The following is a 65,820-nucleotide window of genomic DNA, read 5'->3' on the forward strand; positions in this document are numbered from 1 at the left end:
TGCAGCCAAGCTGGTTATTGAGTAATTTCCAAAGTTCACAGGGTTTATTTTTGTTTTCCTCAGTTTTGACATTGATGAAATTCTTTTTGGCAGTTTTGATCATGGAGCTTACGTCATTTCTTAGTCTGTTTCTTTCAATTTTTAGTTCAGTCACGTGGGCCTGGAGTTCACTGCTCGTGCTTTTGGAAAGCATTGACTGACTTTTATGAAACTCAGAGCATTTTTTGTCTCTGGTTTTCATGGCGGTCAGTATGCCGGAGTGCATCCACGGCTCAGCGCGATCTTTTATCCTGGTTGTTCTTAGGGGGGCCAAATCATTGAGTATTGTAGTGAATTTGTTTTTGAAACCAAGCCATGTTTCTTCAACTTGTGTACCACTGAGCTCATCTGACCAGTCCAGGCTCTCCAGTTCCAGGTTAAAGGCCTCGCTAGAGTAATTTTTGAGGTCTCTAGATATGACTGTTTTGTGACAGCCGGCCCTTTGTTTTAGCTTTTTGCGGGTACAGAATATCATATAATGATCACTTAAACCGCATGCTATAACCCCTTTACTGGAGATCCTGGACTTGTCAGAGGTCAGAATGAGATCAATGGTAGTTTGTGTTGTTTCACATACCCGGGTGGGTTGGGTGATTAGCTGGCTGAAGCAGTGCAGATCACAAATCCTACTGAAGGACTTGAAGACGGACGTGTCTTTACGTTGCATATCCGTGTTCCAGTCTCCAATAATAATTGTCTCTACATCCCCCACATCAGCCAAACATCCATCTAATGTATCATAAAAGTCACTCTGTTCCGGTGGTCTATAGATTGTCCCGACTATTACAGATTTAGCATTGTCAAAAATAATTTCAACCCACACAGATTCAATATTTTCATGATGCAGGTCAATACGGTTTTTGAAATTGGTGTCTTTATGTATGTACATGCAGACACCACCTCCATTCACGTTCCTGTCCCTTCTCACTACAAGATAATCTTCAATTTCAATCTCTGAATTTGTAATGGAATTGGCCAATTTGGTCTCAGAAAAGCATAATATGCTTGCCTTACCGTTCATGAATAGCTGCCTGAGTTCAGCCAGTTTGTGTCTCAGGCTGTTAGTGTTCAGATGAAAAATATGTAGTCAATTTTTGTTGCTTAAATGCACAATGTCGTCAGCTTGCAGATATTTGTCTTTGTCCGTTACAGCAACCGGCTTGCGGCCTGCCGTGGTGTTTGGAGCGGTGGGGTGGTGGGGGGAGGGAGGCTCCGTTGTAGCTTTAGCCGTTGATATGCTAGCAGGGTGGCCAACAACATGGCGGATATTTGTTCCCTCGGATCTCGGTTCTCTTCCTCTCGTCACTGCCTCATGCGTGTCTGTCTGCCGAGGCGTCCCCGGGGGAATGTCGAAGTCTCCGTTTATTCCTCGGTCTCCGCTGTCTCCATGCTCTCTGTTGTCGTCGCGTAGTTGTTGCTGCAGCGGAAGAGATGCTAGTTGTGATGCTAGTTGTGATGCTAGCTCCTCGAGCCTGCAGGACTGGCTTCTTGTCTGCACCAGGCCCGGATTCAGATGGATGTCTCCCGCTAACAATAAGACCAAGACGATCATACTTCTTCGGTCTAGTTTGCCTGACGGTGGTAAGTACTTTCGCGTCGGGTTTGCAGTTAATAATGCATGAATGCTTGCACTTCCAAAAGCGAGGTGTTTCCTTTCCCAGCCGCTGAGAAGGTAAAAGTCATTGTGGTTCATTTTATCCCCGCTTTCATTACTCTCCTTCTCTAAGTGATGTTGTCAGGACTCAGGAGGATGAAATATGTAAAAAATCGTGAGGAATAACCTCCAAAGCGGGAGCTCTCGAAAATGCGACCACTTATAGCGAAAACGAAGAATGAAGACTTCCATGGGGAAAGAAACGTCTGTAAATCAGCAGATAATTCTTTGAAAACTAAATAAACTTCCCAATATGAACTCCTTTATAGCCTGTATTTCTCTAAAAGCTGAATCCATTGTTATGTTAACTCTCCATTCCTCTGACTGACAGAGAGCGGGAGCTATGGTCATTATTTACAGTAATCTGGATAGGTTCTGTGCAGTGGGTTACTGTAAACAACAAACGTCCATCTAAAGCACTGGCGTTAATGGGGGAAGATAGAGGAACAGTCTTTATACAAAGCTGTTTGACTATGCCCCAATCCATAAGACTTTCGTCCGCTCCTGAGTCTATTAGCACCCCTTGGTCAATGACCTGATCATTAATAAAAATGTTTACCTTGGTAACAGGTCAAGCAAGTCTGTGGGAAGCTTGCTCACCAGCGCCCTCCTCTTGGCTGGTAAGCTTGATCCTTTCCCGGACATGACGCGAGTTGGCATCTCTGTACCTTGGACAAAACTGATGTTCGAGTTGCGTGAGTGAAGACGCTGGCGTGTTTGTCGCCGCTTCACTTCGTAGCCAAAAAAAATCGTGTTTTCTGTGCTGTTTTTTTCCCCATGTTTTTGTGTTCCAACAACCACAAATCCACTGCAAATAGTCTGCTAAAGCTACCATAACTGTCTGGATCTAACGACTGTGTACCTATTACACTTACACATTCTCCGACGATCAGCTGTCACTGCTAGCTGACGATCGGCTCTCACTGCTAGCCGCCGTTCAGCCGCTAGCTCCTGCGTAGCTACCGGCCATCCTCTTCAACCTGGGATCTCTGGAGCTCCATTTCCTTCTCCACATCCCCAGTCTGTCCCCTCAACTCAGCTGCTACCCAGTTTCTTGTTAGCATTTCATTGCTAGCCACTGCTGGCTTCTCAATGTAGCTGCCGCCTAGCCCCTGTTTAGCAGCTCGTAACTAGCCGCTGCTCCTCTGTGCTGCTGACATGGCTCTCTGGAAATACTCTGCAAATGTGGAATCTTGTCTGCCACAATACTCCTAACTGCCTCACTACAATACAATCACTTGGACTCCTTCCCCGTCCCGCTATGTGCATAGGGCTGCACGTCGCAAGTTTGTCAACTCTGACCATGACATCCCCACCACACAGATAGACAGGCGGTCCGTCGCACTTTGCCGACGTCATCAGAGCACACCCCACGTGCATAGCTGTAATCTGAGACCTCTCAGCTGTATCGACGTCATCAGCCCATTCACCCCCTCTGCCTCAACAACTACAAACAACAATGCAACATTCATGCTGCAGAATGTTCGATCACTGAACAAAAAAGCACCTCTGATCAATGACATTATCACTGATCATAAACTTCATTTCCTCTGCTTAACCGAAACATGGCAAACTGGACAGGATTTCCTATTACTCAACCAAGCCACACCTCCTGGCTATGTCTACCTCCAAAAGCCCCGCTCCACTGGTCGGGGCAGTGGGCTGGCTGTAATATACAGGGCAGACATCTCGATCAAAGAGCTTCCTGTACCAAACACCACCTCACTTGAATGTCTTGCCTTCACTCTATCTGGATCTGCACAGCTCCAGGCTGTTCTTATATATCGCCCCCCCCAAAGCCTCAGCCTCTGCCATCTTCCTGTCGGAACTATCTGAGCTACTCACCTCAATCTGCTCCATGTCCCCATCTACGCTCCTTCTTGGAGACTTTAACATTCATGTGGACTCACCCTGTTGCACATTTGCCTCTGACTTCCTGGCACTTCTGGACTGCTTCAATTTTGAACAGCATGTCAATGATCTCACCCATGCCAAAGGCCACACCCTGGATTTGGTATGTACCACTGGCACAACTGCATCCCACCTGCAGTGCCTCAACCTGGCTGTCTCCGACCATCATGCCATCTGTTCACTGTGCCTCCCCACACAGCTTGTACTGCGGACAATCACCTACAGGAGCCTAAAATCAGTGAGCGCACCAGCCATAACCAGCCTCATAGCTAGCCACCTGGCCTCCGATCCCCCTGACACCTCGGTTGACGGACTGGTAGCCCAGTACAACACTGCTCTTTCCCTGAGTCTCGACTCACTTGCCCCCCTCATTACTCGCACTGTCTCCTTCACCCACTCAGCCCCCTGGTTCACCACCAGTCTCCGTGCCATGAAAGCCTCTGGCCTCCAACTGGAGCGGCTCCACAAAAAAATCTGGCCTCAACGTCCATCTGGAGGCATGATGTATAGAGAGCATGTCAAATCTTACAAGGACGCCCTCTCAAAAGCTAAGGCACACTACTACTCCTCACTCATCGGTAACCAGCATCACCACCCCCGTATGCTCTTCTCCACCATAAACCGCCTACTCCGCCCAATTAACCCCCCCAACCCAGCAGACGCCCCCGAGCTTTGCACCAGGTTCCTTGACTACTTTGAGGACAAAGTCAACTCCATCCACCAGGAACTCCAGGCCTCTGCCCCATCCCATCCACATGCCACACCACCTCCAGTCACTGTTCGTTCAACTCAACACCTGCCTCAATGTTGTCTCTCCTCCTTTGCACCAGTGGATGTCACACAGGTTACCAAACTTGTCTCAAAAGTTAAGGCTACAACCTGCTCCCTCGACCCCATGCCCTCTGCCCTGGTCAAAACTTGCCTACCCATCCTCTGCTCCAACATTGTTAAAAGTATCAAATCCTCCCTGGAATCAGGCAAGGTTCCCGCCGTCCTCAAGATAGCAGCTGTCACCCCCATCGTCAAAAAACCTGGTCTCGACCCCGAGGACCCCAGCAACTTCCAGCCGATCTCCAACCTTCCTTTTCTTAGCAAGATCATGGAAAGAGCAGTTGCTGCCCAACTCCACCATCATATGTCCGACCATGAGCTCTTTGAACCCTTCCAATCAGGCTTCAGATCCAACCACAGCACAGAGACGGCCCTTATTAAAATAACCAATGACCTCCTCATAGCCGCCGATTCAGGCCTCGTCAGCATCCTTATCCTCCTGGACATCTCCGCCGCATTCGACACAGTCTCCCACACTATCCTACTCAACCGCCTATCCGTCTACCTTGGCCTCTCTGGTACAGCCCTCTCCTGGTTCCATTCCTACCTCTCCAACAGGCAACAGTTTGTGACCATCGGAAAATCCAGCTCTCCCCCAGCCCCTGTCAACCAAGGTGTGCCGCAAAGTTCGGTGCTCGGCCCCCTTCTATTCAACATCTACATGCTCCCCCTCGGTGAAATCATCCGCTGACATGGTCTCAACTTCCACTCCTATGCCGACGACACCCAACTCTACATCAGTACCAATCCATCATCCCAGCTACCCCCACTGTCACTTGTCAACTGCCTCCGTGACATCCAAGCCTGGATGTCAACAAATCTACTTAAACTCAACAATAACAAAACAGAGCTCATGGTTGTGGCCCCAAAAACACTGCTCCGGAAGGTTGGAGGCTCCTCACCATCGATGGCGGCTCCATCCACCCTTCCCCTGAGGTTCGCAGCCTGGGCGTCACTCTGGACTCTAGCCTCACCTTCAACTCCCACATCAGGTCTACTGTCAAAACCGCTTTCTTTCACCTACGAAACATCTCCAGACTCCGGCCCTCTCTCCCCGACCCCGTTGCAGAAACATTAATTCATACCTTCATCTCCTCTCGTCTGGACTACTGCAATGGAGTTCTGTTCGGGGTCACCAGCAAAGCCCTGGACAGTATGTCTAGAACTCTGCAGCCAGGCTCCTCACCCACACTAAGCCCTGGCAACACATCACCCTCATCCACCTTCACTGGCTGCCGGTCACGCATCCAGTACACACTCCTCCTGCTAACCTACACATCTCTCCACTCCCTAGCCCCTCCATACATCTCTGACCTCCTTCAGCTCTAGACCCCCTCTTGTCACCTGCGGTCCTCTGACAAAGGGCTGCTCTCCATCCAGCGCTCCAAGCTGAAAACATTTGGCAACAGAGCCTTCAGTGTCGCAGCCCCCCGCCCTCTGGAATTCTCTCCCCTCTGCAATCAGGAATGCAGACACTCTGGACACCTTCAAAAAAAAACTCAAACACCATCTGTTCACTCAGGCCTTTGGCCTCAACTAATATACAGTACTCAGCAACCTGTTCCTGTTTTGTTTTCTTCAGCCTATGTATCTGTATGATTATTATTCCTTTTTGTTGTGTTACTTCCCATTGTAAAGCGTCCTTGGGTTTTGTACTGCAGTCTCTTCTCCAGAGGCGGATTTAGGATTGTAGGAGATCCGGGCTTAGCCCAGGAGTTGTTGGGAGGGGGGGGTGCAGGGGTAAAGTGCTATTTTTTTACAAGTGGGGGGTGGACCAAACATCCTTTAGGGGGGTCGTCACCTCCTCTAGGGGTGTCCGGGGGCATGCTCCCCCGGGAAGATTTTTTTTTTTTAAATATTGAAGTTAAAAGTATCAATCTGGTGCACTTTGAGGGCAACATTAACCCTACCTTAATAATACCTTAAAGGGGACATATCATGCTATATTTGAACAATATATTGTAGGGCCATATCTATATAAAGTATATAAATAGTTTTTCTTTCAAAATACCAAATAGATCCTGCATTTTAGCCATGCCTCATTTCGCTCAATTTGCTCTTTCCAGCGCTGTTTGCAGGGGGCTGATTCTGTGAGCTGCACCTGACCACGCCCCCCTGCAGGAGAGGGGAGCGTGCTTTGAGATCAGCTGCTAGGCTGCAGCGGGGAGAAGAGGGGGTCCCCTCGTTCCTTGGAAGAGCCGGAGAGGAGGGTGTTTGTCATCTACTGGTGGACTACCGGAGAGAATTACAGCGAGGGAGGGATTGCAATGAATAACAGCAGCAGGAGCAAACACTTCCCTCGGGGAGGGAGAAAAAGAGCCAGAGCAGAGTATAAAGGGCAACCATGCGCGGGAAGTCTTCTTCGCTACTTTTGTGGCAGACTACAGCGCCACTTACAGGCCTGGCATATGTACTACAGCGTCTCCAGCGCAATGGCCGGCCGTGGCCCAACCCCACATTCCCCTGATAGGTGGAGAATTGACCAATAAGCGGAGCACCACTTCTGTGACGTAGAAAATAATTCAAGATCAGTTTGTATCAGATCCGTTGCAGCCCCGTTTTTAGAGATTTGGGTATGGAGGAAAAGAGAGAGGGTTGTGTTTTCTGACACTTTGTGAGTTCCCTGGAACACCGGGGACTAGGGGTGTAACGGTTCACAGAAGTCACGGTGCGGTTCGTACCTCGGTTTGGGGGTCACGGTTCGGTACAACAAGAAAAAGCAAAAAAAGTCCCAAATGCATAATTCCAGGTTTGTGTTATTTACTTTTGAACAGTAGTGCAAGTTTCAGTTTAAAAATAAGGAACTCTGACATTTTGAATAATTAACTGTATTAAACAGTTAAAAACAAACCATAAACAGTACCACACACACTCAGATGGCCATATTATCTATAATGGCTGATGTCAAACAAAAAGGTTTCATCAAGCTGTAAAACTAAAAAGAATGTCTTGAAAATATGACATCATAAATAATAAGAAAGTGTTTCAAGAGCGCAAAGTCGTTGAAAAAATATGCCAAAAGCTTCCGTTATTTATTTTGGTCTCTCGGCTCTCATGTCTATTGGTTTATTCAAAACAGCGGGGATCAGCTGTTGAACTGCTGTTGTCTTTTGCCGGGCTCCGGTGATTGGCAAATCTGGGTGATGCCTTCTGATGTGATTTAGCATGTTTGGCGTGTGGTCCCATTAGCATACCGCACCGCTATCGAACAACGCCGACACACCGTCCTCTTCCGATCCACTGCGCATTGCTTATCGTTTTATAGATCTATTCTCATCCACCATCTTTGTTTGTGACGTAAAGAGTGTAAGAGTCACGTTTCTGAATCGGGCACTCTGAGTGGATGCAGTCACAGCCAATCGGATTCAGAGTGTTGCCTGTCAGTTCCGTTGCCTGTCAGTTCCGTTGCTATGGTTCCGTTGTTATGTGTACTGAAACGAGAGCCGGTATAATTCCACGCGCGAAAACAAAATAAAAATTGGAATACGTTATTTTAGTGTCTTAAAAGTAGACTGAGGTATGAAGGGTTAACGTTACATCTTAGGATAATTTTTAGTCATGTTCTGTATACATACTGTATACATGTCGCTGCTTTTAATTTAAACTGAGCTGTTATGTTCATCAGCAAAGTGGAACTTCTGTGTGAACTATTCATATCTTAAACTGCACTGTAACTTTTTATTCATGTATATTATCTTTTACTGTTTTTAAATGCCTTTGTCTGAATGTCTTTCATTTTTGTAAAGCACCTTGAATTGCCTTGTGTTGAAAGGTGCTATATAAATAAACTTGCCTTGCTTTGGTTAATCCATGTTTACTAGCTATAAGATTAACGTTACAGTACATCACTCTTTTTCACTTCTTACTCAGTCAGCCAGAGTGCAGATATCACCATTAGATTCACAAACCTGAAACATCATCCATTTCTTCACTGCTGGTGATGACATTGTTGTCAGCTGCTGATACTGCTGCTGCTGCTTCGATGAAAATAACTTTCTAATATCCATAACTGTATAGGCTATTAGCTTAAAACTCGTCAGGCACCAGGGCTGAAATCGAATAGTCCATTTAGCTTAGGAACCTTCCTAAAGGAGTGAAATGACCCGGAAGTCCCTCAGTGGCAGCCATGATAAGTGCCGTTCGAATTCTCTAGAATGATGAGAATGATAGGAAAGGAGGTTTCAAACTTCCTTTATAACCTCCTTTAGCTTAGGAACCACTGGACCTCCCTAAGCGAACATGCTGCCCCACAATGCCTTGCAGCCGCAGCATTTGCCGTCACTCAACAGTCGGCCGTTCACGGAAACAACCGATTATGACCGAGAAATGATATCATGAAAGTTACGGTGCTTATTAAGGTTTTTAAAACATAGGTGGTAAGTTGCCAAAGTGCTTTGTTCTGAACGTTCATCAGTATTATAATCAAAAAGAGAAATATGAACGTTAGTTTTTACTGAAATGATCAAATAAAGTCAACATCTCACAGTCTTTACTGAGCTGTGTGGGGTTTGTTCAACTTTTAAAAGATGTTTGAATGGTGATACACACAGTGATAGGTGTTAAGGACTAACGTTTATAATAAATACATCTGTATTTATTTTAAGATCTTTTCATAGTTCATACAATCTTTGGGATCATTAGTAGGCTATTCATGTGGACCGGAGGGAGAGGGCGACGAGCATAAGTTTCACTTTCCTTTTTTATTTCAATTCCAACTTTGGTCCTGAAGAATCTGTTTCTCTGTTGTCCACGTTCATAAAGCATAAAGCAGCAGCATCAGAGCACGGTGCAGAGTCTCTAGATGAGTTCACAGTAGTCCCTCGTTCTTATTAAACATCCATGCAGTGGCGGCCGGCCCATAGGGGCGCTAGGGGCGCCGCCCCACCTCTTGCCAGATACAAAATAAAAAAAAATAAAAAATATTAAATAAAAAAATATATATTTAAAAAATTTATTTATTTATTTTATATTTTAATTTTTAATGAACAAGGTAAATATCATACAATTAGTATCACAAAAATGTATAATCTACAATACAATCTCGTTTAAAATGGTGTTACGATGTCTAAAGTTACTGATAAGTCACCTGTTTCCTGCCTGGCCTTGCCCATGGCATTAGTTTATCATTACGGGGCAGAGCCCCCGAGCGAAACAGCAGCAACCAGCAGGTTGCAAAAGTCTCAATAGTAAACTGTGCCGCCGAAACATAATTTCAGCCAATCAGCGCCGTCAAATATTTTGGTCACGTGGGCGCTCAGGTTGGCGCCCATGTTGCTTACGTGCGTTGACGTGATTTGTTTTTTAGACTCGTGAGTAACCAAGGTGACGCAGTATTTGGATGAGAATGGTGTGCAGGTGGAGTCGCCGGAGCCTCGGTCCGCCCAAGAGCTACTCTCCAATCCTTTTGAAAGGAGAAGTTTGGGAGATAAATTGATACTTAAAGACCTTGGACCGGACCAACCCGATTTGTATATATCACAGCAAGCTCGTGAAAAATACAACGCATCAACAAGGCTTCTCACATGGCTAGCTGGATGCAATCAGGTAAATGCTATCCTTTGTTTCACATGCTTGCTCTTCAAACAGCCGGGGACAGATACGATCTGTTCAGAAACTAGACAAAAGTTAAACAAGTACAAACCACAGACTGTCTGTGTCATGGCGAATACAGTCGCTGGTTTATTTATGTCTGTAGGCCGTTGTTGTGAGTGTGTACGGTCGGAGCATATATAGTGTTAGCTTAGCCAAGCTCCATTCAGGGAACAAGCATTCTAAAAGGTTTTTCGCCTGCCGTCTGTCTGCAGACTTGTCAAAGCATTAATTCATGGTTTTTACTAACCGGTATCAGTATGTTGTTACGTCGGCATCATTTAGAAACGTGTATTACAATTTAATCACGGTAAAATATGTTCATGTTGTTGTAGCTCCCGAGCCAGCGCGTCTTGTTTGAATGATGCGAGTAAACACAGCTGACAGCTGCGGTGAAACTCAGCGACTAGAGCGATGCGATAGGAGCGTTTAGAGCAAGCGAATATTCGCATCGCGTCCGGTCTGAACGCAGCATTAAAGCGAGCTCCACGCTGCACTGGAAACGCGCCATTACATCACCAGAAGTCCTAATTTAAGGGGTCATTTGTCCCAAAACAATTTTTTTTTACTCACTCTATCAATAGCCCCACCAAAAATATTTTCCACCAGCCGCCACTGCATCCATGCTGTAGTCCGCTGTATAGAAAACTGTAATTTCCATGGTTTCCCCACAGCAGCAGACGCACATTCAGGACGTCCGCTGGCGCATCATAAACACGTCGGATAGTGAAAGTGCATTCGGATTCTCTAAAGCACCGCAGTCTCTTCTCCTCAGTCCTTTTGAATTCTCCTATCCACTATCCCTTAACCCCGTGACGTTTCACTCAGAGGTCAAGGAATAGGAGATAGGGTTAGAATTTAGGAGCTGATCTTTGGACTATTCGACTGCAGCCTAGGAAGGATCACTTCTTCTTCAGGGCAGGGAAGGCTACGCAGTACGCAGGCTAATGTCCCGCAGCGGCTGCCTCTCTGGTGGACTCCGGTACTGCACATTACTCCCGAGACATTTAAAAAAAAAAAGTGAAACATCCGGGGCTTTTCAGAAAACATCCGGGGCTTGAGCCCAAGTAGCCACCCCCTAGCGCCGCCTCTGCTCTTCTCCTAAGTCCTATTGAATTCTCCTATCCACTATCCCCGTTACGTTTCACTCAGAGGTCAAGGAGCCCGAGGCTGCAGTCGGATAGTTTAAAAATCAGTCTATTCCTGGACCTCTGAGTGAAACGTCACGGGGTTAAGGGATAGTGGATAGGAGAATTCAAAAGGACTTAGGAGAAGAGACTGCGGTACTTTAGAGAATCCGAATGCACTTTCACTATCCAACGTGTTTATGATGCGCCAGCGGACGTCATGAATGTGCGTCTGCTGCTGTGGGGAAACTATGGAAACCACAGTTTTCTATACAGCGGACTACAACATGGATGTTTAATAAGAACGAGGGACTACTGTGAACTCATCTAGAGACTCAGCACCGTGCTCTGATGCTGCTGCTTTGCTTTATGAACGTGGAAAACTGAGAAACATATTCTTCAGGACCAAAGTTGGAATTGAAATAAAAAAGGAAAGTGAAACTTATGCTCGTCACCCTCTCCCTCCGGTCCACATTAATACTAATGATCCCAATACGTATGATTGTATGAACTAAAGATCTTAAAATCAATACAGATGTATTTATTATAAACGTTAGTCCTTAACATCTATCACTGTGTATATCACCATTCAAACATCTTTTAAAAGTTGAACAAACCCCACACAGCTCGGTAAAGACTGAAATGTTGACTTTATTTGCTAATTTCAGTGAAAACTAACGTTCATATTTCTCTTTTTGATTATAATACTGATGAACGTTCAAAACAAAGCACTTTGGCAACTTACCACCTATGTTTTAAAAACCTTAATAAGCACCGTAACTTTCATGATATCATTTCTCGGTCATAATCGGTTGTTTCCGTGAACGGCCGACTGTTGAGTGACGGCAAATGCTGCGGCTGCAAGGCATTGTGGGGCAGCATTTTCGCTTCTCCTGTCGGTTAGGGAGGTCCAGTGGTTCCTAAGCTAAAGGAGGTTATAAAGGAAGTTTGAAACCTCCTTTCCTATCATTCTCATCATTCTAGAGAATTCGAACGGCACTTATCATGGCTGCCACTGAGGGACTTCCGGGGCTGAAGTCGAATAGTCCATTTAGCTTAGGAACCTTCCTAAAGGAGTGAAATTACCCGGAAGTCCCTCAGTGGCAGCCATGATAAGTGCCGTTCGAATTCTCTAGAATGATGAGAATGATAGGAAAGGAGGTTTCAAACTTCCTTTATAACCTCCTTTAGCTTAGGAACCACTGGACCTCCCTAACCGACAGGAGAAGCGAAAATGCTGCCCCACAATGCCTTGCAGCCGCAGCATTTGCCGTCACTCAACAGTCGGCCGTTCACGGAAACAACCGATTATGACCGAGAAATGATATCATGAAAGTTACGGTGCTTATTAAGCATTTTAAAACGTAGGTGGTAAGTTGCCAAAGTGCTTTGTTTTGAACGTTCATCAGTATTATAATCAAAAAGAGAAATATGAACGTTAGTTTTTACTGAAATGATCAAATAAAGTCAACATTTCAGTCTTTACTGAGCTGTGTGGAGTTTGTTCAACTTTTAAAAGATGTTTGAATGGTGATATACACAGTGATAAATGTTAAGGACTAACGTTTATAATAAATACATCTGTATTGATTTTAAGATCTTTAGTTCATACAATCATACGTATTGGGATCATTTGTATTAATGTGGACCGGAGGGAGAGGGTGGCGAGCATAAGTTTCACTTTCCTTTTTTATTTCAATTCCAACTTTGGTCATGAAGAATATGTGTCTCTGTTGTCCACGTTCATAAAGCAAAGCAGCAGCATCAGAGCACGGTGCAGAGTCTCTAGATGAGTTTACAGTAGTCCCTCGTTCTTATTAAACATCCATGTTGTAGTCCGCTGTATAGAAAACTGTGGTTTCCATAGTTTCCCCACAGCAGCAGACGCACACAATGACGTCCGCTGGCGCATCATAAACACGTCAGATAGTGAAAGTGCATTCGGATTCTCTAAAGTACCGCAGTCTCTTCTCCTAAGTCCTTTTGAATTCTCCTATCCACTATCCCTTAACCCCGTGACGTTTCACTCAGAGGTCAAGGAATAGACGATAGGGTTAGAACTTAGGAGCTGATTTTTAAACTATCCGACTGCAGCCCGGGTCATTTCACTCCTTTAGGAAGGTTCCTAAGCTAAATGGACTATTCGACTTCAGCCTCGGAATTTAACCCATGTTTCGTTTCCATAAGTGGGTGTGTCTCCAGCGCCTCCTTGCTTCTGATTGGCTAGTGTGCCCTATGCTTGCGCTGTACTCTTCAAAATAAAGGTTCTACACCCACTTATGGAAACGAAACATTGAGTGGTATACTTGTTTTAACAGTAAGAACAGAAAAAAGAAAAAACGACCCGTTTCTGCTTTTTTTTTCAATTAGAACGAAAAAACAAACGGTTAAAATCCGTGTATCTACCGTCCACTTGTTTTTCTTTATTAAACACGGAAACGGAAGAGCGTTTGAGAGGCTTTTTTGATTTTTGCTTTTCACCTTACTGAATGGTCTAATGGTCAGTGCAACGGGGGGCGGGGCGAAACTGACGGAAGTGATTTCAAAACAAAAGCGGTGATATATTATAAACAAAGGGAAACAAGGTGAATTTAGCGAACACAACGAAAACGGCCAAGACACATATTGAGCCCAGAAAATGGATGTTATTAAGGGCTGTAAATATAATAAGCCTCTGTCTAAAATTGACAACATTGTTAGGAGATTTAAACTACAGCGATTCTGCACTGCGGTCACTCAGCCGCCTCACGAGTTTGTTTTTTCAAATCAGCTGCTCTTCATTCCTGCTATATTTGACGAGTGATACAAATATGTTTTACCACAAGTTCTTAAGAAAACTGACACTGTTGGACTCGGTTCTAGTTTGACTTCTACCAGAAATAAAATGAAGTACTTTTGCTGTGTACTTTGTGAGTAATCCTCTGTCAGAGTCCCCTCCATAGTACATAATGCATGTTCTCATTCATAACACTCCGTTCGATGTCTCACTATGGGATGCGCCTCATCGCGGAGCAAACAGAAGCATCAATCTCATTACGCCAATCCTGATTGGCCGGTGATTCTTGACGTCAACGTCAGGGGAAATCACCCCCTATAAGTAGCCTGCGCCACGACGCATGCGTCATTCAAACACCTCTTCTCGCTTCAGAGCACATCTCGAACGGTAGCCGGGCTAGCTTAACAGTCCACAGACTGAACCCAACACATTTTCGGTCGACGGGCGTTAGCCGGCTACCCGATTCTCTCACAGAAGAATATTATAGTCAACCTCGCCGTTCTTCCTCTGGAGTAAGGTAAGGTTTTGACTTCAAGTTAGCAACACACCAGTTGCTAAATTGTGTTTTTTCCCTCACTACCGACACCATGGTAGCAAGGACACTTTTTTCTTCTCTCTTCCACGGAGGAGAAAAGGATTACAGGAATATTACCATACCAGGTAATATCCTTGAGAGAAAAAGACCCACGCTGTCCTTTTTCCCCCCGGATTAAAGACAGATCGGTAAACATTTTTTTCTCGAACGTACCTGTCATGAGCGGACCCTCTCCACGCCTCACGGCGAACGAGATGGATGCCTCTCCCCCTCACACCAGAGGAGTCAGGATCTCGGAGGCTCGGCGCTGCGGTTGCGGGTTGAAAGTGTCAGGCACAGACTCACACCAGATCTGTTCGTCCTGCCTCGGGCTGGAACACGCCCAGGAGGCCATCGACAACCCCGGCTCGTGCGGGCATTGTGCCCGCCTCACAGTGAAGAGCCTCCACCGAAGGTTAGCGCAACAAGTTAACCTGTCGGGACGGGACCCCCTCATGTCCACTGATCCGCCGACCGGCAATCAAGACACGGGGACGTCTGCCGCAGAGATGGAGCCCCTCACTGCGGTCTGGGGCTCACCGACAGCGGCACCCGCAGAACCGGAATCCCGCGCCATATCAGGCCGAGATCCGGTGGCGGCAAGAAACGCGGGAACGGGGCCCCACGCTATACCAAGCTGGGGCTCCCGACTGGACCTCACCACGGTTTCACCCGCGGAAGATGTCCTGGAGTTAGACTGCATGGAGGACGAAGAGTATACCTCTGAGTTCCTCCTGTCTGACTCGGATGAGCAGGAAGACGACATCTTCATGTCATCGACTCAGGCTGCAAAGCCGGGAGCGATGGCTGCTCCCCCGGGCGACAGCACACCAGCTTCGCCCTGTCTCAGTATGGACCTACAAGCCGTGTGTCAGCGCGCTGCGGCCAAACTAGACATCCCATGGCCCGAAGTGGCCAAGGAGACCTCCAGGTCCCGTTACGAGGGAAAACTTTTTTCCCAAACAACGAGGGCAAAGAGGCAACTCCTCCCGGTCTTCCCGGAGATGTTGGATGAGGTGTCGGTCTCGTGGAGAGACCGGCCCTTTAGCAACAAGGCCCCAATCCAGGGAGCCTCCTCCCTTGACTGTGACGGTATGGAGAGGCTCGGCCTGCTCCACATACCGCCTATGGAACCGCTGGTGGCAGCCCACCTCCTACCGAGGATGGGCCCGTCACCGAGCAGGAACCCCACGCTGCCAGCAAAAACGGACCGATTCCAGTCTACCATGACGGAACGGGCCTACAGAGCCGCAGCGTTGTCCGCCAGGGCTCTGAACGTTTCCTCGATGCTAACCGCATACCAAGCGGAGCTCTGTGAGGATATGTCGAGCAATCCTGGACCGGCCACTCTGGACGAGATAACCGCGGTCACAGACATTTGTCTCCGTGTCCAACGCTGCTACGGCATCTCTCAAAGGACGGATTATTGACGGGTCCGTGAAGCCACCGCCACACACATGCGCAGTGCCGGCCAGGGCTTTAAGGGCACCACCGGCACGCGCAGGCGCAGTGCCGACTGGAGCCGTGAGGGCACCACCGGCACACACATGCGCAGTACCGGCTGGAGCTGAAAAGGCACCTCCGTCACGCACATGCGCAGTGCCGGTCGGAGCCATAAGAATGACATCCCAGCTGGCTCTAAGGAGCATACAGCAGGAGATACTCACGATGTCTGCCTGGGCTTCTCAAAACAGTTATAATTGATCTGTTTTCACAAACCCAGTGAGAGTCAACCCACATTCTGGAGAGAAGAGTTCTCTCTCTCCCAGAAAGAAGGGTTTTATCTATAAAGCCCACCGAGCGGAGTCAGATTACGGAGGAGAATGTCCTCGTAAAGCACCCGCTCAACATGGGCCTCATAATAAAACTAAACCCCGAACGCCACGGCTTACGGAGAGTTTTGGTGATTATGAAATGCGTAGTGGCACTACACCCGACTTTTCCAGTGCGGGACGCGCCTACGGGTGCAGTCCTTTCACGGAAGGTGGTCACCACGGACGCAGGTCAGACGGGCTGACAGGGGACTTACGAAGGTCGCCCGGTGAGAGGTCTCTAGAACAGAGACTTCCAGCGGGCACGCGTAGATTACCCGGAGCTTTTAGCGGTGTTCCCCACCCAAAAATGCTTCCTGCCTTCTCTCAGAGGACTTCATGTCCCCGTGAGGACAGACAACACGATATCATAGATGAACCGCCAGGGGAGTTTGCGTTGTCTCCAGTCACACACACTGGCACACAAACTTATCCCTTGGAGCGGCAGACGTCTCCTCTCTCTGAGAGCGACACAAGTACCGGGTGTTATGCACCTAGGGACAGAATTACTGTCAAAGGGTGCACCACTCTATGCAGACTGGACTCCTCATCCAAGGATCGAGAGTCCGCTGGGGGTGCGTTACGGCGGAGCCGCGTTAAATCTGTTCGCAAGGGGAGAAAATGCTCAATGACAGCTGAACTCTTTAATGCACGATTTAAACGCACCGTTAGGCGGGGACGCACTCGTACACGATTGACCTCCGGGTCCTCTGTACACGTTCCCACCCCTGGTTCTGTTCCCCTTAACTCCGGCCAGAGTGAAAGAGCAACGCCACACACGTACTCTGATGTTTCCACCCTAGCCCGCAATATACGGGCTGGCGGGGATATATCAGCTGTTGTGCGGGCAGCCATGGCAGCCCCCACCACGCAGGGACAGATTGTCTCAGGCGGGGAGGGCGATCCTTCACCCACGCCCAGAGCGCGGGGCACTATGGGCCTGATCCGTGAGTGGTACAATCTGAATACAGTGGGACTCCCTCAGAAGGTGATAAACACTATTCAGAGTGTGAGAGCTTCCTCCACCAGGTCTCTTTACGACTGTAAGTGGAGGGTGTTTGAGGAGTGGTGCCTTCAAGAAGGACACATCTCTTTTCAATGTCCTGTCGGGGTGATTTTATCATCTCTACAGGACTTGATCGATAAACACAGAGCTTTCTCCACGATCAAGGTGTACCTGGCTGCTATTGCTGCATGCCATGTGGGCTTTGAGGGAAAGACGGCTAGCCAACATCCTTTGGTCTGCCGTTTTATGAAGGGAGCGCGCAGGCTCCTCCCTGTCTCCAGGTCGCTGGTGCCCTTATGGGACCTGGCAGTGCTTTTAAATGGGCTCAAAATGACCCCATTTGAACCCCTGGAGGGAGCTGACATGAAACATCTGTCACTCAAGACAGTGCTGTTACTGGCCCTGGCATCCGCTAAACGGGTCAGTGATATCCATGCACTGTCTGTACATCCCTCATGCACTCAGTTCGCCCCAGGGCAAACGAGAGTGTTGTTGAAGCCCAACCCTGCCTTTACACCAAAGGTGGTTGGTTCGTGTACCCCGATTGACATTGAGGCATTTCCTCCGCAGCTGGTTTCCTCCGGGGAGCAGCAGCAGGATCTGTTGTGTCCAGTCCGGGCTTTGCACACATATATGGACAGATCAAAAGAGCTTCGTCTTAATGACCAACTCTTCGTGTCCTGGGCTAAACCTCACAAGGGTAAGCCTGTTACTAAGCAACGACTATCCCACTGGATCGTGGAGGCGATTGCTTTGGCCTATACGAGTCAGAATCTGCAAGCACCTTTGGGTCTGCGGGCTCACTCGACTCGGGGCCTGGCTACATCCTGGGCTTTGTTCAAGGGTGTTTCCATCCAGGATATCTGTGCAGCGGCAAGCTGGTCTTCGCCACTCACTTTTGTCCTCTTTTACAGACTGGACGTCCGCTCCAAGCCTGGCCCGAGCAGTGCTGGGCACCTTGTTGAGTCGGGACTCCACCTGTTAAATTCTGGTTGATCGGTGATCTTCGAGATAAGCTCGTCTGGCAATACGGGAGCTACAATATCCCATAGTGAGACATCGAACGGAGTGTTATGAATGAGAACTATAGGTTACTTACGTAACCCCAGTGTTCAGAGTAACATGAAGTGAGATGTCTCACCAGACGGCCCTCCTTGCTATGGTGAAGCGAGAAGAGGTGCTTATTTTGAATGACGCATGCGTCGTGGCGCAGGCTACTTATAGGGGGTGATTTCCCCTGACGTTGACGTCAAGAATCACCGGCCAATCAGGATTGGCGTAATGAGATTGATGCTTCTGTTTGCTCCGCGATGAGGCGCATCCCATAGTGAGACATCTCACTTCATGTTACTCTGAGCCTGGGGTTACGTAAGTAACCTATAGTTTTTCTGCTATCTTTGATGAATGATACAAATATAATTTTACCATTAGTTCTTAATGAAATTGATATTGTTTGACTTTATATTAGTGAGCCTACTACTTACAATACATTGAAGTACTTTTACTGTGTATTTTTTGAGAAATACTCCGTCAAAGTCCCCTGCTGAGAACAAAATCAACCCACCTCTGCTAAGTTTGATGAGGGAATTCTTTTTTGTTGCCATTAGTTCTTCGTGAGATTGATCCTGTTGGACTCAGTACTAGTGAAACTACCCCCACAAGTAGGCCCTACTATGAAGTACTTACTGTGTACTTTTCCAGTAGGCTACTCCTCTGTCAATGTCCCCTCCTGAGAACAAGCATGCATGTTTCTCTGCTATTTTGAACAAGCGTTAAAAAAAACTTTCTTCATGAGACTGATATTGTTGGACAGAGTATTTTAAGAGGATGGTAGACTTGATATCAGCAATACTTCCAGTCAGTACTCCGGCAGCAGCATTTGTACCCCTTGGAAAGTCTGGATAGCTGGTCTATCCTTCAGCAAAGTGACACACCCTGTCACTCTTGTTGGCCTCTTATGAAGCTGCTGTCTTTTAAAATATGATTATTTATCTGCTCCAGTTCATTCCTCTCAGATTCTTCCTTCAGTCTCAGTCATTGCATGTCAGTCAATAGAGCTTTGAAAAATGTGTCCAATTCAACTAAATGTTTTTTTGTGAGTGAAGGCCAGAGCTAAATTATAGATTGTTTGATTCTGTGAGAGAAAATAAATCTACATCCTCCTATGAAACGTATTTTATTTCCTTTTCCATGTCATACTTATACTTACTTGCATTAGAACATTTGCATGTTGAACTACATGATATCTTCCCCAACCTCTGAGCCTCAAGAAAATACATTAAAATAAATGGATTCATCATTTAAAAAAAAATGATACAAATGTATAAATTAGTAATGTTGTGTGCAAACATTTCAAATTTAAATATAAAATGAAAAATAAGTTTACGTTTGAAATGATTTCTCACAAAAACCTTTCTAAATTGTGGTAAACTATTAAAAAAGGTTTGGTCAATATACGTTTTTCTGCCTAAAATAGTTGAAATTGAACGTAAACTATATGAAACACCACATGCATGGCAATTAACCCATTTTTGCCCGCTATTTAAATTGACTTTGGTTAGTTAATAAAAATATTGATATTCTATATATATATATATATATATATATATATATATAAAATTGATGCAGTCTTTCTGAACACTTTTTAAAAAAAATACTGCAAATGAAGAATATTTTAAATTTTAACTTGAAAAGATTTGTGTCATGACCGAAAGAACGAGATCGCGGATACAAGCGGCCGAGATGGGTTTCCTCCGCCGGGTGGCTGGTGTCTCCCTTAGAGATAAGGTGAGAAGTTCGGTCATCAGGGAGGGACTCGGAGTTGAGCCGCTCCTCCTTCGCGTCGAAAGAAGCCAGTTGAGGTGGTTCGGGCACCTAGTTAGGATGCCACCTGGGCGCCTCCCTAGGGAGGTGTTCCAGGCACGTCCAGCTGGGAAGAGACCAAGGGGTAGACCTAGGACCAGGTGGAGGGATTATATCTCTTCGCTGGCCTGGGAGCGCCTTGGGATCCCCCAGTCAGAGCTGGTTGATGTCGCCAGGGAAAAGAAAGTTTGGGGCTCTCTGCTGGAACTGCTACCCCCGCGACCCGACCACGGATAAGCGGGAGAAGATGGATGGAAGATTTGTGAAAGGATAAATTCTTCATGGGCTTCAATGGCTCTAGTAAAGGGTGTGTTATGGTTGCTTGTATTATCCTCAGATAGTGGTTTGTTTAAATAACTAGTGACATTTTAATAAATATTGCAAAAAAGGGCTCCAAAAAAGGCACGTATAACCTGGCCGGCTTAACCAGTGTGTATTTTTTCAAGCACCACAAGATCCAGAGTTTATAAAGTACAATTCTGGGCCATTGATTGTGTCATTTCTCCAAACATACAGTAAAAATGCCTGTTTTGAAGCCTTAAAATGGTGCAGGAAAAGGACTTTACATTGTGTTATACTTAAAGACAGGGCTATTCAGTTAAGAGAAGAGAAAAAGGAAAGCAAATTGTTATAATGGGTGATGTAACATTAATGACAGACTTAATAAGAGGTCCTTGGCACTGTGTGATCATGGGGCATCAGCATCACCCTTACAGCATCAGGACCATATCACACTGGAAGTGTGCTGGAGGCTGATGCGTTGACTGGGACTGATGGAAGGATGAGGCTGATGAGACTGAAGAATCTGTGACGAATTAGCGGCTGAGAAATAATCATATATTAACAGACAGCAGCATCATAAGAGGCCAACAAGAGTGACAGAGTGTGTCAGTGTGTCTACCACCATTTTGAATTGAAATTCATGCAGAGCACACACTTTTGATATGTTGGTTTCTTCTTTTCTAAGGTCACATTATCTCTGTCGTCTGACATTATACACTACATTAAAAACGTATTAATATTTATTTTCTCTTGTTTGTATTTGCGTTGCATTTAATATTGAGGTAATCCAACCGAAACAGAAGGTCATCAGGTTACATCACTTATATTTTTGATACTCAGATTAGGTTACTGATAATAATTTTTAAAAGGTATAATCTGTAATTATAAAGGAATACATTTTTAAGTAACACTAGCCATAGATCTATGTTTTTAATGTAACCTTGTTTTAATTTGAAACATTTGAGAATGTTTTACTATCAAATGTTATCTGAATATGTATCACATTAAATTCGTTTTGAAGAAACACACTGTTGGAATTATGTTTACTGAAGCTTTTGATTAAAATGTTTCCTGTTGAACATCTTACCCTGCTGGCTCTCCCTCTGGCAGACATGGTGGATGAACATATCCAAAAAGATGCTGAAATGAATGAAGACAGATACTGTAACGACTATCAACCAGTGAGTGAGTGAGGCTCTGTGTGAACACTCAACATTCTAGAACAGATTCTGTCTAGTGACATAATGCTTTTCTATGTAAGAAAATATCAATGCAAACATCTGAATATCTGGCTCTTCAGTTTAATTTCTCCTGTCGAGCATTGTTCCTATCTACAGACCACCAAAATATTCAGCAAACTTTCTTGATGATTAATCCGAATTATTGTTGATTATCTGGAATGATTCTCAGTCCATACTTATAGCTATTGCCTTCAACATACTGACAACCCCCAAGGACAGTAGTGCTATCAAATGATCAGATATCCTGGAAAGCTATGGACTAACCCAGCATGCCCCACTCTGAAATTGGGTCACACTCTTGATCAGGTTATCACCAAAGGTCTCAATATTTCAAACGATCCAGGACATGGTTAAACCGTACACCCCAGCGCATGCTCTCCGCTCTGCATCAACCAAACGGCTCGCTGCGAAGGGGACCCAAGTTCCCATCAGCAAAAACACGTGGGTTTGCTATCCTGGCTCCAAGATGGTGGAATGAGCTCCCACTGACATCAGGACAGCAGATAGCTTACACACCTTCCAGCGCAGACTGAAAACTCATCTCTTTCGACTCCACTTCGAGCGATAGAACTATTAACAAAGCACTTATATACTAATAAAGGACTGGCTTACCTAAAGCCAGTTGAGTAGCACTTGAAATGTTTTTGCTCTATGAAGCCTGATGTACTTTATGATTCTGTTTTCTTCAAGCTTGTATGTTGTTGGTCGAACGCACTTTTGGATAAAAGCGTCAGCTAAATGCAATGCAATGTAATAGATGTTGGTGACTCAGATTACCCCTGTATCTTCTTCAAATCAATGCAGGGTTTGCACTAAGAGGCAAGCAGAGATACTCACAAAACAAGACTAGAGGAAACAATCTAGTTTAGGCATTTTCCTCCACTATTGGACTTCAGTCAAACTCTGCTAATTATATGGTTGATAAATTGATGAACTACAAATCTCAATGATGCTCTCGCCCCTGCTCCAGCCAAAGCTCTCTTTGGTAAAAAAGCACCATGGAGTATATCAATCAAATATCAATGTTCTTTTTGAGATTTTTAAAGACTGTCTCTGTAACGTTATTACAAAATGCAGGATGCTGTTTTTCTTTATTTTCAAATAGCGTCAGGCTGACAACCACTACATTTCAAAACCCACATCAAAGGAATTACAATATCAGCGCATTACCTCGTCGTACATGTGGGACTAATAAAGGCATTCTGATTACCACCTTAGCTAAACTGAAAACACTCACGTCTCAACGGGATCTGGAGAAACTAGTCCATGCCTTTATTTCAGGCCAAAACAATTGAGCACATCACCCCAGCTCTCAGAGCTCTGCACATGCTGTAAAACAAATACACTTCATAATCTTCCTTTTGACTTCAGTATAAACGTTAAGATCTAAATGGATTGGCACCACAATACAATTGGGAAATGCTGCTGTGTCCCCTCAGTCTACTGTGTGCCCTGCACATTTGGCTCAGAACCACATTTGCAGGCCAGCTTTAATTTGTTAAGCTCCACAGACCTGGGGCCTATACTACGAACCTGGTTCAACCTAACCTGGATATGTTTGAGTTAGCCGGTTGGCCTAATCCAAAACATACGCGCTGTCGCTAAACTGTACTACGACGCTGGTTATCAAGTGGATCGCTCAAGCCAGCCGTGTCCTATCTAGTTAGGTGCGCGTTCACATGAAAGGGGTGGTATCTGGAGCATTCGACCAATCACAAACATGGAGAAGCGCACTGACAGCGCAGCGTCATACTTCCTGAATGAAAAGTGAACTCTAATACTAGTCAAAAATGAAGAAGTTAAACTTTAAACATCCATGACTTAAACACTTTATCCAGGATCAAAGCCACATAGCTGCACCTGCAAGGTGAATACAGCTGGCAAAATAAAAAGTGTTTGAATGCGTACATTAACAGGTTTATGATCACTGCCCCGTCTAAAACACGATCTGACTTTAATTACATTTTTCTCGAGTGTTTCGTCAACTTACGTGTTGCTTAAAATAATACTTCTGCATACAGTATGTGACACTGAGTGTTGCACGGCCAGATACGGCTCAGCTGACTCAGATAAGGAGATATATGATACATTATGAAGTGATATGCCGCGGACTGTACTTAATGTACTCTGATCCGGTTACTTATGTTGTGGCCGATATGTAAGTAAGCTTTCTTAACGCTAATGTTATAATAGTCAGATTTCTCTGAAGATGGAGGTGATATTCTATTCATGTTCACGTTCACACAGTCGGTGATATTTGCCGGCCGTCTTTCCTGCGACGGCAGTTTTTCTGTATTTCCTTTCTCCTGTAATATGACTTGATCGCTTTAAACTCCGCACACTGAGCTCTGATTGGTCAGGAGGCGGTGCTTTCACTGAGTTGAGCTCTTAGCCTGCAACCTAACCTGGTCCCGACCAGGTTAGCTGCTTAGCATATATTACCATGGAGATTTAGCCTGCTAAAAAGAGAACCAGCTTCGGATGACCGGAAAGCCGGAGTTTGCCCTGAATTTAGCCGGCTAAGCGAAAATCCTGCTTCGCAGTATACCCCCCTGGATCAAAGTTCCTGAACCCGAGTTATTTTTGTATCATCTCCACCTAGATGCTGAAGAATGGCAGCACTCCGCCACACCATGGGCTGATGCTCCCCTGCTCAGTTGCAGTTCAAAGGAAAGCGAACCCGTTGGATGAAGCAACATGAAATCAATTACATTTGACGTCACATGGGCCTTTCCTGTCTCAGGGGGCATTACAATCGGTAAAAAGAAGAAACCCAACAATTAACGTGAACAAATGTTAGAAATTATATATGATAAAATATGGAATCTCACAAAGCTTCCAGGAGTTTCAAACAATAAAAACATGGACATCCACCAGGAACACAGCAACAGGATGCTGAGGCCAGCTTTAAACGGGCAGCCTGCAGGTGATGTAAGGAGTAGCTCTCAGAGGACGTCTCTCAGCTGTTGGCTGAACTCAGTGAAACCTTCAAAGATAATACCATTTTTGTTTACCTTTCATTTACTAGTTTTTGCTCTTTCATATTCTGCTGCAGGTTTATGTGCAGTTAACTTGGTCTCTAGTCTTGATTAACACAGTTATATGTAGAATCTATGTTATCAATATTCTTTATTGATAAGCCAGGAGGGTTTAAAATGGACTTTTTCCCTGGGACATTTGTAACCGTGTCCCAGGGTCTACCAGCTGCAGCATCATGGTTGTTCCCCATACGGTTCAGTTGACAGTTTTCACATCAGGCCAAAGAGCCAGTCAGTTTGAGCTGAACCAAACAGGTGAGGTGAGAAAGACTCAAACAATATAAAAATATCTGTGGGATTGGTAGCTGCTTTTAACATACACAAAGTTAACAGCAATTTTAAAATACCAATTCACAATGATTAATTCAAGTGTGTGCATGCATACACTGAACCCTGGAATCAGAAACATGATATGACAAAATGATGAAGCTCTAATAGTAAACACTTCCCACAGATAACAAGCTCTCGAGAGGGAACACCTACAGCATGGTGATATCTCATGGGGCAGTTCAAAAGCCATTTAGTCCTGCAAGTAGAGGAATCACTGTCACACAACATGGCTAATTAATAAGGAAGTACGGTACCTGAGCATCACAGCTGACACAACATTTCTAAAGAAATAGTGTTGTAAAAATGAGGCTTATGAAAATTGTACTAAAATTCAACCATGTCTCTAACAGTTCATTTGGTATTCAAGCAGACTCCGACGTATTGTCTGAAACCTTGAGAACAAAAACGGCATCATCGAGAATGTAGTAATCATTGTACATGTCTCCTTCACAGAGGTATGGCAGCCGGGTCACAGCTTCCACCTCAAACCCCGCCTTTCGGAACACCTCACTGGACAGATTAGTTACTTGCTCCTCCCAGGTTTTTCCTTGTACTTTTATATGTTCTTTGGGACGCTGCCATTTTCCTCCTAAGAACAAATATAGAATGTTTTAATTTGGGTCAGAGTGGAAATCTATGAAGCCATATACATATGAGGAAAGATTCCCAACTGACCGACTTCCACATAAGGCTGGAAGGGAAGCACTGCAGCCAGGATGAGCCTCCCAGTGCTGGGAACCAGCGACAGCCGGATTTCCTGCAGCAGATGGAGGGGGTGCTCACAGCGGTCCAGCAGGTTCAGACAGCTGATCACATCGTACTGGAAACCAGTGTGCTGCCACTCATCGATCCCCAGCAGCCTAAGCACCACGGAAGAACAGAATTTTTCGATGACAATTCGTTATTTCTAGGGGTACAAGACATTATAGTTATAGCAGTCGAAGTGGGAACGTGACGCCCCATCTCTGGCACTGTGGCTGCCAACATTAATAGCACAGCTGCTAACACAGACAACAGAGTGATGCAGGGACGACTCATTTTCGTAGGCCAAGTTAGCATCACAGTGCTTCCCTGGACATAAACAAATAGGTGCTTTCACACCGAAATACTTTTCCCTTTTAGTTCCGATAGTTCCTGGGATTTTGTGTTCACACCAAAAAGAGAACTTAGTTCATGAGAACTTTTCCCCCTTTTCAGTCCCTGCTAGAGAGGTGGTACTTTCCTGGGGAGAATAAAGTTCCAATTTCTGATTGGCTGGGCGAATTGCAAACCACGCCCTGTAAAACTCAGAAAGGTTTTGTGAAGCCGCCATTGTATTTGCTAGCATTAGCTAATGCTAATGCTAGCAAATACAAATGCAAATACAATTGGTGCGCCCAGCACACCAACAGAGACAGACTAGCTTATGGCAACAGTGGAGATGAGGAGGTGTCAGCGTTCTGGCGATTTACTCGGAAGGAAGCCAGTCCCCAACTCCGGGGACTTCCGGCCGGGGACTTCGGGTGGCAGTATACGCCGTGAAGTTGTTTGCGGCCTGCCAGTAAACCCAAAGCAGAAGAAGAAGAAGTGACGTCAGCGGCTTCATTTGCGTAATCTTCCCCCAGGGACTTATTCCGGTGTGAACGCGATCTGCTCTTTAGTTCCATGGGGGAACTAAGTGCTGGGAACTAAGTATGGCAAAGTACTTGGTGTGAAAGCGGCTAATGGGATTTTCCCGTTGGATTATTACAGAAAATAATCTCTGTGGCAAACACATATTTCTAATACTAAAACACTTTTGTTTCGCAGATAACCTCCAAAAGAAATCACTCAAAACCCACCTGTTCAACACTGCATTCAACCACTGACAACCCCCCCCCCCCTTTTCTGTTTTGTTTGTCCCTTTATATATTTTCTTCGTTTTTGTGTCTTAGAGTTTTTAGAAAAGCGCTATATAAGTGTCATGTATTACATTGGAAGCTTGGAAATAACAGATACTCTGGACACTGGTTGCCTGGCTGTACATGAAAGCTTTGCCAGTAAAAAACACGTGACAGCTGCCGTAAAACAAAGGATCGCTCTTAGGGTGACCAGGTGTCCGGTTTTGTGCACAGCATTTTTATCCTTTGTCCCACACATTTAGCCGATTGACAGTTGCCCGTCTTAAACAAGGCTTTCATAGAATAGAATAAAAATAGAATAGAAAACGAGAGGACAATCATCACCATTAGCTGTGTCAGATGTCAATCAAGCAACAGAGAAATGTATTAACTTATGGGTGTAGCCGGTGGAGAGCGATTCCCAGAGAGTTATTGTCAGATTTGCGCAGAGGTGAATATGTTTTGAAGCGACGCTTCCCCGAAACGCTCAAGAAACGCCTGGCTAATGAAGAAAATATCAATCTATGGATATATTCCTCCTGAAACCAAAAGAGATGAGGTAACAGCAGCTGATTTAATTAACGTTTAGCACACAGGTCAGCAGACTGTGGCAGTAAACTAGATCCAGCCATTTTTTTCTGGTCATAATAATTTGTTATATTAATTCCATTCAAAACAAATACATATAATACCTTCACTTGCATAGTTTGTGCAAACATTAAACCATAGTAAAGCGTTGTTATTAATATTTATAAGCTAATTTAGTTTAATAGAAATGTTTATTTTTAAAGGTTAGATGGATGTTATATACATCTAATCTAGCTCTTAGCAACGCAGTAACATGTCCCGCAAAAACGTCCCATTTGTCCCACATGTTGCTTGTTGGCACCTGGTCACCCTAATCGCTCTGGATCAATATAGCCGATACCAGGGGTCGCAACAGGCGCACCGCGGTCCGGATCCCGACCTATACGGACTCGGACCTATAATCAATACATTAATAGGGGATTTCAATGTTGACGGGACGATTCTAATAGAGGAGTGAGTGATACAGGGAGAGAAAACAGAAGAAGAGACGAGAGAGAGATACAGGGAGAGAAACACAGAAGAAGAGACGAGAGAGAGATACAGGGAGAGAAACACAGAAGAAGAGACGAGAGAGAGATACAGGGAGAGAAACACAGAAGAAGAGACGAGAGAGAGATACAGGGAGAGAAACACAGAAGAAGAGACGAGAGAGAGATACAGGAGAGAAACACAGAAGAAGAGACGAGAGAGAGATACAGGGAGAGAAACACAGAAGAAGAGACGAGAGAGAGATACAGGGAGAGAAACACAGAAGAAGAGACGAGAGAGAGATACAGGAGAGAAACACAGAAGAACAGACGAGAGAGAGATACAGGGAGAGAAACACAGAAGAACAGACGAGAGAGAGATACAGGGAGAGAAACACAGATGAAGAGACGAGAGCGCGGCAGAGAGAAGAGGAGAGGAAAGTGAGTGAAGAGGATAATTAGCGATACAGGGAGAGAAGCGGAGAGGAGAAGATAGAAACGGTTAACAACAGGGTATATGCAGGAATCCTGAAGTCAAATTTAATACCTTTTAAGACCTTTTTTAAGACCCTTTCCATACATTTTAAGACCTCATCGCAACTTGGAGTTCTAACCGGTTACATTGGCGACACACTTTACCTCACATTTACTATATTGATTGTAAGATAGTACAACTAAACAGAGTGCAGACAGACGACTGAAGCCTCCTCTCCACATGAACTTCAACCTCTCTGTGAAGGTCAGGTTTAATGCAGTATGCTGCTTTGTTGCTTCTGTACTCTGTGCTCTTTCATTCCAGTAAAACTCCTCAGAAACCATTAGAAACCAGTATTTGACCAATAAACAAAACAATTGACAAAACTTTGAACTATATTAAACTTTGGTGAGCTTCAGCGGGGTAATGCCATATAGGAGCTCTCTCACAAATACCCAGGGGTAAATTGAGCTGGGGCTGTCCGGGGCTAAGCCCGGCACATAGGACGATGCTCTGACGTCATCACCCTCACACATTTGTCATACGTTTACAAAAAACGATATATATGTTAAGACTTTTCTCGTTCTTAATATAGACTATATTTAGGGTCGATATGTGTTGACCTTACTTTAAAATAGCAGATCTCTGTGACCGGATATAGTTTGGCTTAGACCCCGGCCCCACGAGGGGGTTTTACTGTATGCGTATACAGTAAAACGCATACGCAAACGCAAAAAAGTCTTCTGTTCACACGCATTCGATTCATTAAAGTGTCCGTTCACACTAGACCGCTGGAAATGCTGGAAACACTGTAGTACATATGCCAGGCCTGTAAGTGGCGCTGCTGCCGCCACAAAATACACCAAAAGCAGCGAAGAAGACCCCGGAGCATGGTTGCCCTTCTGTTTATTCTCTGCAGTGGACGGCGTGTTCTCCTGCTGTATATCTCTCAGCTAGTCCACCAGCAGATAAACCCCCCCCACAGAGCGGAGCAAGGCAACGAAACTTAAAATAAGAAGCAGCATTTTATGGCACGCTATGCATGGGGCCACCTTGATGGGGTTTCCCGACATGTTGTTTCAGTCAATTAAAGGGTGTTTCATGTTGTCGTTGCTGTGGACCTTCTTAATACCTTGGAAAATGCCGTTTAATACTTTTTAATAGCCTTAATTTTCGCTAAATTGATTTATCAACTTTTAATACTTTTTAAGACCCCGCGGACACCCTGAACAAAGAAAAAGGGAAACTCAACCTGCCGCTACACTATTTTATTTATCTAAAATTAAGCACTTTTAAGATGCACATATTTTCAAAAGCTAATTTTATTTATTTTCTCCTATTTTATTTAAATGCAGCCCGAGAGGAACATTACACATATCCACAGTATTTACTGTATATCTGTATAATTCAATGTTAATTGACAATAAATAGTTGTTGTTTTTGAATTGTTTCTTTATTTGATTGGCAGTCAGTTGTTGATTACATGCAGACGTTGATAAAGCTACAGGCTACTTCAATATATATCACACTAATTCATGAAGCAACTTAGACATTTTGATGTTCCGGACCTTTGCATGGGGACATTTTCTCTAACTGGACCTCGTTGCATTTTAGTTGAATACCCCTGGCCTATATTTATCAGTTTAAAATGCCCTGATATTGATCTTTGAGATTTAATGGCAAGTATACAGATGGATCAAAACAACTATTATTACTGTGGGTTATATAGCACGCTGAATGAAGATCACAGTAGTCATTTGGTTTATTACTCACTTGTAATTCCTCCTCTGAAGATGCCATTTCATGGGTGGAGAGACCTCAGTTGCATACACCTCTCTAAAATGTGCTCCCATCACCCCAGTGACAGCTCCATCCCCGGCCCCCAGGTCCAGCAGTCTGTCAGACCTCCATTCCGGGCCGACCCGGAGCAGCTGCTGGAACTGCTCCGGGGAGAAGACAAACATAGAGCCGCGACCCAGAAACCTGAGACAGAGAGCTGGTCAGAGGAGGAGACTCAGCTGGATGCAGCGGGACATGTCTGTGATACTCACCCATTAATGGAGGTGCGGGACACCAGCGGGCTGAGGAAGGTGGATACAAAGGAGTGGTAGAGCTGGGTGAACAGCCAGCCAGACTTATCCACGCTCCGCTTCAGGAAAGCCTTGGTGTCCGAGTCCAGGTGGCTCTGCACAAACAGGGGCCGCACAGACTCTCCCAGCAGATCCGGACCGCACCTGTACCACTGCAGCCCCGGGACAAGGAGAGGGAAGTATTCACATTTAAACCAGAGAGAGGTGGAGCAGCATTGGATCTACTTCATTATCACTTGTACACTTGTTCCTGCATGGCTTAAAGAATAAAGATAAGACATAAAACAAACAGCGGGCTATATGTACAGGTACATCTCAATACATTAGAATATTGTGGAAAAGTTGATTAATTTCAGTAATTCTATTTTAGTAGTAGTAGGAGTAGTTTAGTGTTGAGTGACACACCTTTGTAGCTTGCCGCACAGTCAAATACTACTCAGGGTTTTCTTTTTAGGATGGTACACCCCATGATGCGGGATGTACCACACCTTTCCTTCTTTTCCTTTCACCTGATGCTCTGGCACACTCTCTGCATAGCCGTTGTTTATGACATCACCAAGAAAGTTGGTGTATTCCTCTTTGAATGTTGGATTTCTGTCCAATTTCCTTTTTAGGCAGAGGACCACCATCTTGCCTGAGCTGGGCATGACAACATTGTCCTCTTCTCTAAAAGGCAACTTCAAGCAGTAATGTCCGTTGTTGAGTTCAGCTGAAGTGTTGGCAATTTGCATGAACTTAAGATCTTCTATGGACATTTCTGGCTTGTCTTCTGCTGATTTCTCATTGAAGTCATGGTTGTACTGCTTCACCAGCAGTTCGTCTATGTGAGCAATGGATATGTGGTTGGCTGCGACTGTGGGGCAGCTACTCCCACTCTCATTGCCTCCTCTCAATGGTCCATTGACAACCCATCCCAATAGGGTTCCAACAGCGTAAGGTCCTTTACCCCTGCTGTTTATCACTTCCCATGGCTCCATTACTTCTGGAGAGTTAGTTCCAATCAGCTCCACATCAGCATCGATAGCAGGAATTTCCACAGAGTCCAAGTATGGCCAAGCATACAAGTCTTCCTGTTGTGGGATGTTATTACGAATCACAGGCATCTTGCGTTGGGTGTACACATCAGGCAACTCAATATAGATGTTACCATTGACCTCTAGTCCTGAGATGACGTGACTATTGACAAAGCTTTCTTTATTCATTGTTTTCATCAGGAATGTAGTGTTCCTTCCGCTCACCTTTAGCTTCCTCATCAGTTGCTCAGAGCAGAAGTAGATGAGCTGCCGGGATCTAGAAATGCATAGGTCTTTAGAATTGTGCTGCCTTTCTTTGCCTTGATCTTTACAGGCACAATTGACAAGACGCAATCCTGTGCTCCGGCTCCTATATGGCCACATGTCTTGGGAGTAGTGGCTTGACTCATCCTTGTTGTTTCTTGCTGTGAGTCCTTTGACTTGATTTCTTTCCATTCCTTTGCATGGATATGGAGAATGCTAGGATGTTTCAGGTTACACAACTTACAAGACAGCCGACTGTGACAATCTTTACTCATGTGTCCAACTGATAGACATCCAAAACAAGCACCTTTCTTTTTTAGGAAATCAATTTTATCCCGATGCTGCTTCTTTTCCATCTTGGGGCACACTTCCAATCTGTGAACCTCTTCACACAGCAGACAAGGTCCCTTTGTTGACTTATCAGGTAAGTATCTCTCCTTTTGAGTTTCAGAGTTAACAGCTGCCACAGATGTAGCGAAACTGCTTCCTTTCTCCTTTATGCGTCCCTGTGACACTTTATTTCCAACTTTGAATTTTGAGAATGAGACAACTGTGTCTTGAATGTCTCCATACAGTGGGTCAGATGCAATAGACACTTGTCTCTCAATAAAATTGACCAGGTCACAGAAACCTGCTTGACGATGGCGTCTCTCCTGATTGTTCAAAAGCAATGTTTCTCCATTTTCCCCTCAGTTTGTATGGTAACTTCATGATTATAGCACGTATGTTGGATGGCATATTCATTTCCGACATGTAGCTTATGTCCTCCATAGCGTTACAGCAGACGCGTAGGAATAGTGAAAATGCTTGTAAGGCTTTGATGTCCTCTGACTTCAGTGGTGCCCATCCAAGTGCTTTTTCTATATATGCAGTGGCTATTTTTTGCTCATTTCCAAAGCGTTCTTCTCAAAGCATTCTTGCCCTTTGATACCCCCAGTCAGGTGGCATGTGTTGACAGCTCTTGACCATCTCTCTAGGTTGCCCTCGAGTGTACTGCTCCAGGTAGTATAAGCAGTCTACACGGCTAGCAGCTTTTCCTTCCACCCCATTTTCAAAAGCTCTGACAAATAAGTTGTACTCAAGAGGGTTTCCACTGGTATGATGTCCCTTGGGGGGGGGGGGGGGGACTGCTGTTGCACTAGTAATGCTGTGAAGTCGTTTTGCATGATGGTGAAAATATTGCCTTGGTCCGGTTCCTCACTGTTTTGGTTTGATTGCTGTGATGGCTGTGCAGTTGGATATGACTGACGAGATCTTTGAGGCATTCTGCCTTGGTCCTCATCGACTTGGATACATTGCTGTTGTGTATATGCACTGCAAAGACCTTTGAGGCATGCTTGGGATGTGATTTGAAGCATACGTTTTTGATCTGGTTCCTCGTGAAATGGTTTCTTTGCGCCGTGCCCCTGTTCCACTTGGCATTGTAGCTGCAGTATTGAACTGGTTGTATGGATTTTGATGTGATTGAGTGGGTTTTGTAGTTTTACTGCCTCCTGTTGGTGGATGATTGTATTGACCGTTTGGCTCCAATAATTGTGCTTTCATTGACATAGCAGTTTTACTGCCTCCTGTTGGTGGATGATTGTATTGACAACTTGAAGTTTGTGGAACAAATGGCACAGCAGAGGGTTTGAGAGCAGACTTGTGTTTTGACACATATGAATTTGTTCCATTTGTGACTCCTATGTCAGACCCTCCGTTTCTGAGAACTGTGACTTTTGCTGTCTGCGCAGCAATCTGACTTTGCACTTCAAGCAATTCCCTTTTCTTCCTAATTTGAGGCTCTTGAGCTTCCAGCTCATGCTTTTCCTTGAGAGCAGCCTCCAAAGCCAGGAGTGCAGCCCTTTCAGCCTCTGCCTTGATACGTGCAGAGCACGTTGTTGACCTTGAGGACCTTGAATGGCCAGAGCTTCCACCTGACACATTTGTTTTGTCACCAATGTTAGAAATAGTCATTTGGCCCAGTATTATCCAGCTCTTCATTTGCATGTAACACATCATCCACAACCTGTGTGCATTTCTCCCCGTTTGCATGGACACATCTTCCCATGTTGTGTATTACTCCTTTAACATTGTGCATTTGATTTTGAAACCATTCCGTTTGTTTAAACATTTCATCCTCAGGCAACAAAGGTTGTAATGACTCATGCAACCTTGTAGTTTCCACAACATTTCATGTTTGATTTGCATGTCAGAAACATTTCCATCTGAAATCATCATTTGTTCCAATTCCTTTGCCATTTTACACAATTGCTTTATCCCAGAATTCCTGTCCTTTTGCATAAATAATATATTTGCTTCCGCTGCTTTATATGTGAGTTTAGCTTTCCTTTTACCAAGCCCATCCTCCTTTTCAGTTTGATTGACAGCAGCGTTAATTTCTTTGTTCATTTCCTGATTTTCCTCGTTACTCATGGCTAGGGTTGGGTATCGTTTGAATTTCCACGATTCTGATTCCGATTTCGGTTCTTAACGGTTCCGATTCTTTGAGGGGCAGGGTAAAAAAAATGATTAAGTTCTTGTTGAGAAAAACAAGCATATCTGCATTCTCAGATACCAGGAAGAAATGTTTGAACATTTGAAAGCAAAATGCTTCAATCTGATGCACTTTAAGCAGAATTACTAGAGACTAGATCTAGGGGGTACAACTCTAAACACCCATATGAAAAAGATCGGTTTACATTTGAATAATTAAATAAGTATGTGAGCATAACCAATAACTAGGGATGTCCCGATCACCTTTTTTTGCTCGCGATCCGATTCCGATCATTTGATTTTGACAATCTGCCGATACCGATTTTTCCCGATCCGATCTTTATGCAATGCATTAAGAGAAAAAAAAGGTAACAGATAACGGCTGGTCATCCAACGCGATGAATTCAGCTATCTTGGCTGTTATTCGTTTGGCCTTTTCACTGTTCTGGGGCAGTTTCTCTTTCCTTTTAAAAGTCTCTGAAAGTGTTGGTTGTTTCAGTGCCGTTACCCGAGTGACCGCTGTGTACTCGTCGTGTTGTTGTTGGTGTTTGTTTCTCAGGTTATTAGATTGGTCGTGTTGAACGTAGCTCTGTTCTTTCCACCACGCCTTGCAAACATTGCATCTGGCTGGTACACTGCCTTCGCTTTCAATTTTATAATACTTCCAAACTCCTGACCTAGCCTCTCGTTAGCTTACTGCTACTATTAGACACTGCGCCCTGCCCACTCTGTTGCCAGATTTGAGAGAAATAAGCAACCAGGTCTGAAAACATGCCCAAAAGAAGCATAATTTTAAACCAAAACTAAGGCCTCAGGATGACTTTAAGACGTGAACATGGTCATTTTTGTTTTGTAACATTAAATAAAATAAAATAAAAATAAAATAAAAAATAATAATAATAATTCCCGATCCCCGATTTTCTTCTCCCGATTCCGATCTTTTGAAAATCACGTGATCGGCTCCGATCTCCGATCACGTGATCGGATCGGGACATCTCTACCAATAACCTATAGCCAATAACAAATACATGCAACGTATTTTATTTTTGTTGTTCATTCATATCTTATTTGACTATTTTATTTATGCATATTTTTTTATTTCTCCAGTTTAAAACGATATGTCTGGTTTACTGTCCTATAGTTTACATTGGAATTATTTCAAACCGGTTTTATCCCAATACTTATGTGCCTTGGAAATATGTGTTTACATTAGGGATGCACGATATTGGTTTTTTGAAACCGATACCGATACCGATAACTTTCTGCTTCTCAAGACCGATACCGATAACCGATAATAAAAATAAAAATTACGCCACTAATTATTTTAACGCGATTAACGCATGTGTATTTTTTTTCCTCGGCCGCCCCGTAGCTTCAGAGCGCATCCAGTTTAAAATACCATCTACAAGCTGATGCTGACAGCCCCGCTCCTGCCGCCCGCTTGTGGCAGACCACACTTCCATGCTCACCGGCAGGCACCGACTGGCCATCTGGAGGAGGACCGGGAGGGTGTGTGTTCCGAGCGAGCAAGAAAGAGACCTTACGTGCATTGTTGTTGTTAGCATCTGGTGCTAGCTAGCTGCGCTAACGGATATAAGGAGCTGTTTAAATGAAAACAGAGGAGCGCTCTATCCACACAACTGCGCCGAGCACTTGACTTTATGCAGGAAGCCAGACAGCGGGACATTGTACGAAAAGTCAGCACACTCAGCAACATGATTGCAGCGTCCAGGCAGCTCCGGTTCGAGCATATGCCTTGAGTTGCACATAGCTCCCACACACACACACACACACACACACACACACACACACACACACACACACACACACACACACACACACACACACACACACACACACACACACACACACACACACACACACACACACACACACACACACACACACACACACACACACACACACACACACACACACACACACACACACCACACACACACACACACACACACACACACACACACACACACACACACACACACACACACACACACACACACACACACACACACACACACACACACACACACACACACACACACACACACACACACTATTGTCTTCGTACGCTTTTAACACACCATCGTAGCGATGGCGATGTTTCAGGTGACTGATCAGGTTCGAAGTATTAGGGAGCGCTGGATTTGTGAAGAACTCCCCTCTTCCTAAACCACTAACACCACAGTACTGGCAAAACGGGAGGAGCCGGGTGAAAAACAAGCGCCCCTCATCCCAATCCACCCACACCGCAGTATTTTTTTTTACCCAAAAAATATATTGTATATTATCGGGGCTATTAATACTGTTATCGGTTTATCGGGATGACGTCATAATTCCTAATATCGGACCGATAATTATCGTGCATCCCTAGTTTACATAAATTGTGATCAAAACGTTTGAGACCCACTGAGATAACTTAGACTAAAGTGAACTATCTCAACCCTCAGAGTCCTTTACCTCACTGAGCTGTAGTTATCAGCCTCAGTCTGACTGGAGAGGACTCTCCCTCCACATCATTGAAGAAACATCTTCTTCTTCCGTTAGAGCAGCTAGCACCAGATGCTAATAACAACAGCGCCCCCTCCCTCTCTCCCTCGCACTTTGGCTGTGAGCTGCAGGCGCCAGATAAGCCAACATCCCCCATTTTCATCACTTGCAGCGCCCATCGTACAGGGCGAATGAAACGTGTAACCGGGGTGAAAAGGGTGTTACATTTACTTAATTATGAATGTTGTTACATCAAGGCCGAAAATTAGGATGAGCAGCAACGGTCAAAACATTTGTTTTCCCTCCCAGAGCTGCCAGCGCAGCGCCTCACAGATCTGGCGCCCTAGGCGAACATCTATAACGCCAGTGCGACGGGCCGGCCCTGGTCTCAGGTTACGCTGTAGGAAGTGTAGGTACAACGCTACATTTCCCACCCCGCCGCAGTCATACAATAGGCTACGGAGAGCGGCGAGAAACATTTCCTCAGGCATCGAAAAGTGGAACCGAAATTCACATTTCTAAATGATGCCGTTGGAATCGAAATGTTGGAACCGGAACCGGTTCTCGGTACCCAACCCTACTCATGGCCATTATTTAGCAATCCACGGAGGCTTTGTTTAGAATTACTTTATGGGATTTGCCTGTATCCTGTTGCGTGAAGGCCACTCTCCTCCGCAACCTTTTATTCATTCATAAATACTCCTACCGTGACTTTGATGTTTGGTCCGTCCCCGTTCCTCTTGCGGGTGCGTAACGTGGATTTAAGTCGGGAAAAGTCAATGAATACAGCGCTGTCCTCCCGTGTCCATCCGTCTTTGGAAGCAAGTTTTTCAACAAATGTAAAGGCAACCGAACAACAAATATTTGCCAGTGAGGGATATGGTGTGAAGCTTTTCCAGACGTATGGTGTTGACAGCAAATCAGGTCTTCTCTTTGAGTGCATTTAAGATGTTTATTTGGATTGCAGGATGATGACAGCAAAACAAGAGCCGGGTGTTTAACTGATAACTAAACAACTAACTGTGATAAAGAAATAAACCGAAATTAACTCAAAACAAACAGAAAATAAGCGAAAACACGCACGATTGAAAAACTGTGTGGCTTCCCTCTGGTGATTCCCAATCCCTAATGCTGTGCACCTGTGTCCTCCCCAAATAGTAGGCTGTACCCTGAAATTGGCTGAGTCCCCGCCTATGCCCAGGTCAATTCAGTAGTATCACAGCACCTTCATATACAAATATTAAAATACATCAAATTGGCTGCAACATTCATGTTCCTGCTCTCACTACTTGGTTGGGCCTCCTTTGGCACAAATGACTGCGTCCATGTGGCGTGGCATGGAGGCGATCAGCCTGTGGCTCTGCTGAGGTGTGATGGAGGTTCAGGCTGCTTCCATAGCGGCCTTCAGCCCGTCTGATTTGTTGGGTCTGGTATCTCTTCTCTTGACAATACCCCATAGATTCTCTATAGAGTTCAGATCAGGGGAGTTTTTTGGCAAATGAAGCACAGGCAGTAATTCCATGGTCCTTAAACCAGGTCTTGGTACTTTTGGCAGTGTGGGCAGGTGCCAAGTATTACTGGAAAATGTAATCAGCATCTCCATGAAGCTTGTCAGCAGGGCTCTCGACTAACTTTTTCCCCCATCCTCCCGGAACCGTCCCGAAATACAATCTAAGCTGTCCCGAAATTAATGTGGACCGTCCCAAATTTAAAATGTTAGTTTTTCTACATTATCATTAGTTAAAATCAATCAAAGTGACCATTAACATAAATAAAATATCATTCAAATCATTAGATGATAATTCATCAACCTTTTTATTTGAGTAAATCATTCAATCACATAAACAAAAGAGAAATATATTTAAACTAATGCTGTCAAAATTATCACGTTAACGGCGGTAATTTTTTTTTTTAATTAAGGCGAGACACCCCAGGTGAATAGGGTAATTTTTTTAACTTAAAGGGGAAAGTAAACACCAATTACAGTTATAATATTCCGGTAGTTTATTCATTTTACAATGGATATTGATCGTAATATTTATTGTATATGATATTACTCGCCAAAAGAAAATTAATTATCCGCCAGCCGGGTGGGGAATTCCGGGACCAGGCCGCCGCCATTAGGGGAGTCCCAAATGGTGACGTCACTGGCTGTGTTTTCGCTCCACCGAAAGTCAACACAACGTAGCAGATATGGCAGCGATGGAGGAATTTTGCAATGAGATCGACGTTTTGAACGATGAATTTGACTATTCGTCGGGAGATGACATTGATGTGGAAGCATCTACAGTTACCAGGCATCCCATGGCCTATGCTTATGAACCGATTCGGTCGAATAGAGTGGCATATGATCCGGAATAAAAAAATTAAAAAAACACAATGCTAACAGTGAGCCTCTGAATTAGCCCCGAGCGAAAATGCTAACCTATTACTGCACCGATAGCTCCCTTATTACTTATCCTAGCCGCACATCCAACACATCGTTTATGATCGCAAGGAGACACAGAATCTAACGGTGCCCACCTCAACACTGGAAGATACAAACTCGCGAGATTATCCACAAAAACGTACATCAAAACAAGTGGCGCTAGGTACTAACATACGCCAGGCTAACGGCTGACCTTCCTCATTGTCTGGTCTAAACTGGTCTTCAATGGCATTACAACGATAAAAACGATGATGTAGTTAATCCATATGTTAATATCCAATGGGGCTGTGTCCCCTTTGAAATGTTCTGATAATCTATAAGCAATACAACTGCAATTCCGTTATCTGCTGTCCGCTCTGTGCTCCGTGCGCGCTGGGTCCTGCAATACCATCCATCAATAGCAATACTAGCCTTTTTAGGGCTGTTTTCGACAGATGAGCGTGTGTATGCCAGTTTAATTAGTTGAGCTATAGAACACCCCCAATTCTCTATTGTGCGTCATAATAATAGCTACCATTTAGTTTGGACGCGATTGCGTTAATTAATAAGGTCACACTGTGTCAGTAAATACATGTGTGAGCTAGTAATCTGGTAGTGCTACAATATTTACCTCTCTCTCGGCAGCTGAAGCAACTCGTTTGGTGGCTCGAACTTCACGTTTGTTGACACTGTCATTGTCTTGCGCGGCCGACGTGCTGGGACGGTCGGTGCTCCCGACTGCATACGTTGAGAAATCGAATATTGTGGGAACAGATCCTGGCTTCAAATCCAATGTTTTGTATTGAACCAGGCATCCAGACTGGACTTTGAGCAGCTTCTCATCCTTTAGTGGCAGCCTATGGAAATGTACTTCTTCCTTCTTTGTATAAAATCCATTTGTGCAGCCTGGGGCAATACAATAAACTCCTGACGACGACCGTTTTCTTGTAATGTAAACTACTGGTGCATTGCACGCCATGTTGTTTGTTATTGAGCTTTGGCCCAGGAAGCCGTACCCAATCAGTGACGTCACTGGAAAAGTCCCGGAGCAATGGAAGCGCCCATGGTCATTAGGCACGTATTTCAAAAAGTAAATTCGCGTATCTCGATCGTTTACATTGGAAATAGACTAGATAAATACATTTCCTAATGGTAATATTGTCGCATGGAAAGCAGTTTGAAAAGTGTTTCCATTTCCCTTTAAAGGTATCAGCTAGAAATTTCTCCAGTTAATTACTTACAATAAGGAAATAGTTTTTTGTATTACAAGTTTTCTGAAATAGCATGTTTAAATATGCAAATTAACCATTATCTCATTAAATATGCACATATTTTAACACATTTCAGGAATCGAAATCTGAACTTTGCCAGGTTCAAAATTCTTGTTTCATTTTGTAGTCATATTAGTATCCAAGGCTTTTACAGAAGGGATATTGGATATCTCTTTTTATCACTCCATAAATCAGAAAATACTGTCAACAGCCCTAAAATATCAATTTTCGCCATGCTTTTAGGTATACAATGTTGTATAATTCAGGCTATGATTGATATATGAACAAACCCTTCTGTAAAAGCCTTCATAATATTGATAGGAATATAACTGGAAGTTTTGCTGTCTCTACGTGCTACTGAAGTTGAAATTTCGAACTCAGAGTAGGAGAAAAAACTCATTTTGAGAAAACGACCTTTAAAGATTGTAGTGAGGCGCTAGCGAAACCCTCCTGTTCTTTGGATGATAGCTTGCGCATCGACGCACTCCGTGAAGGTATTTCATGTTCGGGGTCATTTGTTTTTTGTATAACCTTGCTTCGTGCAAGTGACAATTGTTGTCGTCTTCTCTGTGAACGTTTTTTTCGCCGTTCTTTTGCCATTTTGAGATTTCAATTTCAAGCGGAAAGCGAACCAGGAAGTGTTTTAGCACAACACGTGACGCCTCTGAACGAATCATGTTGTCAGAAATTGACACCAGCCAATGATATTTCGTTTCTTGGTTTAAGACCCCTTTGTGCTTTCACGATTGGTTGCTGATACAAAGGAAATGACCATATTTGGATCCGATGAGATTGTGTAGGAGAGACGGAGCTTTCCAACGATATCTCTGTTGACATGGTGCACACAGCGGTCGCGGTACTTTATGTTACGTTAGAATGCTAACTTTTGGTGAATTTAGGAGAAATCTACAGACGCAAATAGACAAACTATAGTAAAATAAACACTTAAAATGTGTATTTTGTACGTTTTCCTTCCAAAAGCCTGAAAGAAAAACATGTTATAGAATCAAAATAGCACAACATCTCAAAATTGACCAGTACTTGAAAAACGATGTTTTTGCCTGCCGTGTCTCGCCTTAATTGCGTTAAAAATATTTAACGCATTTAACGCATGTGCAGAATGGCCCGCCCCATACATCCCACCAGTGGCAGCGCCAGGGTATGGCTGGGGTAGGCTACACACATACCAAGAAATGGCTTATCCCCACCATGACAAATTATGTTAAAGTAAGCGAAATAAAGTCTGCCAACTCGCGGAGTAAATTGCACTGACAGCAGTTAGTAAGATTGATTTCAGTAGCCACTTATCTGGAAATACCGAAGACCAGAAATGGTTTTGAAAACTTTTGTCACGTTCTCAATAGAACATATTTGATAGTGTCTTCTGGCCAATCAGAATCAAGACAACGGCGTGGTGTTGTTGCAGGAAGTCCCGACGGAGAATACTTTTGCTGTAGTACAGGGGTGCACTGCACATAACTGGTACGCAGGTTATGTGGTAATCTGAAATGCGTACCGTCACTTGTGTCACAAAGCACATTTGTGTACCGACGTACTTGTGAAGCTTTTCCAGAAGGCGGTTAGATCACCGGACGACCGAGTCGGTCTCCGTGTGCACAGACGGGGCTGCTGTTAAAGGAATGGTATGCTCATGACACTCATTTTTTAAAAATTATCATCTGATAAAACAGACCAGTCTCTGCCAGTCTCTCTCTTTTTTTTTTTTTTATCCGATGACATTATCAGTGATTTTAAACTGATTATATACCGAAATAATATCAACACTGTGGGCGCCGCCATTTCCCGGACGTGACGTAATCCATGCGTTTGGTTTTCGAAGACACGTTGATCTCCATGTTATTTACTGTAGTTTCTCTATTCAAATATGCCTCACTGTATCGCGAAATATTGCCATAATTCGGATAGGAACAATCCACGGAATGCTCGGTTCCATCTGTTGCCAAAAGGTAAGCATAAGAAGTACATTCGGAGGCAGTGGCTAGCGAAATGTGGCCGGCCCGAACCGAGAGATTTACAGGCTCATGTATGCAGCGAACATTTCACATTTCCGGACGACTACTCTGAGAGTATGATCAAACATAACATGGGATTTAAAGAACAACCATTACATTCTGGTGTCATCACCGACCAGGACACCAGTTCGGCCAGTAGAGAAATCGCCCTCTGCAAGTGTGAAGCGACGGAGGAGCAGAAGTAGTGCTCGGAGTAAGAATAAGGTATGTTATAGCGCATTTCCATTGCAGCGGCTAGCCCCGTTTTAACGTCCAGGCCAGGACAGTTTTTGGTGGCCTTTCCATATAGCGTAGTACCGGCTAGTGTGTATTTCCCCCCAGTTTTTCCGGCTCCATAAAATCGTGATTCTATGGCCAGGGACAACGAAGCTGAGTATGCTAAACTAGAGAGGGAATCGCTAGCAAGGGTGGTACTACATGCATACATATAGTATCTTATATAATCTTCCCATTATACACACATGCATTTCCAAACATTTGGACTACCTATGTTGCAAATGTATTATCTTTTCAATTTACACACGGCATCTATTGCACGTCTGTCCGTCCTGGGAGAGGGATCCCTCCTCTGTTGCTCTCCCTGAGGTTTCTCCCATGTTCCCTTTAAACTGGGGGTTTTCTTCGGAAGTTTTTCCTTGTACGATGTGAGGGTCTACGGACAGAGGGTGTCGTATTGTCATACTGATATGTATGGCTGAATTCCCCCATCCAATCTCTTCACATTGGTCAAAACTTGTTCCTCTGCTGACGAGTTCGAACTGAAATACTCCGTGTGTTGACAAAGTGAACGCATGGATGACGTCACGACCATCACGTGACTACTGAAAATGGCAAACATGGCGGCGGCCAGACGGAATATACAGGTCTTGATAAAAAAGAGCTATAAAATCATTATTTACCGGGGAATATCGCTGATTTCTTCAGTGTATGGTTTAAACATAACGTTTCACTAAATACTGAAGTTTTGATTAATTATCTAATGAGTGGACCATTCCTTTAACGTCGGTCTGTACAACGGAATTGTGCCAAAACTACGCCAACCGTCTGCGGAGGGAGACTCCCCCCCTTCCAGTGTGAGAAAAAGTTTTTAGAGAGTACTTGTCCATGGACAAGTGAGTTTGGCAATTTACTTGTCCGAATAAATTTTTCACTTGTCCAGAATGGACAAAAATTGGGGCCACTGGAATCTTCTTCTTCATCATCGTATTTTATACTTTCCCACGGTTTTTACAACACCGCTAACATAAGTGAGCGGTAAGCTTTTACTGCATCACACATAGGGTTGGGTATCGTTTGGATTTTAACGATTCCGGTTCTGCTTTTCGATTCCGGTTATTTTCGGTTCTCGATTCCGGTTTTTTGAGAGGGTAACAATAAGTCCCATGACAAACTGGGAGAAAAATATATTTATGAAAACATTAAGTCAAATCTGTATTCCTATTTACAAATCACTTCATACTGTTTAATTTCTTACGGTTATTGAATACAATTATATAAAAATAATCTCTACATTGTTTAGTTAGTTCTAAGTGGTGCAGTTTGAGAATGTACAATTGGCCCAGTCTCCTCTGATGTTACACTGCAACCTGCCTGTGATTCACAGTCCAACCACACATGTCCAACACATAGGCCTAATAATAATAATACATTATTATTATCTCAAAAAGAGAGATGCAGCCTTTGTAAACTACGCCCCAAAACTGTGGAACACGTTACCCAACAATATTAGGGAAGCCAATACATTAGGCATTTTTAAAAAGGCAGCTTAAAACCTCTCTTCACCAAAGCATTTTACTGATTTTACACTATTATACTGCACTATTCTCTGTGATTGACATTGCACTATTTCTCTATGTTTTATTCCCCATGTTTTTATTTTTTATTATTTTATCCCACTTTATGCTTTGCTCTTGCTGCTTGTTTTACACTGATTTTATGTCTTATTTTGTACTGATGTAAAGCACTTTGAACTGCAATCCCCTGTATGAAAGGTGCTATACAAATACAGTTATTATTATTATTATAGCCTATAGGCCTAGCACTTTTCTACAACTCAAAGACGCTTGCACGCTTACACATGTCCTGCAATACACATGCTGCAGCTGCCCAGCTACTCACTGTTTGTAAAAGTAAATAAATAGTATAAATAGCATTTCAATAATGTACTTTCGATACCCTGCTTCATAAACAATACTGACATTCCTGTGCTCCTCCGAGTCTGGGGGTACGGGGATGTGAGGACAGCGCGAGGACACAGACAGGGAGGCTGCTTCACTTCATAAAGGAAATGGTGGTCAATATTAACAACACAGGAGCTAAAACGCTTAACCCTCCGGTATCACTGTGGACGTTTTTGTCCATATGGGTAATTTTTCACTTTTCATTTTGCAATAACTTTGGTTGTGTTGGTGCAAACGGCCTGCATTTTTGTAACAAGGCTATTTTCTCGATCTATTTTGGAATTCAATTAAAAAAAAATCAAATCGGTCTTTAATTCACTGTGTAACAAATCGACTACGCAAATTAGTCATTCGAGACAAAAATGTCCACTGCAAAAGACTTTGATAAAAACATTATATTAAAAGGTTTTTTTCACAACTTTTTTGGGTTCAATCTTTAAAGCAACTTCCGCCCTAATAGAAAATACCAAAAATGTAATCATTTTCAGGATTTTAACCCTTTCAATGCCATTTTGAAAACATGAAACCGCTGTTTTTTTCATGATGAAAACAGAGAAAGTGAGTTATTTTCCAAAAAATACATATCTGGAGACTGGCTTTTTTTTTTTATAACAGTCTTGGATATGTCAAAGATTAGCAACAAAATGGATTTTTTTGCATTATTAGTTTTTGCACAAAATCAGATTGAACAAAAAAGTTACAAATTAGTCATTCGGGACAAAAAAGTCCACTTCCAAAAACTGCTCTAAAATGACAACAGATTAATATTTTTTTAAACTTTTTGGGGTTAAATCTTTCAATCAACTTCAGTCCTGATCAAAAATACCAAATGTTAAATTATGTTCAGGATTTTAACCCTTGAACTGCCAGTTTGAAAACATGAATTTCCGTTTTCTATGAAAAACATGCACAAAAAGGCAGTCATTTTCCATGTAATAAATGTTGGGGGGGGGGGTCGGCTTTTTTTTTTTTATCACAGTCTTGGATATGTCAAAGATTCGCAACAACATTTTTTTTTTTGCATCATTAGTTTTTGCACAGAATCAGATTAGACAAAAATGTCCCATCCACTTCCATTATAGCCACATCTTTTGATCTCTCGCCATACCGGTATAAAATCATGCATTTTGTAATGTTAGGGTTTTATATTGGAGGAAAATAGTTCAATTTGTCCTTTTTACTGTATGTGACCAGATGTGACATTTTACATTGAATTACATGCTTGTCATGTCTTGGTTTACAGTTTACAGCATTCACAATTTCCCCCTCATCTCTTTACCTTTGATGTGTGTGAGAATGTAGGAGTAAGTGTTCTCTCATGGCATTTTGTTTTTCATTTGTGCTGTTTCATGTGTCTTAGAGGTAAACAGAGGTATGATCTTGACCCAGCTTGACCTTTTTGTTTAGAATTGTTTGGAACTTCAAAGGATTTGATAATGTCTCTTTAGCATACAAACATACACAGCCATACATGCACTAAGTCAATAAGTGAACACCTGGCTGCAAAGCCAGATCCATAACTATGTGTAGTTTGGCTGGCTGGTCGTTTCATTCCTGTGATACGCAACAAGCGAGTAAGATGAAGAGGCGCTTCTCTGTGGAAGAAGCTAGGGATATGGTGATGCAGCCGGCAACCTCCAGCGAGCTGCTTGACTCTTCTTCTGAATCAGAAACAACCTCAGAAGAAGAATGTGATGTGGAGTTTGTAGTGGAGTCTGATCCTTCTTCTTCTGAACCTTCCACTGAAACTGCAGAGGAAACAGAAGATTCTGGCAGTGGGTGGACATCAACAAATTGTGAAATCTGGTCTCCCTCTAAGAACGACACGCTGCGCTACATTCCCGCTGCCAGAGGTTTGGTTCCAGGGCCCACGCGTTATGCCATTACAAGAATTGATGACGTGGAATCCTCCAATTTATTTTTCACTGCTGAGATCATCAGTAGTATTGTCGACATGACAAACTTGCAGGGGGGATGTTCGGTGGCAAACTGGAGTGATGTGGATGCCACAGATATTCGTGCATACATCGGTCTCCTGATTTTGGCTGGAGTGTACAAATCGAAGGGCGAATCCACCCTCAGCCCCTGGGATGACCACAGTGGACGTGCCATCTTCCGTGCCACAATGACCCACACCAAATTCCGGTTGATGAATACCACCCTCCGGTTTGACGACAAGCTGATGAGACCTTCCTGTCACAGAGAAGACAAGCTTGCCCCCATCCGCTCTCTCTGGGAGAAGTGGACACATCGCCTTCCGATGCTTTTCAACCCTGGTGAAGATGTGTGTGTGGATGAGCAGCTTGTCCCCTTCAGAGGCCGCTGCAAATTCCGGCAATACATACCAAGCAAGCCAGCAAAGTATGGGCTAAAAATCTGGATCACCGCTGACGTTGAAACCTCCTATGCCTGGAAGTGCCAGATTTACACCGGTAAAGCTGCTGGCAGTGCTGCCGAGGTGGGCCAGGGAAAGCGTGTCGTCCTGGAAATGACAGAGGGGCTCCAAGGGATCACTGTGACTTGTGACAATTTGTTCACGTCATATGCACTTGTGCTTTTTACTGCTGTGGATCCCTCCTGGAAGCAAGCCAAGTCCTTCAGGAGGAGGCTTTTCTTGGAGGAGTTGGGGAGATCTCTGGTGTCTGCAAAAATCATGCGGAGAAAGCATCCACCTCGTACACCGGCTGCTGTTACCATAGTGGCGGACATACAGGCCTCGGCAGCTGCCCCTGACACCGGCACAATCGCAAGCGGCTCTGCCCCCGACACCGGCACAATCGCAAGCGGCTCCACAAAAAAGAGGGGACTGTGCTGGATGTGCACTGGGAAAAGTTCACCTGCAGAGAGCACCAAATCCCCTGCTGCAGGTTCTGCTGGATGAACTGATCTCTCTCTCTCTCTCGCACGCACATACACATTATTTGTTATCTCCATCTATCTTACTCCGTCTCTAACACACATACTTGCTCTATCTTCATCCATCTCTCATTTTATTCAACACACACTCATACCAGTGTGAGAAAAAGTTTTTAGAGAGTACTTGTCCATGGACAAGTGAGTTTGGCAATTTACTTGTCCGAATACATTTTTCACTTGTCCAGAATGGACAAAAATTTGGGGCCACTGGAATCTTCTTCCTCGCCATCGTATTTTACATTTTCCCACGGTTTTTACGACACCGCTAACGTAAGTGAGCGGTAAGATTTTACTGCATCACACTCACACATAGGGTTGGGTATCGTTTGGATTTTAACGATTCCGGTTCTGCTTTTCGATTCCGGTTATTTTTGTTTCTCGATTCCGGTTCTTTGAGAGGGTAAATAAGTCCCATGACAAACTGGGAGAAAAATATATTTATGAAAACATTAAGTAAAATCTGTATTCCTATTTACAAATCACTTCATACTGTTTAATTTCTTTCGGTTATTGAATACAATTATATAAAAATAATCTCTGCATTGTTTAGTTAGTTCTAAGTGGTGCAGTTTGAGAATGTACAGTTGGCCCAGTGTCCTTTGATGTTACACTGCAACCTGCCTGTGAGACACAGTCCAATCACACATGTCCAACACATAGGACATAACCTAATAATAATAATAATAATAATGACACATTAGATGTATAGCCTAGAGGCCTAGCGCTTTTCTACAACTCAAAGACGCTTGCACGCTACACATGTCCTGCAATCAGGGCCGCTATTATTAATAGAAGTTGTTTATTTGCATTAATTATATTTTAATCTTTTTGAGAATAGTATTTGGCAGGAAATGCAGACGTATTCACCTGTAAACGCATACTGAACGACATACATGCACAACCATTTACCTCACTGCATAAAAAGTGTTGATAATAATAATAAACAGGAATTATATTTATATTATTATATTAGCCTACTTTGTTTCGAAGAAAAGAAAAAAAAAGTTCACTCCTGTCGGTTGGGGGGGGGGGCCTCATCTCACAATGTCACTTGGGGCCCCAAGTTGGCCAGGGGCGGCCCTGCCTGCAATACACATGCTGCAGCTGATCACTGTTTGTAAAAGTAAATAAATAGTATTTTCATTTCAATAATGTACTTTCTATACCCTGCTTCATAAACAATACTGACATCCCTGTGCTCCTCCGAGTCTGGGGGTCCGGGAATGTGAGGACAGCGCGAGGACACAGACAGGGAGGCTACTTCATAAAGGAAATGGCGGGCAATATTAACAACATAGGAGTTAAAACGCTTAATAACCTTCATTATGTGTTAGAGAAAGAACATAAGAAAGTTTGACAAAGATGAGGCTGTTAAACGGGCAGCGGATCCGCTGTGTGTAGAAAGAGAGAGAGAGAGACACTGAGCTGCACCGTGCTGATACGGAGCATAAAGAGAGCTCGGTCCGCGGGGCTCGGCTTCCTGTCCTCACAACTCTTATTAATCTGGGGAGCGGACAATTGTTATTTGTTCCTACTCGGAACCGAATTTTGCTTCCCAACGCGGCCACTGTGCTACACTTCCCGCCTGCCCCGTCTAACTGTACAGAAAGCGGCGAGATGCATTTCCTTATGAATCGACAAGCAGAACCGAAACTAACATTTCTAAACGAACAATGGCGGACTCATTTGCGAATGAGTTCTGCCTTTTGTAAACTGAATGTATCAATAATTTGTCAATAAATCGGGGTGAAAAACGTCACTTGTCCGCCGGACAAGTCAATTGAAAGATCTACTTGTCCGATATTGTAAATAACACGTCCCGGACGGTGGGACGTGTACTTTTTCGCACACTGCCTTCACTGGAGAACTGCGCTAAAACAGCTGATCACAACGTTCACACTGTGGTCACGAAGTATTCCACTAGCCCTGGATCTCGTCTGGATTGGAAAGCTCGAAAATACATCATAGACGCATGTTGTAGTCTTATTGCATATTAGAAACAGAGTTGGTGAAACTAAAACTGCGATATAATGTGTATGTAGCAATAATACATATGACATATATTTTTTAAATGTCTCCAGTACCGATAAAAAGTCAGATAACGTCGGAGCTTAACGTTACCACTGTCTTTAATAATTCCGGCCCGGGGCCCGTTTAATACCGGGGCTCGGTACCCATCCCTACATGGGGAGAGGTGCAGCATATTGCTAAGGACTAAATACGATGGACTAATCTCACGATACAATACACGATATTCAGCCAACGATACGATATATATCACGATATTCAGCCAACGATACGATTCGATATAATTCGATACACTTATATCATTTTCTGAAAGATTTTAAAGGGACAGTGGGATTTTAGTGACATCTTGTGAGTGTTCCATTGACTTGGATTGAATTAATTCAACTGAAAACTGAAAGCATCAATTATACAATATATGGCTCTGACAGAGAGTCTACAGCTTGCAAATGCTGGACAAAATTAATCAAAAGATGTGGTGAGAAAATTAGTTTCATTTATTGAAACAGTGCAAACTGTAGCTGTAAAGTGCAGTATCACAATGGACAATTAAAAGGTGCAGCAGGTGGCACACAGGGATTTGAATGGGACTTGTTAGAAATTAAAATCGATGTTTTGATGGCATAAAGTACCTTAAACATACCGTCAGTTTAAATGCTGTTTTATACTGAAAAACCAGAAGTTCTTGTGCACAACCAGTTGTTAAGCTTTTATTCTGAAAATCCTTCATCTCCGGTTAGCATTTAGCATGTGGCTAATATACCATTTACTATAGAGGTGAATTTAGTAGCCGGAGTGTTGCACACCGAAACCTACTGATTTCAACACTACAACTATAGACGTCGAGATATTATTATTGCTGAATATTAAATGAAGGTACAGTTTATTTGAATACGTTTGTTTACAGGCGTGGGTAGCATGAGACAACATTCGGAACTACCGGAAATGATACCAGCCGTGAGGTATTTTTGGAGTATTGATTACAGCGTTTAAAATGTATTAAATGAAAAGTCATGAAAGAGATAAGGAGGAGAAAAGGCGTGTTTAGTTATATATTTAATGTACAATGTCTGAATCCTCTGTAATGCGCAACAACGAACATTGGAGACGTGGAGGGCCGGTCCCCAGCAGCGCCAACCGGCCCACAGGGAGGAGCCAGCAGAGGATATTTAACAGCTGGAAAGGTGGAGCTCGCTCTCTTCCCTCACCAGAACACAGCTGTTTTTCTGACTGAACCATCTTCTACTTGTAACATTACCGCGCTTTTTATTAATTAAAAGTATACATTTGAACATTCTCAGAGACTCAATTAGTCTCCTTTTTAAAGACTTTATCAGACTTAATGTATCGATACCCGCGGCTGAAATATCGATACTTTCTCGGAAAACTAAATATCGATATATATATATATATATATCGCAGGATCGATTAAATTGCACAGCCCTACACGGGATGCCATTGTACATCACTCAACACGCGAAATACACACACTCAGTACATAGCTAGACCCGCAAATTTGTGGGCCAGGAATTCACGGGCACAGCCAGCGGCACAGCTGTAGCTACATGTGTGTATTTCGCGGGTTTCTAAAGGTTTTGTGCGTGTGTGTTTATGTTGACAAGGAGGTTTAATAACAGTGTGCTACACAAAACGTGCAGTCGGTTTCATTTTCATCGCCGTTTGTAGTAGAGTTAGCAGGGTATTTTTATTTTAACTCGTCCCGAATTCGTCCCAAAATAATTTTTTATCCTTCCCGACACTATTTTTTTCGGCCCCGGGATGACGGGACGTCCTTAAGACGGTTTGTGAAATGGCTGAACCGAAAAATCGCGATTTTAAAACATTTCTAGACTCCGCAGATTTGTTTTGCTTTAAGGGACTCCGTAGTAGTGTTAATTTCGTCAGCTATTTTTTAATTTAGTTTTAGTCTTAGTCCTGTGTTAAATTTCCTTTTTGTCATATTTAGTCACCTTCATCCTGTTTTTATTTAGTCAAGTTTTAGTCGACTAAAAGTCTGAGCATTTTAGTCTTATTTTAGTCGACTAAAACAGTAAACATTTTAGTCAAGATTTAGTCGACTAAAAGTCTGAGCATTTTAGTCTTATTTTAGTCAAAGAAAACTAATTATTTTAGTCTACTTTTTGTCAATGAAAACTGTTGAGTCTTTTTTAGTCATCAGATTATATAGAACATTTCAGTCAAAGTAGTCTAGCCAAAACCAATAATTTGTCATTTTAGTATATAAATAAATAAGATTATCTTGTCCCTATTTGATGAAAAACACAGGTTGAATGATTTAAGAATGCAGCTTTGCAGAGAGTATCTGGTCAGGTTTGTGGTGGTTTTACCTGTGTTATGGCCACATTGCTTCCCTTCTGATGAAACAATGCATTCGCTTTTTTTCCCCGCCTCATTGTAGCAAAAATGGGCCCAAATATCACATCGTTTCTTTCTCCCAAGCAGTGGTGGCTTTAGACTTTTTCGTTGTCAGTCATTTTGACGGACAGGATCGTAACATTTCCGTCATAATCCATTATTACCCGTCGAGGGCACAATTCATCAATCACTCGAGCTGACAGGGGGTATTCGGTTAACGCGAGTGCGACCACTGCTCCTAAGCCCTGTTGTTGCCATTTTATTTTCTGTTAAATAAGGTTAGTTAGACCATGAGTTAGACCCGAGTCTTCATGACAGTTCGTATTGTGCCGCTGCCCGGTGTAATTCAAATGTACCGCCGCGCGCAGCACAGAAACAGCTGCTGCTCTGCCGCAGCACCGGAAATGGAACTGCTGGGAGAAAAACTGACTATCAGAGATTTAACGTAATCTTTGATAATATTTCGTCTCGTCACTTTTCGTCAACGATATTGCATGATGATTTCGTTACAGTTATTGTTTACTGCCGTCGGTGCCGTCTCGTCATCATCTCGTTTTCGTCATGGAAAAAAAGGTCGTTGACGAACATATTTCGTCATAGTTTTAGTCAACGAAATTAACACTACTCCGTAGTAGCTTACTCTCTCACTTTCCAGAATGCGCACAAAACTCAGCCACATTGCCTGTGACTACCCGATCTGATGTTGTTATGCTGTGTTCGTTGTTGAGCATAACAGAGGACTCAGACATTGTACATTACATATATAACTAAACACGCCTTTTCTCCTCCTTATCTCTTTCATGACTTTTCATTTAATATGGTTTTGAACGCTGTAATCAATACTCAAGACAGGAAAAACTTCACGGCTGGTTTCATTTCTGGTAGTTCCGGTTGTTGTCTCATGCTACCCACGTCTGTAAACAAACGTATTCAAATAAACTGTACCTTCATTTAATATTCAGCAATAATAATATCTCGACGTCTATACAGTAGTTGTAGTGTTGAAATCAGTAGGTTTCGGTGTGCAACACTCCGTGTCATATCGCTACTAAATTCACCTCTATAGGAAATGGTATATTAGCCACATGCTAAATGCTAACCGGAGATGAAGGATTTTCAGAATAAAAGCTTAACAACTGCGCACGAGAACTTCTGGTTTTTCAGTATAAAACAGCATTTAAACTGACGGTATGTTTAAGGTACTTTATGCCATCAAAAACATTGATTTTAATTTAGAACACTGTGCGCATGTGCAGAGCTGCAGATCGGGTAGTCACATAGCCTACTACAATCACATTCACCGCTTCACCGACAGACGTACCATAAAAATGTCCACGAACACAGATGAAGAACTCATTCCTAAAAAAGGTGCTACTTCAGTTGTATGGAAGTGGTTCGGGTACAAGCGGTCATACATAGAACAAACAACTGTTCTGTGTAAGGTCTGTGGAAAGACAACTTCCTAGAAAGTTAAAGGGATGTTATTTTGTTTGAGGGTATTTTTTTTTTATTCATTTCATTATCATTATTTATTATTTGTTGCATTTCATTTTACAAGTTTTTTCAGGGATGGCCTACAAGAGATTTTTTTTTCAGTTTGATTTAAAAAAAATCTTTGCACATTAATGACAACCAAGTGCCGTGGTGCTGTTTTTATTTTATTTGTTTTATTCTTGAACAACTGATTTGTTCACATAGGCCTAGACTACTTGGTAATCTCATTTATTTGTATTGTGTTAATAAAGAAAATATGTATTTACATGTTGCCTTGGTATGGTTTGTTTTGAAAAAAACAGAAAAAAATCGAGGTTTAAATTGAAAATTGTCCATTAGTTAGAAAAAAAATAATTAATAAAACTTAATAAATGAATGGCTTTTGCTTTAAAATCCTCTCAAGTCTGGGGGTTTTCATTAGCTATAAGCCGTCATCATCAAGATTAAAACAAATAAACACTTGAAATAATTCACTTTGTGTGAAATGAATCCATATAACATATAAGTTTCACTTTTTAAATAGAATTACTGAAATGAATCAACTTTTTGATGTACCATAAATGAGCTGAGAATACTCTTTACAGAAAGTGGTTAGTGTTTAGTGTGCAGTGTGTGTTAAAGGGTGTGTGTGTGTGTGTGTGTGTTTGGATAGGGTGGGGACAGGTGCAATAGATTAGATGTATACATTAATACAACAAAGTCATTTCATTTTATACTTCTTCATACTTAATAAGTACTTTTACTCCTAATACTTTCAAGTATATTTTCCTAATCGTAATTAAAAACTTACATTTTGTATCTTTCTCGATGCAGTACTTTTACTTCAAAGTGAGTATTTGTATAGTGCGGTGATAGTACTCCCACCAGTGGAAGAGGCCTTAAAATAAAACAAGCACCGTCATGTATTTTATGTCTGCATTATTCCTCTGCACTATTTCTTAGAATTGCCTTGTGTTTAAGGTGCTATTTTAGGAGTGTGAGCTGGTAGCCGGAGAGGTACCAGTTCAACTCCTGGGCCACTGCCGAGGTGCCCTTGAGTAATGCACCGAACCCCGAAACAGCTCAGTGGCGCCGGCTAACTGGCAGCCTCTCTGCTCTGCACCTCTCCTATCGACATGTGGTTGAATGTGTGCATGTGTATCCTCTGTGTGTGTGCATGTGTATCCTCTGTGTGTGTGCATGTGTATCCTCTGTGTGTGTGCGTGTGTATCCTCTGTGTGCGTGTGTATCCTCTGTGTGTGTGCATGTATATCGTCCCTGTGTGTGTTATGTGTGTAAACAGAGTCGAGAAAGTAACTTCCCTGTGAGGGATTAATAAAGTATGTCTTCTTCTTATAAATACAATGACTTGGCTTGCCTTTGAGTAAGCAAACAAAAGGGTAGAATGATCTGTTATCTGCCCTCTGATCAGTGTAACATAACACGCTGTCTGGTGTCACGTGAGTCTAGTATCTAGTCAGTCTGTCCATGATTGTTGATAAGGCAGAATATTACTAACAGTTAACATTACTAACAGTTACTATTACTAAGAGTCATTATTAACAGTTAACATTACTAACAGTTCATACCTCTTGAGTCTCGGTCGCGGCTGCCTCGTCCTCGCTCACCATGTTCAGGAAGAGGGACCGGGCCAGCGGGCTGCGGACGTACTTCCCGGTCCACATCCTCCTGATGGAGAGCAGGAAGAAGACGTATCCGAGCAGCCAGGCTCCGAAGAGCAGCGTCTTCAGCTGCAGAGGACACATGAGGACACAGGGTGAGAGCTGGAGCAGCGGAGGGCTAGTGTTAGTGTGAGAGGATAAAGAAGGCCATGGCAGCCAATGGAGAAGCAACACGCCGGGAGAGCTTTCCTATTCAAGACAAGAACAACAAACCTGAGGGGGGGGGGGGGGGCGCTTTAACACAGCCAGTTGCTGTTTATCCAACAGCTTAGTCTTGTGAGGCCATTGTCTTATCGTCTTTCGCAGGTGTGCGCTCTGCTCAATACAAAATCCACTTCCGCATATTGTGCACTTCCTGTGTAACTGCTTAATGTGTCCCCTCACAGAGAAGGGTTGAGTTGCAGTCGAATACATAGATATATATATATATATATATATATATCTATCTATATATATATATATATATATATATATATAAGCCATGATATAAACACTAGATGGCTCATGAGAGATTTCCCAGCGTAGCTCACCGGCCGCCATCTTGCTACAGTTAACAACTACTCTGGTACGCGCTGTCACTGAATACATATTTACTGTGAATGTGTGCAAAAATGTATGGCATATAGCTGTCTAACAGAAGTTAAATTCATTTCTCACTTATTCTGACAATGTACTTAACCCCAAATAAAAGAACCCAATAAAAATAGTTGTTCAATAATAGTGAAGTCACGTTGTAATAACAATAACTCATCTCTCTCTCTCTCTCTCTCGAGTTTTCCTTTTGAGCTTTGACAAAAGCCACTGTGTCAATGTTGTCCTACTTGGTTGCTTTGCCGTCCGGAGTTGTCCAATATGGCGGACCATCTCGCACATGCGCACTGCAGATCGGGCAGAGCTACAGATCGAGTAGTGACACGTGTCATGGTAGCTGTTGTAAGGTGAGTGATCTGCACAAAAATACTCTTAACTCGCTGAAATCTTGACTGATTTACAAACGGTTTGGTTTATTATAAACGTTATTAGCATGGCTATGATACAAGATGCTTGGACATGTTGAAATTGCAGCTTTTCTGCGTGTATGTGCAGTGGCGACTGGTCACAGCCCCACCTAGTGTCAGCAGAAAGTATTAAAATAATGATTACAACAAAATGCAAAAAATAAATTAAAATATATATAAAATATATTTTAAGATCATGTTTAATCATCTGATTCGTCTGTACATTGCTGTTTTAGTATGTGTTCTTCTAATTAGTGTCTACAGTGTGTGCCTATTGAGCTGTTTAGAGCCATGTGGGACAAAACCCGATCCTGCCCCTCCCTCTCACTGTCTAAGAAGTGAACGGTGACTGTAAAAATTACACTGCGCATGCTCAGAGTATTTTCCTATTTAATGTGTGGCAAAAAATAATGACCATAGGGCAGGGGTCTTCAACTAAAATTCAATGAGGTCCAGTTAGAGAAAATCTCCGCATGCAAAGGTCTGGAACATCAAAATGTCTAACTTGCTTCATGAATTAGTGTGATATATATTGAAGTAACCTGTAGCTTTATCAACGTCTGCATGTAATCAACAACTGACTGCCAATCAAATAAAGAAAGTACAATTCAAAAACAACAATATGTATTGTCAATTAACATTACTTAAATACTGTGGATATGTGTAATGTTCCTCTCGGGCTGCATTTACAAATAAAATAGAGAAAATAAATAAAATAGCTTTTGAAAATATGTGCATCTTAAAAGTGCTTAATTTTAGATAAATAAAATAAAGTGTAGCAGCAGCTTGAGTGTCCCTTTTTCTTTGTTAACCGTTTCGCATCATGACTTAACAGTTTCAGCCGATTATAGAACAATATCAGTCTTTACACATCATAACAATTGAACAGTTTTAATGTTTCTCTTTCTTTCCCTCTTATATTGCAGTCCCTCACTCACTTTGTTGTAAATTCAGTGTGAGAATTGAGCTCGAGCTTGTCCTGCCAGGAGTTTGTAAATCTGGGCTAACATGGAGTCAGGGCTATTCTCATATACATGCAGGTGCTCATTGGTTACAGTGATGCAAACACAGGTATGGTGAAAAAAGAGAGAACTATTCGAAGCAGAAAAAAACAGCGTAATATACCATCTGACAAAGGCCTGTGCTATAACAGGGTGTCCGCGGGGTCTTAAAAAGTATTAAAAGTTGATAAATCAATTTAGCGAAAATTAAGGCTATTAAAAAGTATTAAACGGCATTTTCCAAGGTATTAAGAAGGTCCACAGCAACGACAACATGAAACACCCTTTAATTTACTGAAACAACATGTCGGGAAACCCCCTCAAGGTGGCCCCATGCATAGCGTGCCATAAAATGCTGCTTCTTATTTTAAGTGTCGTTGCCTTGCTCCGCTCTGTGGGGGGTATACAGAGGAGAACACGCCGTCCAGCGCCATATAGACTGAGAGTTACGTCATCTCCGTTCACTCCAATGGACCACTTTTTTACAGCAATGGCGGATCGTGGAGCCTCTCAATCGTTCCCCGGAAGTTAGCGCCAAGGCTAGCAGAGCTGTAGAGTTGCAGCATAATAGACCGTTCGTGACGGACTTTTAAATGTAAGAAGAAGTTTAAAGATTTATATTGCGGATATTATCAGTACATCTGATTCAAATTAACATGTGTATTAAAGGATGTCAGTGGATTATCCCTAAATTAGTAGATTTAGGGAACGTTTACAGATAACAGATTAAGCTAGGATACCGAAGCAAGTTAGCAACACACGTTGAACAGCCTTTTAATTGTAAATTCCGTTCTCTTAATGTCATTTCATCCAACGTTGTTGAATTAGAGACGAGGGGCTTCTAAACGGGATTGTATGAGGGGGTGGAGGGAGTTAAATATTAGATAAATATAACTTTGGTGTGTGTAAGAGTGAGTGTTTTTAGCAGAGCCATATTGTGTCCTTGTGATTATGTTGATTATTACCTGTCTGTATAATGTTGCAGCTCAGCTGATTTTGGATTGATGGCAAAGGGAGAGGGACTTAAGTGAGAGTGAAAACACAAGGTAAGTTTAATACTACTGTTTTATATAAGTAAACACCTTATCTCCCCAAGGCATTTCCCATCCAATAGGTGTGCTATATAGGTGTGTATAACCATTTCTCCTGTCTGTTACTCCCTCTTTCAGCACAAGAACCAGAGGGGGATTCAATGGAGCCTGAATACCTGCACTGAGACCCTCACCCTGCACCCTGAGTCTCAACTCTGTGTTTTTCAAGCCTTTCCCTGTTTTTTTGTATTAAACAAAACATTAAGCTTTCCCAATAGTGTGGTTTTCGTTTTGTGAAAAAGTGCAAATGCAGTGTTTGTATATAATTACATCACATATTTTTTTGCTGTTGGTCGTGAAATTGCTCCTGCTGACTTGAGCCAGCCATTTTTTCCTCCGCTCTGTGTCAGTGGGGAAGCCGTACATTCGTACTCCTTTCTCGGAGCGATTTGAGCATCCCCAGGCAGCACAGAAAACCATGGTGGCGACTAGGAGGCAGCACAGCAAACCAGGACAACACGGAGGAAAAGGCACAGACAAACTGCATGATATGCTATTCAATGTTTATTGAATTCCATGTATTTGCAATGGATGTTCCTAAAACAACACATTTAACATCATCATCATCATCATGCTGCTGCTGCTGCTGCTAGTCCTTTGATAGTCACCTGTCGGTCTCCTGTCCTTTCTGAAAGCCATAAAGATGACATTAGTCATTTAGATAACTTGTGTCCTCAATTACCATAGGATTACTGAAACTACCATGAATTTAAGAAAATGGTAGAAAATAATCTAATCTGAATTTTAAAGCATTACATTAGATCCCCCCCTCTAAATATATCAATACACATTAGAAAGTGATGCTCCTGACTACCATACAAGTTTAAGAAGATAATATTGGTTTGAAAGTATTCAAAGCTATAAATAAACAGCAACAGGCTCTTTAACCAAGGCTCTGTTAGCCTAACATGTAAACTAGTTGTTCACACTAATCCTAATATTATTACTTAATATTAGCAAATTCTATTTTATTTTTTAAAACATATTGATGTAAATACATACACATATCGATTTGTTGTATAAATATTGCAAATCAAAACCTTTATTCACTAATAATTACCAAAAATCGTAGTTCAATCTCCTGTTATCAATGCATTCACATTGCCCGCCATGAACTTCCGGGGAACGATCCTCGTCTACATGAACCACGTGACGATAACCGTTTTTGGACTTCCGTTGTCGTAACTCTTCTGTCTATATGGCGCTGACGCCGTCTGTCACTACCCGATCTGCAGTGCGCATGTGCGAGATGGTCCGCCATATTGGACAACTCCGGAAGGCAACACAAGATGGACACTTGACACAGTGGCTTTTAGCAAAGCTCAAAAAGAAAACTCGAGAGAGATGAGTTATTGTTATTACAACGTGACTTCACTATTATTTAACAACTCTTTTCATTGGGTTCTTTTATTTGGGGTTAAGTACATTGTCAGAATAAGTGAGGAATGAATTTAACTTCTGTTAGACAGCCATATGCCATACATTTTTGCATACATTCACAGTAAATATTTATTCAGTATGATAGCTGTCTAACAGAAGTTAAATCTATTTCTCACTTATTCTGACAATGTACTTAACCCCAAATAAAAGAACCCAATAAAAAGAGTTGTTAAATAATAGTGAAGTCACGTTGTAATAACAATAACTCATATCTCTCGAGTTTTCCTTTTGAGCTTTGCCAAAAGCCACTGTGTCAATGTTGTCCTACTTGGGTTGCTGTCCGGCGTTGTCCAATATGGCGGACCATCTTGCACATGCGCACTGCAGATCGGGCAGAGCTGCAGATCGGGTAGTGACACCGTCCACCGCGGAGAATAAACAGAAGGGCAACCATGACAACCATGCTCTTCTTCGCTGCTTTTGGTGTATTTTGTGGCGGCAGCAGCGCCACTTACAGGCCTGGCATATGTACTACAGCGTTTCCAGCATTTCCAGCGGTCTAGTGTGAACGGACACGTTAATGAATCGAATGCGTGTGAACGGAAGATTTTTTTGCGTTTGCGTATGCGTTTTCCTGTATGCGTTTTCCTGTATGCGTTTTCCTGTATGCGTCCTCGTGGGGCCGGGGTCTAAGCCAAACTATATCCGGTCACAGAGATCTGCTATTTTAAAGTAAGGTCAACACATATCGACCCTAAATATAGTCTATATTAAGAACGAGAAAAGTCTTAACATATATATCGTTTTTTGTAAACATATGACAAATGTGTGAGGGTGATGACGCCAGAGCATCGTCCTATGTGTCGGGCTTAGCCCCGGACAGCCCCAGCCCAATTGAACCCCTGGGTATTTGTGAGGGAGCTCCTTACCCCGCTGAAGCTCACCAAAGTTTAATATATTTCATAGTTCAAAGTGTTGTCAATTGTTTTGTTTATTGGTCAAATACTGGTTTCTACTGGTTTCTGAGGAGTTTACTGGAATGAAAGAGCACAGAGCACAGAAGCAACAAAGCAGCATACTGCATTAAACCTGACCTTCACAGAGAGGTTGCAGTTCATGTGGAGAGGAGGCTTCAGTAGTCTGTCTGCACTCTGTTTAGTTGTGCTATCTTACAATCAATATAGTAAATGTGAGGTAAAGTGTGTCGCCAATGTAACCGGTTAGAACTCGAAGTTGCGATGAGGTCTTAAAATGTATGGAAAGGGTCTTAAAAAAGGTCTTAAAAGGTATTACATTTGACTTCAGGATTCCTGCATATACCCTGTATAATGCTTCAATGAACTGCTATTCTTTATAATATACTCAGATCAATAGGAGACAGAGATGTTAAGTTACAAATCAAGGGTTTTTATTATTATTTACAGCATTGGTGGGGAACCTTCTTCCTTTCAATTTTTACAACATCCTCCAAGGGTCGTACAAATGATTGAACTCAACCTCTGCTTAAAAAAACTAAAATCACAGCCCATTCATTTGGCCTTTCTTTCATGCTGTGCAAAGAAAAAGCAACCTCTTAATCCAGATATCTCAACATGACTCACGCATGCATGCATGTGCACGGTGTGGCATGACCACCAACACAGAAAGATATGGACACAAGATGTGTGCAAATGTATTTAGTATCCTATCCATGTGAACGTGATTTAAGTGGGGGGGGGGACCTAACCTCCTCTAGGGGGGTCCGGGGGCATGTTCCCCCGGGAAGATTTTTTTTTTTTTTAAATATTGAAGTTAAAAGCATCAATCTGGTGCACTTTGAGAGCAACATGAAGAGATCTATGGATACATCTCTCAACACCCATATGAAACAGAACTGTAAGCAGATTCTTCTTTTTGGAAATTTTACAAATCACTCCCCTTTTAACTCTATTCTTGTTATTTTTAACAACTTTTTTGTTACTGTCATATAGTATTTTATACCTGTTTTTCATTTAGTCTCATTAATAACTATAATGATCATATCAAGGTGTGCCTTAACCTCACTGAGCTGAGGTTATGTGAGCCTCTCAGGAGAGAGCTCTCTTCCACCTGGTTGTAGAAAAGCTCTTTAAATTCGTTAGCATAGCTAGCTAACCAGATGCTAATAACAACGCCACTGTGCTTACAACTAAAGACACAGCCACGCAAACACTGCGGCATGTGTACGGCTCCTTATGGGTACTGCAATATTTGAAGGGCTGGAGCGGCGTTCCAGTGCTCTCTGTCAGCACTCCTTTCAGACGAGACATATACCACGTGAAGACACGTTACACTCGTGTTGTGTTCAACACCTACCTGTTGGTTGATTTTTTCTCTGCCTCAAACTCTTCTTTCTCCACTTCCATCGCCTGTTCTTTCTCCTCGCCTGCCTCCATCTCTCCTGCCACCACCGGTCCAAACTCTTCCTCTGAGTCTTTCTGTCCCTCCAGCTCTCCTCTCTCCAGTCCTTCACTCGCTAATCTGTCTGTCTGTGTCTCTATGTCCCCTTCTGTCTCCATCTCCTGCATCTCAGTAGTTCCCTCAGTCTCATCCATTTCACCTCCCTCCCCCTGTTCTGTCTGGTCATCTTCTTCTCCAGTCCTTTCATGCTGCCCTAGACCCTCTGTCTCAGGATCCCATGCTTTGAAGTTAAACAAAGCAGACAAACAAGACATTAAAGATGTAGTGCAGGGTTGAAAATATGATTAACCAAAAAATATTAAAGTTTAACAAAGAAAAAGGAATAAATGAATTGCCCAAAACCAATTTAGGTTGTCTAAAATATTATCTAACTGACATTTCTATCTGATCCATCTGGATAGGTACACAATACAGGATTAAACTTAATAAAGAATCATGAATGTGCTGTGAACTACCTTCTAAAAAACCTTCAAAAAGGCAAACCATTTTTTCCAGAACTGCATGGGCTACCAGTGGCAGCTCGAAGGGGCACTGGAGCTGGGCCGTCCACTTCTTATTTTTATTGTGGTACTTCCCCTAGAAGAGGAGAGGAACGTACCCAAGGGCCTTCAGTTTTTCGACCTTAAAAACAAAGACAAACATATAGACAAACATCACACAAATAGATACAGACAGATAGATTTTCCAGACAGTGTTAAAAAGGCAAGACTTTAAAAAAGAGAGTTGGCAGTCCACTTTCTATAGTGTGTCTTAATCAGAGAACCATCAGAGCAACACCACTACTATTCTCTAAAGAGACAATTGTGTTCCTGTTCTGTTTTGCCATTCATTAGCATCTGCCATGAAGTTATATTCACTACCACATTACAAGTGAACCAAAGGAGACACCTCCGTCGGCCATGTTTTTGTGGTGTGTCCCGCATCATTGGCATTTTTTGCCATTCCCAACTATCTTTGCTGATGATTCAACATGTTGAATTGGCAGCAGAGCTGTCTGCAAAATAAGCTAGCTTAAGGAAATCTGTGCACAAGAAGAAAAACGGACTTGGGGAAAACTAACTACTACAGTCCAAAGGCTCACACAAAGTATTTTACTTTCTTATCTCATCTGGTCATTCTATTACTCAGATATTCCCAACATGAAGCTGAGTGGAGAGTGTTGTGAACATGTTTTAAAGAGTGTATCACGAAAATGGCCTTTATTTCTAGAGCCTTATGTATTTTGTTGTCCCTTTTGAAATGAGGAAGACATACTTCTGCCTACTGCTGTTATGGAGAGTAAAATCCTCTTATGCAGGTGCAGAGTGTAAGTGAGAGTTGGCAGTAGGTTTTAATCTGTGTGGTATTTGACCTTCTGGCTTAAACGTAGGCAACGTGAGGATACCATATGTCACTACTAGTTCTTTGATGTTGGTTGGTGAGTCAGAACATTTAGTCTAAAACTGCTTTGGGGGGTGGGGATGAATGGCAAACAATGTTGACAGGGCTAAAGTGAATGTATCGTTTTTTATATTTATACTAGCTACTTATTGAAATATTGCAAATGCATTTGGGTCAATGAAATCTTGACACATAATTGAATGACATTTCAAAAGTTGTTCCTTCCCTGTACAATGTAGATTCAATTAATATTTCTCTAATGTTGTGGGACAGTATAACCTTCAATGGCTGACCAAAATAAAATAAAATGTGTATTACTATCAGGGCAGAATTGATTTCTCGACCGGTGTACTTTTTGGGCCCAGTCTTTTGCTTTCTGCCGGAAATCCTTCATACGGGCCGTGTGCCTTGATTTCAGCTCCAACATCTTCCCACACTGAGGAAGTGAGAGGGAAAGAGGAAGTAGGAAGGACATACTTACTTTTTCTGATAGAAAGACAGTTATAAACAGTTGGGAAACAAAGTATTGCTTATTTCTTCCTTTTAACCATATATATATATATATTAGGGCTGTCAAGTTAATGCGTTAATAACGCGTTAACGCAAAAAAAAATTAACGCCACTAATTATTTTAAAGAAAAACCCCTTCCTTACCAAGTACTTCATATTATACCCTTTTGTTAAGTGTTGCGTACATCAAGGTGTATCTTAAAGTATCTTGGTAGCAGAAAATAACTAAAATATGTAAGTTTATCAGAAAAGAAAAAACCTTGTTTAACTGAGCAAGTGATGCATACGCCAAAGTGTGTCTAAAAGTATCTTAGTAACACAAGAAAAGAGAAAAAAGCATTGATGTTAACAAAAACTGGATTGTTCCACTGAAATAATAAATAAATAATTTCAAAAAGTGCGCTTAAAAAGAACAAATGTATTCAGATAAAGTATTTTGTTAGACTATTAAGTCCAAGATGGTTACATTTTTACCCCCCTAAACCATTCAGTCACCTGAATTAATTTTGTCTCCAGACCTTTTATTTTTTACATTTTGTAACAATCTTAAAACATTTGTAGAGAACAAACACTGTGGTTAAAATGAGTGTCTTTATGACGTCTCTCACACAGTTGGTATTTTTCACAAAATTCATTTTTAAACACATCGTCTTGATACAGAGCTAACACATTTTCGTAAGACAACCCTGACGCTCTTTTTACATAGGTAGAAAGCACAGTGTTTTTCTTTGAGGCGTTCCTTAGTTTTAAATGATCTGGTGAGTAGGGTGTGACTTGTTATGTTGAGGGGGAGGCGGAGTCCTCTGCAAAAGTGAGAGTCTTTTTCACCAGTATAATGTCGATCGATGTCTGACTCTGTTTAAAAAGTTCTTTAAGCTTTGTAGCTTTTCCATCAATCATTTTCAGCCAAGCAGTCAGAGGCACCCGCAAGGATGTCTGAAAAAACCCCGCATGTAGAGTTGAAATACTCCAAAACAAAATCATCAGAGGGGTCCTTCCCCAGTGTCACCAAAACGGCTTGCGCGGTAATACCATCGCCCCGATGGTCCGCTTTTAGTTTCCCAGACGGTGCTTGTCAGGACTCTTCTCACTTCTGGCAGCGGGGGAATAACTCCTTCTTCCTCCACATTGAGGGGCGGCGGTGAAAACTCTTCTTTGATCTGTCTGTGTTTCTTTGCTTTTTACTGCAAATATCTTATGTCACCATATGTGACGTATGAGGCCTTGGTTGTAGAGCGTCCCGACTGGCCGTATTGAACCGAATGAACACCAAGTTGTTGATTCCCCTGGAGACTCGGATGGAGTAGATGGAGGTTGATACATATCAGTGTCAGCCATATCAATGTCAGCCATAGCGCTGTCGAGATCGGGTGTCCAGATTGTTTTAGAGGATGGGGGTCCTCCAGGCGTTTGCTCCAGGCTGCAACTCTCGGGGAGAGACTTGGTTTTTCTCAGATCCATGGCTATTTTTCAACGGTCGTCTTAGTGGGGTCCTTAGTTTTATATGATTTGCTGAGTGCGGTGGGACTTATTGCGTTGAGTGGGAGGAGTCATCTGTAGAAAGTACTCTGTTTTATTAGATTTCGTAAAGCATCTGACTCTTAATGGCAGTTTGTGATTTTGAGGCTAATTCAGTGAAACAAGGCAGTTTTGAACATTTGACAGATTTATGCTTAATTCTCTCAAAAAGATACTGAAAGATACACTTTTGTGTATAAAAGCTGAAAAGTAGATAATGAAGTACTTTGTTTTAGTAGATTTCGTCAAGCATCTGACTCTTAATGTCAGTTTGTGATTTTGAGGCTATTTCAGTGAAAACAAGGCTGTTTTGAACATTTGACAGATTTA

At 43.0% G+C, this 65,820-nt stretch overlaps 1 protein-coding gene and 1 long non-coding RNA gene across 2 annotated transcripts; one reads left to right on the forward strand and one right to left on the reverse strand.

The window, feature by feature from the left end:
* Window positions 1-22,777: 22,777 nt before the first annotated feature.
* mettl9 (methyltransferase 9, His-X-His N1-histidine) lies at window positions 22,778-55,539 on the reverse strand. The gene is made up of 5 exons (XM_034075035.2): window positions 55,081-55,539; window positions 30,512-30,702; window positions 30,234-30,443; window positions 25,747-25,931; window positions 22,778-25,660 (listed from the first exon to the last, which is right to left on the reverse strand). The coding sequence occupies exons 1-5, from the start codon at window positions 55,255-55,257 to the stop codon at window positions 25,434-25,436; spliced, it is 990 nt and encodes a 329-aa protein (XP_033930926.1). The 5' UTR covers window positions 55,258-55,539; the 3' UTR covers window positions 22,778-25,433.
* Window positions 55,540-56,129: 590 nt separating this feature from the next.
* On the forward strand, window positions 56,130-58,426 carry LOC139432936 (uncharacterized). Its single transcript, XR_011642509.1, has 3 exons — window positions 56,130-57,767; window positions 58,158-58,218; window positions 58,342-58,426. It is a non-coding gene; the product is annotated as an uncharacterized lncRNA (long non-coding RNA).
* The last annotated feature ends 7,394 nt before the right edge of the window (window positions 58,427-65,820 follow it).

The sequence above is a fragment of the Pseudochaenichthys georgianus genome, chromosome 23 (assembly GCF_902827115.2).
Source record: "Pseudochaenichthys georgianus chromosome 23, fPseGeo1.2, whole genome shotgun sequence".
Classification (NCBI taxonomy): Eukaryota; Metazoa; Chordata; class Actinopteri; order Perciformes; family Channichthyidae; genus Pseudochaenichthys; species Pseudochaenichthys georgianus.

Coding starts and splice junctions, on each gene's coding strand:
- mettl9 (XM_034075035.2), bottom strand. CDS start 55,257: ATGTGTCCTCTGCAGCTGAAGACGCTGCTCTTCGGAGCCTGGCTGCTC. Junction 30,703..55,080: donor CCGCGACCGAGACTCAAGAG/GTATGAACTGTT, acceptor CCGGGGCTGCAG/TGGTACAGGTGCGGTCCGGA. Junction 25,661..25,746: donor CCAGCCTTATGTGGAAGTCG/GTCAGTTGGGAA, acceptor ATTTGTTCTTAG/GAGGAAAATGGCAGCGTCCC.